At 36.3% G+C, this 72,039-nt stretch overlaps 2 protein-coding genes and 1 long non-coding RNA gene across 3 annotated transcripts in view; 2 read left to right on the top strand and 1 right to left on the bottom strand.

The window, feature by feature from the left end:
- Positions 1–10,431, top strand: part of LOC115729282 (FCS-Like Zinc finger 3-like) — a 10,549-nt gene extending 118 nt beyond the window's left edge. The window contains exons 1-3 of the mRNA XM_048276021.1: positions 1–169; positions 358–650; positions 10,390–10,431. The exon at positions 1–169 is cut by the window's left edge and continues 118 nt beyond it. Of these exons, the coding sequence (XP_048131978.1) occupies positions 36–169; positions 358–544 (321 nt within the window). The 5' untranslated portion in view covers positions 1–35 and the 3' untranslated portion in view covers positions 545–650; positions 10,390–10,431. The remainder of the gene's footprint in view (positions 170–357; positions 651–10,389) is intronic.
- Positions 10,432–38,686: 28,255 nt separating this feature from the next.
- On the bottom strand, positions 38,687–44,428 carry LOC125314317. Its single transcript, XR_007197841.1, has 4 exons — positions 44,417–44,428; positions 39,933–39,939; positions 38,838–38,905; positions 38,687–38,740 (listed from the first exon to the last, which is right to left on the bottom strand). It is a non-coding gene; the product is annotated as an uncharacterized LOC125314317 (long non-coding RNA).
- A 42-nt stretch (positions 44,429–44,470) lies between these two features.
- Positions 44,471–71,792, top strand: LOC125314145 (ATP-dependent RNA helicase DBP3-like). Its single transcript, XM_048275627.1, has 2 exons — positions 44,471–44,925; positions 71,594–71,792. The coding sequence occupies exons 1-2, from the start codon at positions 44,471–44,473 to the stop codon at positions 71,790–71,792; spliced, it is 654 nt and encodes a 217-aa protein (XP_048131584.1).
- Positions 71,793–72,039: the final 247 nt, after the last annotated feature.

The raw sequence follows: 72,039 nt of genomic DNA, 5'->3' as shown, positions 1-72,039 counted from the left end.
TAACCTCCCGCCGCCGCCGCCTCGGATAGCGATCGATGGCCGCTTCGCCGAGGGCAGCGATGCTGTACTACGCCGGGTGCGAGGATCGCCACTGCGAGCCCCACTTCCTCCAGTCCTGCTTCCTCTGCAACAAGCGTCTCGGGTTCAACTCCGATATCTTCATGTACAGGTCAGTAGCCCTAGCCAGTTCCGACGTATTCTTGTTGGGCATGGATCTGATTCCCTTCCAGACATCTTTTCACCATGCAAAAAGGCTCCTTTCCTGCAAAAGACCATTTTTCGCCTTCTTTTGTTAAATGGGTCGGGATCCGGATCGTGATGTGTGTTTTTTTTTTTGGCTCTCTCTCTCTTTTTCAGGGGCGACACGGCGTTCTGTAGCAAAGAGTGCAGGCAAGAACAGATAGAGATGGACGAGGCGAAAGAGAAGAGCTGGAAGAGTTTGCCATCGTCGTCTTCCTCCTCCTCCTCTAGGGCTTCGAGGAAATCAGAGTCGACCAAGAGCAGCAACAAGGCCGTACGGACTGGCACAGTGGCGGTCGCGTGAGATGAGAACCATTCTTGAAAACCCTGTGAAGATCCCCCAGGGAGAATTCCTGGGGATCTGTATCTTAGAGCCCTTCGATGTGTAAAGAGATCGGTGGCAGGGTCAGAAAAAAAAAAAAAAAAAGGGACCAAAAAGACAAAGAAGAAGAAAGAAGAGGCCCCACCAGGGAAATTTTGTTTTTTGGTTTCCTTTTTATGAGAATTGCCAGTATTTTTAATTTTATTTTAATTTTCGTTATTGCGGAGATAAAAGTGGAAATTGGCATGCCCAATTAATTATCGTGTCGCGGAAATAAAAATGGAAATCGGCATGTCGAATTATTGGAGAAGAAAAGAAATAATAGTAATTTCGAAAGATTATTGTTCCTTTGAACTTATCGATTTAGAAATATACAAGTGACAAAAACAGGATAGAAATATATGGATTTTGATTCCATCTTCAGTAAATTTCTTGTGATTTGAGTAAGTTAATCAGAATTAAATCGGTTAATGCACAGTAGACTCCTTTTTATGCCCAATTTTTTTTTGTCCAAAATTAGTTATTGAACTTTTAATTTATTCCATTCATTTTCCTCTTGAAGGTAAAATTTAGTTTTTTCTTCTGGTCAGAAGGTAAAATTAGTTACTTAAGCCTATTTTCCCAAAAATTATTTGTTTTTGTCTTTCGTGTGTGTGATATTAATAAATGAAAATCAGAATGAATTCTTATGTACAAGAACTGCCTATCGGCATCTTCTCTTCTGCTTAGCCCCACTTACAAAGGCTTAGAAACCTCCGTCGGGATGGCTCGCTCTTTGACTACCATATTTAGGGCACCGCATTGATGATGGTTCTATTTCTCTATTTTTTATTTTTTATCTTTTTTCGAAGAACATATTTAGAATAGCAATCCATTTGGTATCGTAATTTTATTTTTCTATTTTCAAGACAAAATTTTGGCATAGACATAGGTTTGGAACAGAAATCGGAAATATAAATAAGAATTTCTCTTATTGCTCACTCGTGCCACCGATTGCTATCGGTCACTGTTCGTTGCTAATCGCCTCTCTCGCATCCTTGTCGCCGTTCGCCATCCGTTGGCTGTCAATATCCAGTCCCCATGTTGTCGGTTTTTAATCCCTGGTTGCCCTTTGCCGGTCCCCACCCTCCGGCCCCCAATCTCCGTCTGCTAACCCTCGATTGCTTGTCTCGGCTCGTTGGCGACCACCGCTGGTCACCTCCACCGATCGTCGATCGCCGACTATTGGTCGTCGGTCTTCGTCCGCCGATTTTCTGACCCCGATCACTTTTTGCCGGTCTTCGATCCTTGATCGCCATTTGCCGGCCGCCGGTCTTCGGTCCTTGGGCGCAGTTCATTCGTCACCGATCACTATCCATTGGTCGCCTAACCGTAAAAATTTTATATTGTTAGCAAACGAATATCCGTTTCGGGAGTAAAAATTTTGTCATTATCAAATGCGTGAGCAATGGTAAAAGGGATCGGGGTCTTTAATGCGGTCTGCAAGTTCGATCTTTGTGTTGGAAATGTCAAAAGACTTTTCGGGTCTCAAGGAGACCCTTCGTAACCCAAGTTCATCTTGATACTTGGAATCTAGGGAGTTATTACCTAGAAATTATGTCTATTTATTGTTTCTAGTTTTTCAATATAGCTTTCAATGTTATGTATCTAGACATGTCCGTTCGTGTGTCTAGAGTAGACGTAGAGTCATATTTTAAGGTTATAAATAGATGTGTTTTATAATCATTTTCAGAATGAGTGAATAAACTTCATTTCCGAATTTCCTTCTTCAAACTTTTGGTATCAGAGTGCTGCGCCTCCGAGATCCAACATTTGGTATCGAGCCGGTTGGCGGTTGCTTGATTTGGCTAAGTTTTGTGAAAGCTACTCTCAAGTGAGATGGCTTCGTGAGTGGTGCTTGGGATGGTCCAACCTCAAATCCCAAGGTTCGATGGGAAGAATTTTGAGCATTGGAAGATCCAGATGGAGGTGCTATTCGGGTTTCGGGAGCTGACCGAGATTATAGAAGAAGGATTCGTGGAGCCAGAAGGGCCGGCAGATTTGACAACGGAGGAGCAGAGGACGCAAAAAGAAAATCGTAAGAAAGATCGTAAGGCTCTCTTTTACATCTTTCAAGCAATAGATTCGTCAATCTTTGAAAAAGTGGCGAATTCCAAGACGGCAAAAGAAGCTTGGGACACTCTCACCAACATATACAAAGGCGTTGAGAAGGTCCGGAAGGTTCGGCTTCAAACTCTTCGTCGACAATTCGAGCTCCTTCGGATGGAAAAGTCGGAGTCCATTTCTGACTATTTCTCACGGACATTGGCTCTTGTCAATCAAATGAAGGCCAATGGTGAGACTATTGTTGATCAACAGATTGTTGAAAAGATTCTTCGAACTCTAACTTTGCAGTTCGAATATATTGTGACTTCCATCGAAGAGTCACGGGATCTCTCCATCTTGTCCGTCGATGAGTTGGTGGGCTCTCTACAAATGCACGAGCAGCGACGCAAGGAGAAATCCAAGACAGTGGAAGAAGCTTTGCAAAGCCGGTTGGTGTTGCCCGGTGAAAAGAAGAATCTTTCTAATCAAAAGAAAGATCCAAAGCGGTACGAGAAGTATGCCGGACAACGAAAAGATAAGTCCCTTATTCGGTGTTTTAATTGTAAAAAATACGGGCACTATAAATCCGAATGTCGAAGCGGGAAGACCGGCGGTCAAAAGTTTCATGCAAACGTAGCAAGATTTGTCATAGACATGTCGATGGTGACGGTGAGCAAGATAATGCTCTTTTATTCACATGTAATTACGCGGTGGAGAACCGGAAGAATGTTTGGTACTTAGACACCGGATGCGGCAATCACATGTGCGGCGAGAAGGAATTGTTCTCGAAATTCGATGACACCTTTTGTTCGGAGGTGAGGTTCGGAAATAATACCAAAGTTCCTATTATGGGAAAGGGGACAATTAAAATCAAGGCAAAAGATGGGTCGGTACAAAGCATTTCCGACGTCCATTATGTTCCCGGTCTTCGAGAAAATCTCCTAAGCATGGGACAGTTGTTTGAGCGAGGCTATCACATGACCATTAAGGATGAACTTTGCACGGTTCATGATGGCAAAGGAGGGCTGATTACAAAGGTAAAAATGGCTCGAAATCGACTTTTTCCTTTGTATATTAATTATGCTACGTCATGCTTTAGTGCCTCAGTGCAAGATTCGACATGGCTTTGGCACAAGCGGTTCGGACATGTGAATTTCGACGGCTTGAAGTTGTTGTCTCAAAAGAAGATGGTACGTGGACTACCCGAAATTTCTTCTCCGAAGGAGATATGTGAACCATGTGTTATTGGGAAGAAATGCAGAGAAAGCTTCCCTTCGGGAAAATCATGGAGAGCTTCAAGGCCGTTGGAGCTAGTACACTCCGACCTCTGTGGACCGCTCGGTGAGTCGTCGAATCGGGGGTACAGGTATTTTGTTACCTTTATCGATGACTTTAGTCGAAAAACATGGGTTTATTTCTTGAAGCAAAAATCGGATACCATCGATGCTTTCAAGGAGTTCAAAGCCTATGTAGAAAAACAAAGTGGGCACAAAATTCGAATTCTTCGAATTGATCGTGGCACATAATACTTGGTTGGAGATGGTTTCTTCAAGCAGTGCGGCATTAAGCATCAATTAACAACACGGTATACTCCTCAATAGAACGGAGTAGCGGAAAGAAAAAACCGCACTATTATCGATATGGTACGTACCATGCTCCATTCCAAAAATTTGCCTAAACATTTACGGGCGAGGCGGTTGCTACGTGCTATTTACTTGTTGAATCGATGTCCTACTAAAGGTCTTGAGTTCAAGACTCCGGCGGAGGTGTGGAGTGGTCGAATCCCTTCGATTCAGCATCTTCGCGTGTTTGGGTGTATTGCTTATGCCCATGTTCCAAATGAGCTTCGCAAGAAACTTGATGAGAAGAGTGAGAAGTGCATCTTTCTCGGTTCTGATAATGACACAAAGGGTTATAGGTTGTATAATCCTGTAACGAAGAAGGTGGTTATCGGTCGAGATGTCACTTTCGATGAGGAAGCTGAATGGACGTGGAACACAGAAGAAAAGAGGTAGTTTCACTTTGTCCTCGATGAGGAGGAGTCGGTTCAACCCAATTCGGATAGTCAATCCGAACCAGCGGTGGGTTTGATGCAGCCTAATTCGACAGCAGAGACTCAATTGAATTCCGTCGACAATCTTGTCGAAAATCCTGTCGACAATCTTGTCGAAAATCTTGTCGAAACATCTTCACGTCCACGGCGAGAACGAGTGTTACCCGCTCGTTTGAGGGATTGTGCTTTGTCGAAAGATGATGACCCCCTCTGATGAAGAAATTATCAATTTTGCTCTCTTTGCGGATTGTGATCCGACACACTTCAAGGAGGTTTCCCAAGATGATTGTTGGGTTACTGCTATGGATGATGAGATACATGCGATCGAGAAGAATGATACGTGGGAACTCACGTCTCTTCCAGAAGGCAAGAAGTCCATCGGCGTGAAATGGGTCTATAAGACCAAGTATAAGCCTAATGGCGATATTGATCGGTTGAAGGCTCGCCTTGTAGTCAAGTGTTACAAACAGAAACCCGGGATTGACTATTTTGAGGTATTTGCTCCGGTTGCAAGAATGGATACTATTCGCATGATTTTTGCCTTGGCTGCTCAAAGGCGTTGGAAAATACACCAAATGGATGTCAAGTCCGCATTTCTCAATGGCGTACTTGAGGAAGAGGTGTATGTGGATCAACCGGAGGGCTATGTCAAGAAAGGACAAGAGGGCTTAGTCTATAAATTGAAGAAAGCTCTCTACGGCCTCAAACAAGCACCACGAGCCCGGTATACGGGAATAGATTCTTATTTCATGCATCATGGCTTTATTCGCTGTCCATATGAGCATACCTTATATGTCAAGGTTGGTTTGAATGGTGAGTTGCTCATTGTTTGCTTATATGTTGATGATCTCATATTTACTGGAGATTTTCAAGAGATGATTTGTAACTTCGGGGAGGCCATGACTCGTGAGTTCTAGATGGCAGACATGGGTCTCATGTATTATTTTATTGGCCTTGAAGTCACACAATCGGAGGATGGTATCTTTGTTTGTCAACAAAAGTATGCCAAGGATATTCTTGAGTGTTTCAAGATGGCTACTTGTAAACCAATTAGCACTCCAATGGAGGAAAGATTGAAGTTGACAAAAGACGGAAGTGGTTCCGAAGTTGATCCCACTTATTTCAAGAGGTTAGTTGGGAGTCGACGATATTTAACTTCTACTCGGCCATATCTTGTTTATAGTGTTGGGATGGTAAGCAGATTTATGGAGACTCCTAGACAATCACACTTGCGGGCGGCAAAAAGGATTCTTCGGTACATTAAAGGTACTATGGATGATGGTATATTCTACAATTCTTCTAATGATTTTCAGCTTGTGGGATATACAGACGGTGATTGGGGAGGCGATATTGGAGAAAGGAAAAGTACTTCCGGTTATGTTTTCTCTTTAGGAAATGGAATTTTTCTTGGTCCTCAAAGAAGCAACAGTGGTTGCTTTGTCCAAGGCGAATGAGAATACATAGCAGCGGGTTATTGTGCTACTCAAGCGGTTTGGCTACGTTCGATGCTCGGCGAGCTACGTCATAAACAGGAGCATTCGACGGTGATTAATTGTGATAATAAGTCAGCTATAGCCCTTGCAAAGAATCCGGTCTTTCATGGAAGAAGCAAGCACATTGATATAAAGTATCATTTCATTCGAGATCTAGTGAAGTCTGAGGAGATTGTGCTACAGCATTGCAAGTCGGAAGACCAAGTGGCTGACATGTTCACGAAGCCGTTGAAGACAGACTCCTTCCTTAAATTCAAGAGGATGATAGGCATGGTCAAGATGAGCTCGGTTTAAGGGAGGCTGTTGGAAACGTCAAAGACTTTTTTGAGTCTCAAGGAGACTCTTCGTAACCCAAGTTCATCTTGATACTTGGAATCTAGGGAGTTATTACCTAGAAATTATGTCTATTTATTGTTTCTAGTCTTTCAATATAGCTTTGAATGTTATGTATCTAGACATGTCCGTTCGTGTGTCTAGAGTAGACGTAGAGTCATATCTTAAGGTTATAAATAGATGTGTTTTATAATCATTTTCAGAATGAGTGAATAAACTTCATTTCCAAATTTCCTTCTTCAAATTTTTGGTATCAGAGTGCTGCGCCTCCGAGATCCAACACTTTGTTGTGGGCAAACCTTTGATCAGCTTGTATCTTGAATTGTCTACCTTATGGGGGAGCGATTTCTCGACATTTTATACGAAACAGGATACACGGACAAGTGGCCCGCTTCACCCAACTTTGGTCCAAATGGGCAAAGTTTGAACAATGGCCTTCCATTAAAAGACTCGATCATCGCATTGTCCGGCCACCCGAAACTCGTCATCATGTGTTAAATTATGTATGGGCCTTGGACAATACATTGGGCTTAACTTCGGGCCCGGATCTATTTGGGCCTGCATAATGACCACCTCTAAATAAAAAGTGTAAGACACAACTAGGTCATGTCGTAATTTTGATCCGATTTTTTTTTTGTCCGAATTAAGAAATAACAGCTCAATTCCTTATGTTTAATTTTATTCAGAATGATGTTTCATATTCCAAATTTATATATGTATTTACCAAAATCTCAGAATACTATTTAGTAGAAAGATCTTTTCTTATTCTATGAAAGAACAGTTTGTTTTGTACAATGAGATGGAATATAAGTGTGCAAGATAGAAATAAAGAGAGTTGCATTCGCTATTTTACTAATACAATAAATATAATTTCAAAATATATAATTGCATTACTAGGTGCTTCAATAATTTGACACTTTGCATGACAAATAAAATGAGTCATAAATATTTCATTATTCTATAATATAAACGGAATTAAAAATGGATCATGCCCGTACAACATAGTTTTCGTGTAGAATCATTCTACCATTATTTTTTGTGTACAACATACAAGCTTAAAATTAAGGTTAGATTTTAAAACAATTAATTAACAACCGATTTAAGTCGTTTCCGATCTTATTTAAAAAGCACCTTTTATCTTTTGTATCGATGTAACAATCATGAGATATAATGTGGAAAGCAATTTATGACTTTTCAGTCTATATATTGGTTTTTTTTAATTACAAACTAATGCATTTCAGTGTTAGTTAATACAAGGGTTAATACCATGAAAAACCCTAAACTTGTATATATGTGATAAATTTACCCAAAATTATTTTTTTGACTACCAAAAACCCTAAATTGGTACTTTTGTGATAAATTTACCCTAAAATAATTTTTTAATCAAGAAAAACCCCAAGTTGGTATACCTGTGACAAATTTATGCTTCACTAAATTGGATTGATACCACGAAAAATTTCAATTTGATAAAACTCTAACAAACAGAGGGTAAGAATCCTAAACTAGTACATCCGTGAATTGTCACATGCCATCAAACTTAGCAATTTGACGGTTGGATTTAACGAAAACTAACGGAGAGTAAATTTGTCACATATGTACCAGTTTGGGATAAATTTGTCACATATGTACCAGTTTAGGATTTTCGGTAGTAAAAAAAAATAATTTGGGATAAATTTATCACGCTTGTACCAATTTGGGGTTTTTCATAGTATTAACCCTTAACATAATTATGTCTTCTTGTTAAGGGTAACATTTTTTAAGTAGAACGGCATATCCATTCATATAAGAGTTGCATATTTTCTTGAAAACACAGTTGTTAAATATGGAGAACATAACTGCCACGTGCAATGCTCGCGGTTACCCAGTAGATAATTATAAAGACAAAATTATTCCTCTGCAGTTGTTTGTTTACTAGCTCAGACAATGTTAATTCTCTCATTCAGAGACATATCAGACCATATGTATGCTAGATGAAGGAGTCTTTCCAATCAACGCTAAGTGCAACTACTTTAATTAAAAATAGAAAAGAGATGTGAGCCTGATTTAGTGAACTATAACTTTCGGTAGTAAATAGTATTTTATCTACACATTTTTAGGCTTTATCAAAAACATGTAATAGGTACTTTCGGTATTATGAAATTACCATCAACGTTTCCATCCATCAAAATCATCGACATTTTAATTAAATAATTACCGAGCGAATGTATATGGTCGCGTTACTAGAGAACATCAATTCTAACAAACCTGCCGTTGATAATATTTCTTAGTATGGGAATGTGATAAATGCAAATTGTTCGAGTCTATCCACACCGATAATGAGCATGACTACGTATTTACCTATTTATAGGGCCCTTCATCTCTTGTTGCACCACGCCTTAGCCGACAAAATTTCTTCTTCTTTCTTGCTTGTCCTTCCGGTGCTTCAAAGCAATACCATTGTGATGCCTCATCTTTGAAAACCCTTTTTGACATGCATCCATCGATAATGTCTCACATACTCCAGCCTTGCATGTACATAAGTATTGGATCGGTGATCTACCAGAAAAAAGGCTTCATCCTTGGTAAGATTGTTAGTAGTTTGTTTGCAAAAAAAAAAAAAAAAAATTCCAAGAGGTGCCTTGTCCCACTTGCTGATTATTTTATTTTTTCAAGGATACGAGTGTGTATCTGTTCAATTGGCGGTTATTTTCTGCCTAACAATTATTAGATGCTTTTACAACTTTTTGAAAGCTGCGTCGGCTCAAACATTTTCTCTATAAATTACTAAACGTTTCTGTTCGATTTGTAACTTCAACTTCCATTTCTGTTTTCTTTCAAGAGAAATACAACAACTATTTTCAGTTGTTTCCCTTTGAGAGTTCTTGGAGAAATATCAGCATTGTTATATGACATTCTCATTTTGAGATTTTATTGTATTGTGGAGGGTTTTTACTGGTAATCATTAGCAACGTTGTGAGATAAATAATTCCTTAAAGAGAGTGTTATCATGCCTTAAAGTCTGGTTTCATTTGTTCCAATTCGATTAACATGCTTTTCCCAACTATTTGAAGGAATCATTTGGTGCGACAATGGAGTGAGAGTCCAAAGTCAAGTTTTTGCCTGCTGATGATGGGCAGAGAAGGCTTGATCTCATAAAGCCCAGATTACCACATGGGGAATGCCTGCCTGGTTTCCTTGGCTTCGCAGTCAACACGGTCAACATGGATGCCACCCATATATTTCGTCCAACAGCCAGTGGTTATGGTCTTCGAGAAACTCCATTGTTCCATCTTTTCTGGCGAACTCAAGTACCTAGCACGAGGATGCATATATTCCCTCAGCAACCAGGAGGATGTGGATGTGAGATTTCCAGTACCGTCCGCGCCGGGTGCATCCAGTCTTCCCGCAAATTACCACGAAATGGAAAGCCAGATGAGGGACTTGGAGATGTTGTTGATTCGGCGTGTGATCTTGTAGTCGTAGTTGAGTATTGATTTTTGCAGGGTTTAATTGATGGAGGCGAGATCGATGGTGGTTCGTTCATTCATTCATTCGTTCGTTCTCGACGAATGCCGATCAATCCTTATATAATAATAAGCTAGAAAATCACAGACGAAGAGAACCTGAAAACAAGTTAGATGGTGGATAGGTTTGACGTTTCATGTATTTGATACGAAATTGTACGAGAGCTAGTCATTTTGAATATTGTGCGAGCAAGAGCTTTCCTCGATAGTAGTAAAAAAGTGAATCTTCAAATATACAAGCAATGGTGGTTTCAGCTACGGTGGCTTCAATGACATGCGACTCTCTTTTCAACTCTAATGAAGTAATTCACAAAAATCTGTAAGATGATGATGCTTGAACCCACCAGGAATCTGTATCATAATCTGGTTGGGAGAAGAAATGGATCGAGAAAAAAAAAAGGGACCAAAAAGGGAAGAAAGAAGAGACCCCACCAGGAATTTTTTTTTCTTTTTTTTTCTTTTCTGTGCCGAATGTCTATTAAAAAAAAAAAAAAAGATGGTGCATCCCTGTGGTCTACAAGTTCGAGCGTTATTGAGGACGAACCTCTGACCAGCTTGTGCCCCGAATGTCATCTATCTTATATGGAGAGATCTCTTGATTTCTGATACGAAGGTGGAGCTCTAGTGGCAGACTCAAACACTTATAGGTGAACTGAGAAGTTATCATTGTTTTTTTTTCGGTCGAAACTGAGTAGTTATAATTTATGTCTAACATTCGTAGGTAAGTAACGCCTAAAAATTTTGATCCTAATTCTTTTGTCCAAATTGAAAATTAACAGCCCAATTTAACATGTTTAATTTTGGGGAAGAATAGCAGAAGTGTCAAAAGTTTCGTACAATGCTCAGTTTTGAGACAATTTCTTTTTTTTTTCATATAACTTAAGTAAAACGACCACTTAAGTGTTAATTCTGATTTGGGTCGCTGAAAATCCGACATAACAAATTTTTTATTAATTTATTCCGACCCATGTGGCTGGCCGGCTTACCCAATCAGCATTAATAGTCCCAAACAATGTAGTTTACATGTTTGCCTCAAATACACCGTCATTCCGCTAGTCCGTTTGCGCTGGAGATGGGAACGATAGCTGCGTCCGTCGTTGACGTGATTTTCCTGGGGGGTAATTGTTGTCGTGTCTCGAGCTGGTTCTGTCCTCGCTGCAGATGCCGTAACCTGAGCCATTGCTCTCGGGGACGGTGGATAGTCACGAAGTTCGGACGAGAAAGAGGTTTGTTTGCCTTCAGATCCTCCATATGGGCGTGGCATGCGGTGGCCAAGGACGGCGGGCCACGTCACTCCCGCAACATCATTTTGGATGTCCACGTGGGCTGATATATATATATATATATATATATTTAAATTCCAACTCATATTAAATGTTTAATTAAAAAAGTTACATTATATTTCGGCCGAAATTTCTCGTCGGAGGCACTTAAGTAATCGTACGAAAAATTTTGAAATTAAAGTAAGCGCCGTACGGATTGACAAAAATATCCGGTATTTTAGTAGAAAGCTCTCTTCTTATCGTGCAAAAAATCAGTTTGTTTTGTACACAAAGATCAAATATATGTTTGTCGCAACCTAAAAATTAAAAAAAAATTCCAGGCTAATGGATTATTAGGTTAATTATCTAACTAACCTAACTCGGACTCTCTCAAGCCCATACCAAATCGCAACTTGAGGTTCAATTGATTAACATGCAATGTATTTTAATTTTGGAGCCACCACTAATCATTTATGGTAGGTCGATTAGAAACCTAAATAAAATAGCGGGAAAACTATTTTATTCCTACGAACCAGAGATTAAGAGTTCGGGGACTTGATTACGCCAGATTACTCTAACGCCCTTGCGGTACCATTTTATTTCATGAAAAATCATTTGAGAAGGCAACATTAATTGATTTTAACCTAAGTCACTAACAAAGGTTATCATGCGGATGCACAATCAATTAATGAACATTCATAAGTCAATATAATCAAGGGAGCATGCGCCACACAAGATTATTATTATTTTGTATTTTCGATTTTTATATGAATGCATGAAAGACTATACTATATGTGATGCAATGTCGTGATGCAAATGCAAGACTAAGCTAAATGACGTGCAAAAGATGACATGCAAATGAAAATTAACTTCATGACATATGAATTAAAATTTTAAATATGCAATTTTAAACTAATGTATAAAGATTTGCTTATAGTTTAATTAAATTGATTACGTGATGTTGGAATCAATTAAATTGACCTAAGCATACAATTCTACATGCAATGCACACTAACATGCAACCTATATGACATGGTATGAGATGACATCGCAAAGATGAATGACGTGGCATGATGTCGTGGCAAAGAAGAATTTTTTATTTTCGGATGAATTAATTTCCTAAAATAGAACTATGCCAAAACAATATTTATCTTGCATATTTTAGAGTTTAAATTGACCTAAACCCTAATATATTAAGACAGATTATCTTAGGCATAAAATTATATTTAAACATGCAATTTCTATCCTAAAATGCAATCTAATCTAATTATTTAAAAAAGTTAGATATGCAATATCTACATGATGTTATTTTTTTAAAGATACAATTTTCAGATATGCAAAGTGAATGAATGCAAATCTTTTAGGATCTTCGAGATTACATCATACGACGGATATATTTTAAAAGATATGATAATCAAACAATTCCAATCAAATGAGGAAAGTGAATATACCAATGAATGTCAATCAAGAAAGTAGATATATCAATCAAGTTTTGAAATATTTTGCAAATATTTGAGTCAATCTTTAATTCGTAATCCTACGATTAACGATTGAACCCAAATCCTTGCCTAATCAAGTATTCCATCAATAATCTTAAAGATGGACGTTCTCGATCGTATGACAAGTTGTGGATTAGGAAAAGAAATTTTCCTAATCAATCTGTTTTTTGAAAAAAAAAAATCCACTTTTATGCAAGATACGCTCAAATATGCAACATACAAAAAATACGCAGGACAATATTCAATTTAGGATAAGAAACTATACCCTCCAAATTTGCCGGATTGCCTTTCCAATTTGAATTCTCGCCAAGCTCGTCGACCAAACTTCGACGCCAAGGGACCGATCGGGTTGGACATCACGGGCAACAAGGACAGCTTGGCGTGGCTGGACTCGTGGCTTGCGAACTGTTGGCGAGACTCAATTCTTGGTGGTGCAACTTCACGATGAAAGCCGCTCGCGACTAAGCTAGCTGATGATGAGGGTAACGGCCAAGGAACTGAGTTACGACAGCTTGACACCAAGTGGACCTGCAGTAAAGAACAAAGGGGAAAAACGAAAAGGGAAAAGCAAATTTTTTCCTTTTCTTTCCACGGATGAATTCATTCTTTAAATCATTCACCAATTTTGTTGTTTGTTTTGTGCGGCCATGCATTGAGCGAAATATTTCCTAACCACGGGCGCGCCTGAAGTTCACCAAGGTACCAGGAGCTCGTCGGAACTATATTGCACCTTGACCAAGGAAAACCTGCAACAAGGAAAGAATTCAGGTGTTATTGGTTAACCTGTCATCGGGAATCACTTGGTTGATGGTGGCGTCTACTTGATGGCTGGCTGCGAGCTCGTGGGTAATTTCACCAAATCTGGTAGTCTGCTTAATAAAAATTCAGTGCAAGTCGAGAGCAAGGACACCTCGCAAACAAAACAAAAAGACTACAATACGAAGATATGAGTAGAGATAAAATTTGGATGAACACACGGAACCAAGATATGACATCAATAACTGGTGTCATATAGAAGATCATCATGGAGGGGAAATCAGCTTCTCCCTTCACATTCGCTCTCTGGACATGTGTCACATTCTGCTCTCAATGTGCCGTCCATCTTGAAGTCCTTTGGACAATGGATGAAGACCATAGACAGAAAACGCCCCCAAGAAGGACGAGAATTCAATCCCCACTTTTGTCGTTTATCAAGAAGTGGTATAGCCCCCAACGTCTTGCAATGAGTGGACCTTACTGGGCTTGCTCCTCCGTGAATCTTCCACCAAGCAGAAAAGAAAAAGAATGATTCTCTCTCCTCTTCAGTCGTCTTTTTTTTTTTTTTGAGAATGAATGCCGTATAAGAATTTTGGTGGCCTCCCCCCCCCCCAATCGTGTTGTGAACAAGCTCCTTATTTATAGAACAAACTAGGGTTTCGCGACTTTCGTTTAATTACGAAGTAGTCCCTTAACTTTAGGTAATCGCAATTTGATCTAGAGACAAAATATTCCATTTCATAAAGTCTTTTTCTCAATTGATGAGCATCCTTAATTAAAAGGCTTTTTCCCAAATAAAACATTAAATGGGCTGGTTTAAACTCAAATTAGACCTCAAGACCTTAATGGATTTTTCGGAGTTGCCCCCTAGCTAGCCGAATTCTGCTCTTTGAGCTTTGGTCCGCCGCTCTTCGATTGGAATCCATTTTCCACCGCCCATCCGATTAAATGTAAATGCAATGTAATGCAATATGATGCTAAAAATAAATATGAAAAATTATTTGATTATTTTTGGTAGGAATTAAAATTAATTTCTAATTTTTATGCAAAATAAATGACTAAAAAGATAGTCAAAATTTAGGTGTCAACAATGTTTAAGAAAGAAATAAAGAGAGTTGCATTCGATATTTTACTAATACGAAAATCAAATTTTGTGATACATATTTACAGCACAGGGTACTTCAATAATATAATATTCTGCATGACAAATAAAACGAGTCATAAATATTTCATTCGTAGATAGAATAATTGATTAAAACTTCGACATTGCTCAAATAAAGAAAATCAAAACAAGCTTATAATTACGATTATATTTTAAAACATCGAATTAAGAAGTGTTTCCAATCTTCTTTAAAGTGTACCTTTATCTTTTGTATAGATGCAATAACCATGAGATAAAATGTTTGAAATAAATTTATAAGTTTTTGGTTTTCTTTTTGTAATTGTAGACTAGTACGTTTCATAGTTAATTAATATCTTGTTGTTAATGATAATATTTTCATAGTAAAACAAAATATCTATTCATATAGTAGTTTCATATTTTCTTGAAAGAAAAAGTCGTTAAATATGGAGAACATAATCTCCACGTGCAACACTGATATTTACCTAGTAGTTAATTATATAGACAACTTATTTGTGTGCATTTGTATGTTTGCTTGCTCAAACAATGTCAATTCTCTCATTCAGAGACATATTAGACACCATGTAAGCTAGATGGATGAGGTTAACCGTTGTTGGAGATCTTTCCAAATAGTTGCAACAACTTTTATTTATAATAGGAAAAAAGTGGGAGTCCAATTTAATCAACTATAACTTTTAGTGTAAATAGCAGTTTATTTATTTACTTTAAAGTTTTATCAGAAATATGTAATAGGTACTTTTGATACTGTGACTGTTTCATTGACGTTCTCAGCCATCAAAATCACGGACAATCTATCGGATAGATGTTAAAATTTTCAAATAGTTAAGTAATCACCGAGAGGGTGTATATGGTTGTATTCTTAGAGAAAATTAATTCTAACAAACCTTGATGTTGATAATATTTCTTAGGATGGGAACATGTTAAATGCAAATTGTCAATGTTTATCCATAACAATAATAAGCATGACTAAGTATTTACCTATTTATAGAGCCTTTCATCTATTACTGCATCACGTTTTAGACGATTGAATTTAGTCTTTCTTACTAATCCTTCAAGTGCTTCAAAGCAAGACCTTTGTGATGCCTCATCTTTGACATGCATCTTTGACATGCATTCAAAGATGATATCTCACATACTCCAGCCTTACATATACATAAATATCAGATCAGTGATCCACCAGAAAAATGATTCATCCTTGGTAAGATATCTCTCACACACACACACACACACACACACACACACACACACACACACACACACAAAATGATGTTTATAACATCGTGGATATCTATTTTTGAATAACAGGACCTGGCACAGAGATGGTGATGGGATTCTAGATAACTCTCGTAGTAGTGAAGCCTCTGTCGAGGCGCTACTCTGTTGCTGCATGATGCCCTAGAGCCCTATCTAGTCTAATGTACTCGCAATACCTGCCATACTCCGCAACCAAAGCGACATGAAGTCTCTTATCGGGAAGATATCCCGAGCCATATCTCTAGCAAATGGCTCTCGGTGTGAGGTCTGCCTAGGTTTCCATGTTGTTGTCTATGGAATTCCTTGTCTAATACAAGCGAGCTGCTGATCTTTCTCCTCAAAAAATCATAGAGGAAGGGAAGATGGGAACAAGTTAGATGGTCGATAGGTTTGACGTTTCATGTATTCGATATAAAATTATACGGGAGCTGATCACTTTGGATGGTGAGTGAATGAGAGCATTCCTCGATATTATGCAAAAAGTTAATCTTCAAATAAATAAGCAATGATGGTTCAAGCTACCGTGCCTTCAATGAGATGCAACTCTATTTTCAACTCTAATGAAGTAATATACACAATTTGTAAAATGATAATACTTTTGTGCAGCTTATTTTAATTGAAGAATATCTAAGTTCAGATGATGGAAAATTTGTTTTTAATTCGACGACCAACAAAAATTTTGCAATTTCAACCAAAAGAAAAACATATTTTGCAATCCTGTGGTCATAATATACAATATATTTCAAATGCTTAAACATGAACTTTTAAATGTTCGGTATCACATTTCAAGATTGGATGAACATTAGGGGTTATTCGTGTAGTTTTCATTTTGATTTCAAACCTTTGTCTCTAGGATAGTTATTTTGGTCCTTCAAATTCATCCTCATATAAGAAAATAGCAATATGTGCACTGAAAATTCTCAAACTTGTCAGAAAAGTGCAATAGAATCCTTAAACAAACAAAAAGTGCAGTTAAGTCCTAAACCGCTTAAATTAGTACAATCGAGTCATTATGCTAACTTCATCCAATCGGACTAATGGAAAATGATGAGATGATTTTTTTCATATTATCTTCTCTCTCATTGTTGACCTTACTAAACATGAAATATAAGACTTAAATGACATCATTTTGGCCTAAATCCTGAATTTTTATGATAATTAAATGAAAAAAGAGGGCAAGGGCGACTAGCGCTAGCCACTGTCGCCACCCTACCATCATCGAACATGGTCAGATGGGGCTTGGCAATGGGCAACAAGTGGCTTTTTGCTCGTGGCGTTTTTTTCATGTTTATTTTAAGTTACCTTTTCGTTTTTTAGTCTAACTTAATTAATATTTTTGTCAAAAGAATAAAGATTTAGGGTATAACAACTTCAATTTAGTCTTATATTTCACGTTTTAGTAAAATTGAATGTCATGTTGGAGAGGAAAAAATATTAAAAACACCACATTAATATTTTCTGTTTGTCCAATTGTACGGACCTCGGCCGAGCCGCCACCAACCCTTTCAAGTGATGTTGGGGCAGCGGTGGCCAGTGCCTACCTCCATTGTCCCCCTTTTCATGTTTTTGAAATTTACATTTTTTATTCTTTAGTCTAATTTAATTAAGATTTAGGTTTAAAATTAGGATTTAGGCCAAATCGAAGTAGTTTTAGTTTTATATTTCATATTTTAGTAAAGGATAATTCCACGTAGAAGAGAGAAAATATTGAAAAAAAGCCTTGTTAACATTTTTCATTGGCATAATTGATGGAGTTAATGGAAGAATTCGATTGAACCAATTTGACAAGTTTTAAGAATTAATTGCTTTTTTTGTAAGCCGCCAAAAACCTCATTATGCTTACAATGGCAAATTTACCCCAATTTTTTTTCCTTACACCTAAAACCTTAAACTTATATTCGTATTTCATTTTTACCTCAATCTTGTAATCATGTGATACAGTTATCCTAAACTTTTTTTTTATGACACTAAAAATCCAAACTTAGACCCTTGCTACACATTTACCCTCAGCTAAGATTTTTTCTTTCCTTTTACATTTTTTTTCTTCCTCCTTCGTCTTTGCTACCACCGCTACCTTTCTCGACAATACAGCCACTGTCCTCACCGTTACCAAACCAAGGAAAAAAAAATGAAGGGGGAAATTGTGATGACCTGAAAGCCCTCACCTACTTAAGTGGTGAATTAGTATTTAATGAGTTCGGATTGTTGGATAAGCTATAAAAGATTTTTATCTAGACTCAAGGATATTTTTGAGGATTTATTATGGGCCCAGTATTATTATTAGGGACATTGTGTGTTGGATTTAGGTCCCATTGAGTCAAGTATGTATGAAATTGGGACAACCGGAGGCAGAAATTGGGACAAGGCCACACGTGGACACATGGGGGGCCGCGTATCATGCGTGCAGCTGATTGGTAGACACGTGGTATGTGCACGTGCCACGTGTCACAAAAAGGTGCCATACGTCGCTCTCTGGTCCGATCGCAAGCTGCCGACTCGTCAAAAGCTGCTTTTCGCCTAAGCTGAATGGCTTTCAGTTGCTTCCACTATAAACACCTTTAAGTCGGTTTATTCGTTAGAACATAGTTTATTCGTTAGAACGTCGTCACTCTACTTGTTTTTCGACCGCCCTAGGCCGATTGCTGTCCGTCGAGCCGTCACTGTTCATTCGTGCTGTTCGTACACCGCCATAACCGTCGACGTTCGCGAGTGCCTTTGGCCGTTTGTGCCCTGGCTTGGCTGTTCATCGTCCACTCATCTGATCGTTGTTCGTTCGTTTGTTGAATTCTTGATTTATTGAGGCAAGTTGATTTCTAATCCTTATCACTAGTTTGTCTATGTTTCATTATTGTGAGCGATAAGCACCAATTGATCTTGATTTCGATGATATTTGTTGTGATGATTGTGGTTATGATGATTTGGCCTTGTTGAATTCCCATGGGTGATGACTGCTAGGTCATACGCGGTGTGTTTGAATCTGATGTTGGTGATATTTTCCTGCAATTTTACGATCCTATGGATAGATTAGTTGTCCGGCTTAGGGATCTTCTTGTTGGGTGTAATACACTCACTCTAATAGTTGAAACTCTCTTACTAATTAAAAGTATGTCAGATAATCCGATTCCAATGCAACAACATTTCTATGGTTAGCCTCCGTAGATAGGCGGATCTATATGAGAGCATGTTCATGTGAGACCCAACGGGCCTATGAGAACTTGTTACAAGATCTGCTCTAGGGTTTATGTTGAGGAAGGACTACCAGTTAGATTAGTCGCCTTCGAGTTCAAGGCTGTTTATCGTCGTGGTATATCAGGATGTTTAGGTCCTATTCTGGCTCATCGGTTCGATGCGCTTGGAATAGCCAACGACGAAGATGATAGTGAGGAATTCATCCCTCATACTAGTTTGATCTTCAGGTTTGAAGAATAGTGAAGGAAGAAGTAGACGTGATTGGAGTTGTAGTAGTGTTCTGAAGTAGATTTTCCCTCAATCGTACTCATCCCATGCAAATATTATAAATAAAGTGAGTTGCTATATAAATATACATGATGGAGTGGATGATGATGTTGAATAATGATGTAAATAGATCGAACGAGATGTGCATACGAAGTTTGTGTGAGTTGTTTTGTATTGAATGAAATGCGTGTGAATCAGGTTAGTGAAATCATGAAAGGCCATATCCCTTTGTATAGCCGTGCTTGCCAATTGAATGTTTCGTATTTCATACACTTGTGCCTGTATGACCATCTTGACTTCTTAGTCTTCCGCATGCGCCAAATACTCTGAATAATGAAAAAGATCAAAGAAGACAACGGGTTTTGGAAAGCCTTCCCATCGAGTGTCTCGATTTGGGATGTCACAAAAGTTGAGAAAGGAAAAAGAAAGAAAGAAAGAAAATAGAATAAGTTGATATGTTTTGCCACGTCAGCGCCATTTGCTATCATCCATGTAGGCAACCACATAAGAATTTTAGCGGCTTGACGAAGTATGTTTCCCAGGTACACATTTGGAGTAAATATATTATAGGGATACAAGTTTAAGATTTTTGATGTTACTTAAAAAATTTTAGAGTAAATGTGTCGTACAATTACAATTTTGAGGTTTATTTCAACATAAATATGTCATAATTGGTATAGTATGGAGTTTGTTGCGTGTTTTTCCCTTTGTAACATTTAAAAACTAATTGTACTTTCGTGATAAGTTTCATGACTTTTAGCGCACGTAATCCTAGAAAATATAAGCAATTTTTTTTTCATCCTTTTAGTTTACAACGGCCATGGTTAGATGCTCAAGCCAAAAATGCACCTTAATGTCTATAGTAGCCTAAAATGAGTTTAGGAAACAAATGCAGTAGGAAAAATGTTAACTTAATGTGCTTAAATATACATTAAACACACTAGTATCAAATTAAGGAAAAGGTGGATTAGTTTTGAGGGGCCGTTTCTGTTTGTTATCCCCTTTTAAATTCATCTTTCTATGGGATTGACATATCAAAGATTCCCTTGTAGGATCATTGCGAAAGGGGTAAAAATCCATGCAATAATTAGAGTTACACATAGTATTGTTGAGATACAAGTGTGAGTTGTGTTAGAGAAGTCCCATGTCAAAGAAATGGTGTGAACTAGAGTAGTTAATATATCACGATTGACACATAACATATTGGCTTAAGCCTTTGATTGAAGGTTGGTCCAACTGGATATGGCGACATGCTCGAATTTAGGCTTCTTCTTGGTGATCTCTTAGGATGAAAGCATCGGGCTTCATCCGCACTCTCCTAACAAATTATATCAAAGCCGATGGTAGATTGATCTGTTTCGGTGTTTGCTGAATATCTAAAAAAAAGAAAAAGAAAAATGGTGACTAAGGCGGTTTTCAAGTGGTACATGTTATGGTGTTGCAACGTAAGTTCGAAAAACATACTTCATAGTTTTGTTTGGAGAAAAAGACCACGGATGAAATTGTGCGTTGATGGAGATTCAAGTTGAGATATCTTGATATAGAATGATACTTGTATTAAGAGGAACAGACTTAACACTGTGTTCACACGTGAGGGGGAGATTATTGAAATGCACGTCCGAGTTGTGTTAGATACAGCCCACAACAAAGTATTGTTATGGAGTGGAGCAGTTAATGTATCGTAGTTGGCCCGTAACTAATTGAATTAAGTTTTTGAGTAAAGATGAGTCCAACTGGATATGTTAACGAATTCAGATTTGGGCTATCTCTTGGCGATCTCCCCAGATGAAGGGGGCTTTTCCCGCACCCTCATAACGGAGAGTTACTCCACATAATATTGGGGGCATGGTTCATACTTTCTATCTATAGAAATGCATGAGAGTTTCGCTTCGGGGTGAGCGGGAGAAGGCCCGGGGGGCTGCTTGGAGGGTGTTGCGGGGGCGGTGCTCCCGAGCTGCCGGATGAATTTTATAATTTAAACTAGCATTTTATTTGTAGTTTGAGCTTGAGCCTATGAATAGCTACTGCTACATATAATCTCTTTCTCTTGTAATTAAAAGTTGTATGAGAGCGGTGCGATGTGTTAATTACAGTGGAATCCTCTGCTAGATATAACCTTAGTTTAATGTAAATTAGGATAAATTTTGTATCTCGATTTCTCTATCTTAGTTTTACTTTTTACTTCGTTTTAATTTGTGCACCAAATTCTAACAAGTACATGCAATCTTGATAGAGAGAATAAATTATATATAAAGTAGAGTGGAGTCGATATGAACCATTTTTCTCATGCGAAGTTAGTGCAATTCATCAATCGTCTTAGAATTAGGATGTGTTTATTTGATTTAGTATGAATTTCTACATGGTTAGACTATTATAAATAAAAGAAATGCTATTTCTTGAATGATTAGAGAAGTATCATCTCAAAGAATAATGCTTGGAGGGGGAGAGATGTACATATGCAATCATACTTGGATCTTTATGGCATTGGTGGACAAAATTTTGGTGAGATCAGATTTAGGTACCGACTAAGAATTGATACTTTTTATTATGAAAGGGAAAACACCATAAAAAATCCTAAACTATGCCCACCGTGACACATTTACCCTAAACTTTTTCTTATGACACCAAAAATCTTAATTTGTACCCATGCGACACATTTACCTCAAACAATTTTTTATGACACAAAAAGTCCCAAACTTATACTAATGTGACATATTTACCCAAAATTATCTTTTTATGACACAAAAAATTCCAAACTTATAGGCATGTGACACATTTACTCTAAATGTTGAGGTAAATGTGTCATACGGATACACGTTTAGGGCTTTTAGTGTCATAAAAAAGTTTGGGATAAATATATCACATTGGTATAAGTTTTGGGTAAATGTGTCAAATGGATAAAAGTTTGGGATTTTTTGTATCACAAAAAAAAAGTTTAGGGTAAATGTGTCACAATATGCATAATTTAGGGTTTTGGTGGGTTTTTCCCTTTATGAAATAACCGGAACTTTGGACCCGATCCATACAATTGGTGCTTTTTAAGGAAATTGGACCCATAAAAATAGAAATCTCTCATCCATTTTATAGAAGTGAATCGTTGTTTATAATTAGATTCAGCTTATATTTGAAAGATGGAAAAACAATTGTTGTATTCAAATTTTTTTAATTATTGTGATATTATTGGAATATTAAATATAGTTTTATATTGTTACTCCAGTGAACTACATGTTACATGCAATGAACATTGGGGGCAAGGAAGTACAACTCATCAATCATTTCGATCACTCTTAACATGAAAATGAAATTTAAAATTTAGTTGGAAAATTCTATATAATTTATGAAGCAAGAAAAGTAGAAGCTGCTTTGCCAGAGCAAGCACAATATGCTCTACAAACAAATTATTTTCTAGGAATGAATATAAGCATAGGTATATAACAAAAATAAAATATTGAAAGATGACATAAATTACAATCTTGACAATATTAAGATAAAAGTTCTCGTCATAAGGGACAAATAATGCATGTTTTTCCACTATTTATCACTTAAAAGGGTTCTAATGCACTCATTTCATATATAATTAAGTAAGTTTCTTGACAAGTTTTAGGACTTAATTGGACTTTTTGAAAGCTTTACGACTTAATTATATATATTTTCATGATAAGTTTTTTAGAACTTCCAATGCACTTATTCCATATGTAATTAAGTAAGTTTTAATTCTATTTAGAAGGAAGTTTAGTTTTGCCCATTTATATGTATTGACAAACGTTTCAAAGGAAATATCTTAATCAGAAGCTCTCCTCTTGTTGTCCAAAAGATTAACTCACTTTTCACAATAGACTGAAGTTTTGTCTGCAAGATAGAAAAAAAAAAAAGTGTTGCATTTATCAATCTAAACTTTGCTCCTCATATCAAACGCCCCATCCTCACATTTGTTTTTTGGTTGGAAAACCCCACTCTCACATTTCAAAACCTACAATTATCAATCTCGGAGTTATTTTGTATCATATTTCCCGAATTACCTCATCCTCAATGTCGGGCTTCCACTTTCAGGGTGTAGATCCCAAGTGTGCATAGGGGCAAATAGGTCAATTTGGGTTGGGAGATGCCCGATGTAGAATTTGAAATGTTAGGAGAGTACTTGAAATGAAAAACAAAACCGAAGAGGGCTTTTGCAATTACTATTATATGGTATTAATATGCCCACTTCATGACCGCATTATCATATCAAGGATTAGGTTTCTAGAGTTAATTGATCCTAAGCATAATGCTAGAGCAGTTATTGCCGGGGACCCAAGGATTTTGGGCCTGCATAATGACCACCTCTAAATGAAAACTGTAAGATATCCCCAACTCATAAGATATTAAGGTATGGTTGGAAGCCGAATTCCCTAAAATATCGTCAACTTAAAGGCCATGTTTTAATTTTGATCTGAATTGTTTTTGTCCGAATTAAAAAAATAACAGCCCAATTCCATATGTTTAAATTTATTTAGAAAGTTGTTTCATATTTCGTATTTATGTATGGATTGACCAAAATTTCAGAGTATTATTTTGTAGAAAGCTATTTTCTTATTGTCCAAAAGGCTAGTTTGTTTTCTACAGCGAGATCGAATATAAGTGTGTAAGATAGAAAAAAGAGAGTTGCATTCACTATCTTACTAATACAATTAATCTAATTCCAAAATATATAATTGCATTACAAGGTGCTTCAATAATTCGACACTCTGCATGATAAATAAAATGAGTCATAAATATTTCATTACTCTATAATATAACCGGAATTAAAAATGTATCATGCAGGTACAACATAGTTTTTGTGTAGAATCATTCTACCATTAGTTTTTGTGTACAACATACAAGCTTAAATTACGATAAGATTTTAAAACATTGAATTAACAATCAATTTAAGTCGTTTCCAATCTTATTTAAAAAGCACCTTTTATCTTTTGTATCGATGTAACAATCATGAGCTACAATGTCGAAAGCAATTTATGACTTTTCGGTCTATATATTGTTCTTTTTTAATTACAAACTAATGCCTTTCAATGTTAGTTAATATAATTATGACGTCTTGTTAGGGGTAACATTTTTTAAGTAGAACGGCATATCCATTCATATAAGAGTTGCATATTTTCTTGAAAACACAGTTGTTAAATACGGAAAACATAATTGCCACGTGCAATGCTCGTGGTTACCTAGTAGGTAATTATAAAGACAAAATTATTTCTCTGCGTTTGTTTGTTTACTAGCTCAGACAATGTTAATTATCTCATTCAGAGGCAATATCAGACCATATGTATGCTAGATGAAGGGGTCTTTCCAATCAACGCTAAGTGCAACTACTTTAATTGATAATAGAAAAGAGATGTGAGCCTGATATAGCGAACTATAACTTTTGTTAGGATTTAGCGTACAATCAAGGCGATTGAAAACGTAAAGTGAGAAACAGAAATCGAGACATGGGATTTTTTTCTAGTTCACCCTTAAACTAGGGCTACGCCCAACAAATGATTCCACTATAATTAGCACCTCGTACCGCTCATTTCATCACTCAATTACAAGCGAAAAAGGGTGTATATATATATGAGAGCCCAAGCCCAAAACACTAATGAAAAATTATGAGCTTAAATCGTAAAAGCCCTCCGAGCGAAACCCACACACTTTTCTATTGATGGGGAGTATGAACCACACTCCAATAATTTCAACAGTAAATAGTAGTTTATCTACATATTTTAAGGCTTTATAAAAAACATGCAATATGTACTTTTGATATTATGAAACTACGATCGACGTTTCCATCCGTCAAAATCATTGACATTTTAATTAACATTCAGGGAATGTATATGGCCGTGTTCCTATTGAAAATCAATTCTAACAAACCTTCCGTTAATAATATTTCTTGGTATGGGAACGTGTTAAATGCAAATTGTTCGAGTCTATCCACACCAATAATGAGCATGACTAAGTATTTACCTATTTATAGAGCCCTTCATCTCTTGTTGCACCACGCCTTAGCCGACAAAATTTCTTCTTCTTTCTTGCTTGTCCTTCCGGTGCTTCAAAGCAAGACCATTGTGATGCCTCGTATTTGAAATCCTTTTTCAACATGCATCCACCGATCATGTCTCACATACTCCAGCCTTGCATGCACATAAGTATTGGATCGGTGATCTACCAGAAAGGCTTCATCCCTGGTAAGATTGTCGGTAGGTTTTTTGTAGAACAAACGAAGAGATGCCTTGTCCTACTTGATGGTTATTTTATTTTGTCCAATTGATGAAAGGATATGAGTGTGTATTTGTTCAATTGGTTATTTTTTTTTTGCCTAATGGCTACTAAGCGCTCTTAAAATCCTTGAAAGGTTGTATTTGTTCAAACAATTTTTCTATAAATTTCTAAACGTTTTTGTTCAATTGATAACTTCAACTTCCATTTTCATTTTCTTTTAAGAGAAATATAGCCACTATTTCAATTGTTTCCCTTTGAGAGTTCATGTAGAAATATCAAAATTGCAATATGATATTCAATTTGAGACTTTGATGTGTCTTGGAGGATTTTTGCTGGTAACCGTTAGCAACATTGTGGGGCAAATAATTACTCAAAGAGAATGTTGTCGCGCTTCAAAGTCTGATTTCATTTCTTCCAATTCGATCATAATATTTTTTTTAAAACAATTTGCAGGGATTCTTTGGTGCGACAATGGAGTCAGGGTCCAAAGTCAAGTTTTTGCTTGCTGATGATCGACAAAGAAGGCTTGATCTCGTAAAGCCCAGATTACCATATGGCCCATATGGGGAATGCCTGCCCGGTTTCCTTGGCTTCACGATCAACATAGATGCCACCCACGACAGCCAGTGGTTATGGTCTCAGGGAAACCTCATTTTTCCATCTTTTCTCTCGGACTCAAGTTTATAGCACGAGGATGGATATTGTATGTGCTCCTTCTTGTAGTAGCGGCAGAGCCTCTCTTTGGATGGCATAATGATTAGAGAGGTCTCGCATATATTCCCTCGGCAACCAAGAGGACGTGGATGTGAGATTTCCGATACCGTCGGCGTCGGGTGCATCCAGTCTTCCACTCAAATTACCACGAAAGGGAAAACCAGATGAAGGACTTGGAGATGTTGTTGACTCGACTGATCTCGCCGTTGTGTTTGAAAATCGGTTTCTCGCAAGGTTTAAGTGGAGGAGGCGAGATCGACGTTGGTTGGTTCGTTCTCGACGAATCCTAGTGAATCCTTATACCTGCTCTCCCTCGTCGAAGAGTAGGCTGCTGCAAAGGAGAAGCAAGAGCTTCTCGCATATGTGAATAGGTCGTAAGCACAACTCCAAAGGTTTACTAGCTGACAACTTTCAATAGGGGAAGCCATTTCTTTTTTTGTTCCAATTTTGCAAGCTATTTTAAGGGAGAACTATAAAAAAAAGTCATAAACCTATTGTAATTGTATCAATCCATCTGTGTATATCCGACGTTGATTTTGTAAGCCTATGATGAAAATGCTGATATGTTAGAAGGTTCAAATGGAGATGTGATCTTAGTCAAGCATTGATTAGGATAAACTTTTAAATGGCACAAAGAGGAGATGATATAACGTGCTTATCATGGAAAGGTGAAATTCCAGTTTTGATTGAACTTCAATGAAATAAGCTGTTGGTTTATAGGGGATTCTGTGAATAGCAGGGTTTTCGACCACGTACGTCAATAAGACGCTCCAAAGAGCTCTATTTCAGTATACTCGGTCCATACTTTGTTATGTTATATGGAAAACAACCCAAATATTTATAGTAATGACGTGAGTTCAATGAGTTCGATCGGCATTGCAAATGCGTCTAATTCAATAAGTTGGTACTTATGTATATAGTCGAAGCGTGTAGGTTAAGCATGCACTTTTAAATACGGTTTCAGTGCATCCGATAAACCATATCGAATATCGTTAAATTGCCATATCTAATGATTTCTCGAAATTGGAGGGTGGTAGCAGAATTTCCCCAGATTTTGAATATTCATCAATGAATTAATGAGCAACCCCCTTTTTGGATTGAGCAATTCTGACTAGATTTACCATTTATGGTATTTGCTACAATGGAAATGCGCATAGATGCAAATATGCAAGTGTGTCCACAGCAATAAATGTATCGCTTGCCTCAGAGGAAAGAACACGGTGCATAGCAAGATGACCACCTCGCCAGCCGGCCATCGCCGGAGGTAGACTTAGAATTTTCTATGGTCGCATAGTTCTCAAAGTACTAATTACCCAAATCCTCCATACTATACGCTTATTGACCTCTCGTAACACACCGATCAAAAAAACTTTACATTAATGAAATTCACAAAGCTTTCGTAGCCCACTTTGATCCTAAAAAGCTTAGTCTCTCTTGCTTTCTTCAATTCAATCAATATGTAAAGACCCTCCCTCTCCCCACGTAGGCTAGATCTTTCAAGGGCTAGCTTGCAAAAACGATTTTGCTTTTTATGCATTCAATTCACTTTGGGATTGCATTAGCATCCGCTTTTGGGACTGCATTAGCTTTGTGTAGGATTAATTACACTTCCTTTGCTCCTAAATACAAGATTAATTTATTTAACAAAATGCTTAATTGATGGGATAAATAAATTTTCTTGACACGAGTGCTTAGTCAAAGTGTTATTACGAGCTTGCGAGTCATCTAAAAACTTCACGAGCTTGCTCGTGATTTGCACGTGAGAGGGATATTGAAGTATTATCCCACATCGCCTTACTAGATTCTGTTCGACATTATTGATGTCGAGATACAATTCGATTTTACCCATCCGCATCGTAATTAACTAGGGATTAACTAATTAATCTCAAATGATACTAACCCCAACTTGCAAAATCCTCAAACTGTGGGCTAGTTCACGCGAAGGCAAAGAGAAAGGAAAGCACGGTGCAGTTTGAGAATTTTAGCGCGACTTCCGGCAGCCTCGATAAAGACTGCTCGGATAATATGTACAAGCAAAAGAAAGTCCGTGAAATCTTGATTAAGACATGGGAAGAGGCTGTTGAGGTGCATCAAGCAAAAAGGAGAAAAGATCGTAGGAGCATCCGCGGTTATGAAATACGCTGGGAGAGATCCGGTAGTCCGAAAGAACTTTTAAGTATTTCAAATGTCTTGCTCAGAAGTTCAGGGATAACAAAGAGGATGCCGCTCGGAAGGAAGTTGTATGGGAAATGGGAAGCGGGACAGAGCCGCGGGCGGAAGTGCCTCCACTTCCTTCCCGTGAAGTTCTTTTTGGGGAGACGTGGAACCTGAATCGGCACCAAAATCTGAAGCAGAGAAGGAGATGGACAGGATGTGACGCGACATGGAATATTGTGTCGGGATGAGTTTGTTTCACGAAAAACTTTGAAAATACTTTTTGAGAAATAATTTTTCAGGAAAATGATTAGTTTTTTTTTGTTTGATGATATGTGACCGAAAGTATTTTCTGTTATTTGGATCTTCTTTGTAAAACTATTTCAATCTCATCACTTTATCCCACGCAAAGAAAAAAAAATCGAATTGTCAAATTATTTTTTCAATTTTTTTATAATCATATTTTTTATTTTCTAATTTTCTTTATTTTTTCCTTCTTTATCCATCGCAACCGGCCACCGAGATTGGTCGGCGGCAGCCACTGGTGAGCCTCTAGCTCGCCGGCCATCGCCGAAGCCTAGTGTCTTGTGGAGAGAGAATAAAAACTAAAAAATCAAAAAATTAAATATAAATTATAATATATAAAAAAATTAAAAAATTCAAGAGGAGCAATTTCAGAAAGTGTTTTTACCTCTCTAGATTTAGAAATTTACTCTCCTAATTTTATGCATGAATTTTTCATTGACTTGAAAGTGTTTTTTCTTGATTAAGTCATTTTTATCGAACCAAATGAGTGAAAATTCTAAAAGCTAGTTTTGAGAATGCACTTTCACTCAAACGAATGACCGAGAAGTTTCTCTTGGACCCACTTTTTAGATTCTTTTCTCCCCTTAGTTGCCTCTCTCTCTCTCTCTCTCTCCTCCCCGTTACCACTCTCCCCTCACGTAGACTAGATCCTTCAAAGGGCTAGATTGCAAAAATGATTTTACTTTTATGCATCCATATTCATTTTGGGATTGCATTGGCATTCGTTTTAATTGTATCAACAATTTTCTTTCAGAAGCTGTTTTATGGAGGATTTATTGTCCTTTCATTGTTTCTAAACGAAATATTAATTTATTCACCCAAATGCTTAATTGATGTGATAAACAAATTTTCTCGAGGCTAGTGTTTAGTCAATAACATTACAAGCTTGTGAGTCACCTAAAACCTAATAAGCTTACAAGTAACTTGCATGTAACTATTTTTTTTTTTTCGGTGGGAAACTTGCACGTAACTTGCACGTAACTTACACCTCATGGGTTTTCTAAAACCTCAAAGATGAATAGGTTGTTTGAAAACTCACTTAATATAGATTTTATCAGTGCTCCTCTGCCCTGAATTTTCTGTGTATTGCCAAATACTTTGCTTACGGCACCAATGCAAATCAAATCATCATAGTAGTGAAGTGGTTGTTTAAGAGCATGCACAAACCATTGTTTAAAGGGGAAGATGGTCTTCACGTTAATGATTGAGTGACAAGTATTACAGCTGAGCTCACCTCAGGATGAACAAAAAAGTCAATTTACCAAAAATCTGTATAAGACCATTGACAATTTTTTTTTTTTCCGAATTTGCTTGCGCTGTAATCAGCTCATCATGAGTTCCATACCCGATTCATCACTAGTGAAGTGATTGATCCTTTTGTTTGCTGTTTTTTCATCCATCTTATGACGAAAAAGGCGTAGCATAAAGCTTAGATAACAGCTCTGTATTTAGGAATTTTCTTGCTGTGTTTGCAGATGTCAAAGTCTATTTGTGTGGCTTGATTGAATTAATTCTCTTTAGACTAAAGGGAGTTTTGTAGATTAGAGATCATGGATTTACCTCTTTAAAATTAGAAAATAACAACCCATCAATGCCTTGTAAAACACAAGAAAAGGATTGAGAACACATAGAGGAGAAACAGAAGAAGCCATGAGAAAGATGAAAACTAAGGGTCCGTTTGGCAGTGATTCCGTTCCCAAAAAATGATTCCGATCAAAATCATTTTTTTTGATTCTGTTCCTTGGATGATTTTTTGAGAATCAAAACGCGTTTGGTAACTGTTTAAAATTTTTGTTCCCGGAACAGAAACGCGTTTGGTAGCTGCACAAAATTTCCGTTCCCAATTTGTCATTTAAATCAAATAATTATATAATCACATTTGATGGCAAAGAGGGAAAATAATCAAATAGTGATTATGGAGTAAAAAAAAAAAAGTAACAAAATTTCCGTTCCCAATTCGTTTGTCGATTTTTCATGAGTATGCAATCGTTTATATTGTTTGAAAAGTAATTCGTATTACATTTACAGAATTTGTCTAAATCATTTGTTTGTTATTATTTCTCATGACTTTTAGATTGATTACCCAAAAAAAATGAAAGAAAAGCTCCTCATTGTGCAATCGCCTATAGTTTTGCACTCTTGTAATTACATATCGTACAAGCTTATAAGACCCGCAACTCAACTACATTGATTTTTTCTCCACTCGAGTCGATAAAATTTTTGTGCGGCTCGAAAAATGGAGAAAAAATGGAGATTTAGTTCGCAACACGGAGGGTTGGGTCTAGTCTTATAAAAAAGATAAAAGTTGAAAAAACATAATAGGAAATAAAAAATACAAACTTAATTAGAATAAAAAATAAAACAGCTAAAAATTTGAAAAAAAAATGCGTATTAGAGGTCCCTTAATATAAAAAATAAATTAGATTTAAAATTTTTCTAAAAACTAATTTTTTAAATATAAATATAAATTTAAATTGAATTTAAAAATAGGCTTAAAATTTTACAAAAAAAATAATTTTTAAAAAAAAAAGGGGGGGGGGGGAGGGGAAGAATCTGGCGACGAGATTTTTTTTTCAAATTTTAAGCTATTTTCAATCTTAATTTTTTTAATTATTTTTAAATTATTAAATTAAAAATCTAAATATTTTTTATTTCCCCATTTCTTAAATTTTTAAATTTTTTTATTAAATTTTCCTTAAATAAAATTTTTAATTTAATAAAATTAGTTTTTAGCAATTTTTAAAATTGAATTTTAATTTATTTTAATTTATGTAAAGTTGAAAATCCACGTGGACTTTTTTTTTTAAATAATACCATTTTATATTAAAAATTTAATTATTAGTATGAGGGATAAGTCATAAGTATATTGTGCAAAAAAGTGATTCTCAAAAGTGTTCCAAAACATCCGAATCATCTTTTTTTTTGCTTCTGAAAAGTGGTCCAAAAGTGTTCCCGGGACCAGAATCAAAATCATTTTTTTTTCCATTACCAAACATGTTTCTGATCCTTTTTTGTTTCTGGGAACAGTAAAAGAGAATCAGAATCACCGCCAAACAGATCCTAAGTTTCTTGTATACTTGATAATTGATCCTCACTGATCAATACAAACATGGTTTGAACATCTGAGACTACCAAACTCAGTAGCTAAGAAAGTTGGACAGTTCTCCGACCAATTTGAACTAAATGATCAATCTGATGCGGTCCTTACCCTCGCATAGTTTGTTCCCGGCTATCTTAGCTTGATCCCATCTACTTTTCTATGCCTCATGGGAGTTGGAGTAATCATGACACAATCATCTCCTATTACTGTCACTTTTATTGCTGTTGCATTGCTGTTATGCATTGACATTTGCCGCTTTCTTGCATTAGAAATCATTTCCAGTGACCATGCTAGAGCATTAAACAAATATATGATTTTCTTGCAATTGCAACTGGCCCTTATTCTAGTACAAATAGCTATAGGAAACTAGCAAATAAGTGCTGACATCATAATTTCATTAGACATTTCTTGCATATTTAGTTTTCCTAAGAGCGTCATTGTGATGCTCTTCAGGAGGAAACTGAAACAAGTTGAGCCACCCTTTGCCAGGAGGAAAGCATGAGCTCATTTCAACGTGGAAATTGGCTTGATTTGCTTCTGCTGTAATCAGATATAGCTCGAGATAAAATAGATCTTGCCATCTTTTCTAAATTCTGTTGGTTTACCAAGTTTTATTGCTGTTACTGCTTTACAACATTTCGAAAATACTAAGATGATATTGACTGTCACTTCCCTAAATTAACTGTGTCACTCATTGCCGTTCTCCTCATTGTCGGGGTAAGGATGGTTTCCTAGTGGTTAATCCAGCTCATTGAAGCATTCTCTGAGAACGTTCTTGTTTTCTGCCAATACAAGGAGCCATTATCCTGGATCAGTGACCAGCTGAGATTGACTTTCCGGTGGTCCTACAAAGGAAAAGAGTTTCTACGCATGCATGGGAGCCTCGGTATGAAGGAAAATCAGCGTTTGATTCAACAACAGCAGAGCCAAGCGACAGTAATGATAGCTTCAACAGAGGCTTGCTCGTAGGGCATAAGTCTAGTTGGAGCATCGAGAGTTGTCTTGCTCGACATGGTTTGGAATCCTTCGGTTGAGAGGCAAGCCGTCGGCCACTTGTTCAGAATTGTCCAGGAGAAGGTTGTAAACATTTACCATCGGATCAAAAAGGGAGTGGAATGCGACGAGTACTGCAAACGGATCGAGAAAAGTAGATTTTCTTCCCCAGACAAGGAAAATGGCGAGAGAAGAAAATCCAGTGTGGTTGCCGAAGACAGGATATAGGACGAGATGACTTCCAGCAAAAAATACAAGGTTTTTTTTTATCAGATACTTTACCAGCCAAGGGACTCTGATGCAGTCGAGAACTGTGACTCTCAGGCCATCCCATGACTGGTTGTATAAGTGTGACTGGCAGCTTGATCTGAAGTTGAGACCTGGTACCTTATGGCCGTTAATAGTTAGTGCAAAAGAAGTTGCAGTGTCAGTTTTTTTAGGTCTTGTGCTTACTGTTGTAACCAATGAGCTGAATCTGTAATCAATCATCTGTAAAATGTTCTAGTTTACAGAAATGGAATCCATACTCTAGGTCAGTTTCTGGGTGATTCTCGTTCAGAGTGTAAATTTTGATTTGCTTTTCTGGTTTTTTGCCAGCGGAATCAAGGTCCTTGGACTCGGAAGAGGGTTCACACTTCTCCACATTGCCGTACGATTCAGAGTCGAACCGTTCAGGGCAAGTCCCTCCTATCGACCTTCGGCATCTTCAATACAATCAAGGCTCCTATCAGTGCTAAGATGACTCTCGCACGAATCTTCTCCTTCGTTTGCGCTCTTGCAATTTCCATTTCCATCCGCAAGCTTTAGTTCAAGTTGTTAATCTCTGCCAATTTGAGCTCATCTTTCTCGTCCAGTATTTGCCATTGCAGAATGGCCTTTCTTTCCTCATCTCTCTCCAGATTCTCTCCACAAATTTCAGCTTCTCCTTCAACAATAATTCATCGTAGTTTGGGCAATTGGAGGTCGACCCAATCAATGAAGCCCCCCATCCATCAAATTGCAAAATGAGCTTGAACCTAGCAATCCAAGTCGATAACGAACATTGATCTTCCGACACTGGTCAATCCAAATTGATACTCTCAGTGCAACTACTGAACATTGATCTTTCCAGTTTAAAAAAACCGAAATCGAAGCGAATCCAATCAACTCAGTTGCTTCCAACAATTCAATAGGGCATTACCCTGGACAACGAACAACGTAAAACCTCCTCGTGGGATTCTTTGGTGTTCGTCAAGTGTACAGCACAGCACGCTTCTGATGCTTGAAGGATACGTTTTCTCCTCTCAAGGTGAAACTTTTCAAAGCCCTGTCACCTTTTAAAAAAAAAAAATTTAATTTCTGCTTCCCATCGACGACATTGCTGTTGATTTGCTCAAGAACCCTAATTTTTTCTTGCCCCCAAATCAAGAACTCTCAAGAGCCCTAATTTTTTTCCCCAAATTCTAATGACCGCATCTCTCTCCTTTGTCCCTATATCGTTGCTCGATGAAACGACGTTGTCTCCAAGACACAAACAGTGCCTTCTTTTAGAGAATTTGACCTTCACTGTACTGCAAGTAATTGACTGGGCTAGAATATAAGATTATCATGGTGGTCTATTCACCGATACGCATCACATACTTTTCCAAGAAAAAATTTTGTTCCGTTTTCTCGATTTCCCTTTCTCATTTGTCATGCATGATGCTTGTTTACTCTTGTTAATTAGCCTCACTATCAATCCCCACATAGCAAGATATTATGCTTAAAAACAACTAGGAGATCATCAAAAAAGTCATAAGTCTATAGTGGTTGTGCCAATTCAATCCTTTTTTTTTTTTACCCAATTGAGCACTAAGCCTTTTGTATTTATAACAATTCAGTCCATCCGACCAGCCACGGCTGGAAATCACCGACATGGAACCTTGCAAGCGCATTATGCCCAAAAGCCTTTATAAAAGACAGGGATGGGCGCTAGATTTATATGGTGCTTGCCCCGGTGGGGCCAACTTGTGGAAGGAAAACAAAGAGCGAGACGGAGGAGAGGAAAATTTCACGAGGAGAGGCTACTGTTAACCTCTCCCCTCCTCACCCATCCGCCTTGCCAAGGATATCAAGGAAAGAAAATATGTGTTATGTAAAACATCCGGAGCGTTCAGCTGACCTAAGCCCAACCTTTCCTGCTTTTCCCATGTGGTGTTTATTCAATCTTTATTTACAAATCTACCAAAAAAAAAAAAAATTACACCCAATAAAATATCATTCTATAATGCATCATGTTATCACTTTTCCTAGAGAAGTTCGTTATTCTTAATTATGATCTCACGCTTTTAATTAGAAAAGCTATATAACATGTTAGAAATTTCTAGTTATAACAGCTTATGAACACACAACTAACTATCTATTTTTTATGAAACAGTTTGAGGGAAACTTTATTACAAAGTTGAAATTTAAAATCCAATATAATTATTGCTTATTTGTCTTTTTTTTTTCACATTTTAATATGAATTGCAAGATAGAGTTGAAAATTTGTTTATACATTTTGCACTGTCAAACTCGTGTAAGTTGATCCACTTGCTATGAAATTGAATTTATAATCAATATTAATTCCTTTCTTTATATCAAGAGTTGAACATCACGAAATTTTGTGTTTTTTCCTTTAAGTGTTTATCCTTTGTTAATACATATCTAAATACAAATATGTTCGACATTTATTATGCTTTTAACAAATTAATCTTTTCCATTATGTGATCAATTTTACTTTTCCCTTTTTATCAAGATCTACTAAAAATAAAGATGGATTTGTGAATTAATGAGCAAAAAGGAGTGTCTTAGCCAAAATGAGAGTAGAAATAGCGCCGCTTAAATAAGCAAATTGAAAAGGATAATCCAAATCCAACCTTTCCCAATTTGCCCCTTTTTTCGTTCTGTAATTGTTATTATCTTCCTGGAACATTATGCAAAAGAGGTGAGAAAATGAATTGAGACCAAAGCACAAAATAATATATATATATATATATATATATATATATATATCTCCGGGAGCAACAGATGGTTGTCGATGTTAGTGGTAGAGATTCCGATCAAACCGTTAAGGCCAATGGTACAGAAACATATAAATGCATTATATGATGTATGCAAGATGAATGAGTTTAAGCGCGTTGGAGATCCTTGAAATCAATGGTAAGTGCAACTATTTTAATTGTAATAGCAAAGAGATGTGAGCCCAATGTATCTAACTATGACTTTCAGCTACTGATAGTAGTTTATTTATGTACTATAAGATTTTATTAGACACGTAATAGGGATTTTTGATATCGTGAAATTGCCTTCAGTATTTGCATCCATTACGACCATCGACAATCTAAAGGTCTAGATTTTAATTTTCTCAAATAGTTATGTAATCATGAGGGGATGTACATGATTGATCTTCTAGAGAAAATCAATTCTAGCAAAATCTGCCATTTTAATATTTCTTACTATGAGAACGTGTTGCAAATTGTGCAACTCAACAATAATGAGCATAACTAGATATTTACCTATTTATTTCTGCAAGTCTATCCACAAACAATAATGAGCATGATCAATTATTACCTATTTATAGAGCCTTTATCTTTTGGTGCTCCATGCCTTAGCCAACTAAATTTCTTCTTCTTTCTAACTAGTCCTTCAAGCGCTACAAAACACGACCAATGGTAACAGCAACTACTTGAAGATAAAAAAAATCCAGCATCTTTGCACTACAAAAAAACAAGGATTTAGCCACAGATTTTGCCACGAAAAATTGACAAAAATTCGTCACTAAACTGATTTGCGACGAAAATTAGCGACGGAAAAATATTAGCCACCAATTCGGTGTCGCAAAATTAAGCGACGAAAAACTAAAATTCGTCACTAATTAGCGACGAATTTTGCGACAAATATTTATCCGTGGCAAATTAGCAATGAAACTTATTCGTTGCTAATTAGCCACGAATTTGGTCACGAAAATAAATTTTGTCGCTAAATTTAGCAACGAATTTAGTGACAAATTTTGTATTCGTCGCGAAATTTAGCGACGAAACATTGTGTTTCGTCGCTAAATTTTGCGACACCGGATTAGCCACGAATTTTGATTTGTGGCAAAATTCGTTGCAAAACCCAATTAGCGACAAATTTTGCCGAATTTTTCGTGGCAAAATTAGCGACAAAATTTTGATTTCGTCACTAAATTTGATTTACTTTTGGACGAACTTCCAACGAATTTTTTCTGTCGCTAATTAATGACGAATCAAATTTAGCCACGAAAATATTATTCATCGATAATTTGCCACGAACATATTTGTGGCAAAATTCATCGCTAATTTGCCTAAATTCGTGGTAAAAGTCTCGGCGATTACAAATTTGAAAGTTTAGCATTGATATATGCAATGAAAATAGCCACGAAAAGTATTTAGTGATGAAATTTAAAATAATTTAGTGATAAAATTAGTGACGAATTTTTTATTAATTCTTTAGCGACGAACTCTTCGATCAATATTGTTTAGGGACGAATTTAGCGATGAATTTTTTTTTTCATTTGATAAAATCATTTCTTTTACTTTTCGATCTTAAATTTAATTAAAAGCAAAATTAATTTCTACAATTTATATTTAACATTGATTAAGCACTTAATAATATCAGAGTTTTATAATAATATGAAAATGCGATACATTTTTTTTTTTGGTAAATGAAAATGTGATACATTCATCTACATTTTTTTACAAGAATGACATAAATATTTTTCTTTAGGGAATCTACACATAATTAGTTCCTCGTATTACAGTAGCTCCTCCATTGAGGTGGCATTCACTTGTTGACATACAATGCCATACTGAATCATATCATCCTTGGCAAATCTTCCCCTCCGCATATCAACACATAGCTCAATGTACTTAAACATAATCCTCTCAATGGTATTTTGCCATGCTCGCGATCTCTTCGAGGTAATAAGATCGTGTAGTTCTTGCAGAGCACCTTGTTTCTGCCCAACATTTATCAGCTCTGCATCCACACATGAACATTGTCAGCAAAACTCCATGTTGCATAAAAGGACTTGCAGCGAAAATGATAACTATTCTCTTATTGTAACTATACTGAATATGAGCACAATGTGGGTCAGCTCAAGAAATAGACTAAAACCGATCTCACAACTGACTTTCGCAATTTCTATGCCAATCGCACGTAATTTTTTTTTAACATACCAATATGGCAGTCAAATTGAATGCATCATGAATTAGTGCATGGAATCATATCAACATTTTGAACATGGAGTAACAATCAAGAAGAAGAGGATCTAAGTTTTTACCTCCCCTTGTAAACAGTTGATCGACTTAGATTCTCATCAGTAAGATTAAGGAGAAAAACAAATTCCACCATTGTAAGAATTTCATACCTCGAAGCATCTTCTCAACTGATCAAGCTTCCCTCTAACTATACGCTGAAAAGACAAATAACAAATATAAGCACATTCATTGTGCCTCAATTGTTCATTATGCAGCAAGAAGTTCACAACTTTTGTAATATTTTCACTTCTCTTCTACCCAAAGAAAAGATAGTTGCCATACAGAACGTAGATGCTCAATTGAACATGAGGATTTGCAGATTTGTATTATTTTTACTTTTTTAGCAAGAGAAATATCTCAATCACAAGGAAAGCCAAAGTTCAAACGGCAAGATCTAAATCATGGTGATGTAAGGATATATTTGATGAAGTCGACAGAGAACTTACCGCATACATGCACTCATTGATAAGAAAATCTTCAAGTTCTTGCACATTTACAACATACCTTCGCCCAGGCTAGTTTTCTCCATTGAAGTATGTCAAAACATGTTCAAAGTACTTGACATATCTCTGGAAAAAAAATCCAATGATGTTATCAAACAAAATTAAAAAGGTTGAGGACATTGACCAAAGTGTATCACTAATTGTTATTCAGAAAGCAACTCACTATCTGACTTGGCAAGACAAGCCTTTTCCATCCACACATCTTTTCTGGTTGTAGTAGTCAATAGAATCCTTAGCAATCTGGAAGAATTGTAGAGAATGTCCAACAAATGAACAATGAAAAATATGAACCAGTGTATTCTTGAATCTTAATAAGAAGTCTATGGAATTGACAACATGTCAATCCTTAATCATGAATGAGTAAAGGAACGATGAAATCAAGCCTAAAGGACCTAGAATCACATTAAATTAACACCATTAGGCAGCCTCCAGAATTGAAACGGAGTATATAAGACCCCAAAAATCACAAGCATTTGGCAAGAAACCAACCCGGGATTGATGCAATATTTTCTCACATGTGTATGTAAGCTCTTATGATCAGTACAGTTACAAATTAGAATCAAATGGGAGTTAAGTTGAAGCTCTAAAGTCACGGCCAGCAAATTCCAATGTTGTTCCAGCAAATTCCAGTCAAGGAAAACATTTACAATTGTGACATAAATCTTGACCACGTATGGTGCTTATAACTATGAAACAAGAGAATTTTGGACATATGCAACTCCAACAAGCATGCCAACAAATTCCTAACAAGTAAAGCATTATTAGTATGAATTTCCTCTTTCGACTCAATATACAAAAGTATATGCTAACGAAAGAGAGAACGAGAGCGAACTGAGGGACTGACATCGATCCATCGTTGGTGGCGACGAGATCTAGAGATGGAGGTCTGCGTTGCACGTTTGCTAGGGCTTCTTCTTCTGAAGTGCAACACCTTTTTTCTCTCTACCCTAAAAGATGAGTGACGCCTTTTTTCTCTCTGCACCTGCGTGGACCCATCATCCCTGTTGGTCGGACCCTGCAATACAGATTCAAGTCTCACTTGTTGGCCTCCGCCGAATTGAAGAATGGCTACCAAGCCTCAGTCACACCTCAACGAGCTTCGATCTCCTAGCTACTGTACTTTGGCGAATCTGGAAAGGAAGGAACAACGCGAAGCAAAACCCAAAGAATCTTATTAGTTTAGTCGTGGCTGACAATCTTCTCTTTGTGAACCAGGACAAATCGAAAAAGAAGGAGCAAGCTGATAAGGGTTCCTCACCTCAGATCTGGAAGGGCTCAACCAGTTATGCTCTTAAAATCAACATCGATAGATCATTCTTTGCAGTCATGGTTCCGAAGAGGGAAAGGGAGCAACGTTCTGAAGAGGCGAGACTCGTGGTTCTTTTTTTTGGGTTTTGCCTGCATAGACAATTGTGACGAACCGAAGGTTTCGAGTCTCCGACGTTGGAGAAGAAATATAAGAAGGAAAAGGAGCAGCAAAAGCTCCGAACCCAAGCAATCAAAGCCCTTGGAGCATCAGGACGTTGCGAAGAAGGAGAAGAAGAGGAAGGCGTTGGAGATGGGCGAGAACGACGATGAAGGTAACAGCAAGACGAGCTCCGAGTTGGTTGACCCTGAGAATTTGAAAGCGAAGAAAGATGGGGAGAAGAAGAAGAAGGCAAGGTTGAGTGACGGCGATGATCAGATGGTTCAGGAGGGAACCCTAATTTAGGAGAAAAATTTAGCGACGAAAAATAATTCGTGCCTAAATTAGCGACGAAAAACGTCTTCGTCGCTAAATTAGCGACGAAACACTCATTCGTTGCTAATTTAGAGAAGTAAATTTAGCGACGAAATTCATTTTCGTGGCTAAATTAGCGACGAAACACTCATTCATCGCTAATTTAGAGAAGCAAATTTAGCGACGACATTCATTTTCGTAGCTAAATTAGCAATGAAAAAAGAATTTGTGGCTAAATTAGCGATGAAAAAGTAATTCGTGGCTAAATTAGCGATGAAAAACGCCTTCGTCGCTAAATTAGCGATGAAACACTCATTCATCGCTAATTTAGAGAAGCAAATTTAGCGATGAAAAAAGAATTTGTGGCTAAATTAGCGACGAAAAACGCCTTCGTCGCTAAATTAGTGACAAAACACTCATTCATTGCTAATTTAGAGAAGCAAATTTAGTGACGAAATTAATTTTCGTGGCTAAATTAGATACGAAAAAAGAATTCGTGGCTAAATTAGTGACCAAAAACGCCTTCGTCGCTAATTTAGCGACGAAACGCTCATTCATCGCTAATTTAGAGAAGAAAATTTAGCAATGAAAAAAGAATTCGTGGCTAAATTAGCAACGAAAAAATAATTTCGTCGCTAAATTAGTGACGACAAAGTTAATTCGTCACTAAATAGAATATTTTCTTTTTTATTTATATTTCTATAAAATTAGCGACAAACAATGTGATTCGTCGCTAATTTTAATATTTTATTTCTTATTTTTATTCATAGTGCTAATTTTGCAACGAAATCAACAATCGTCGCTAATTAGCGATGAACGGCAATTTTTGTCGCTAAATGATAGCAACAAATTTGTGACGAAAAACATTGCTCATCACTAATTTTTTTTTTATATATCTTATTAGCGGCGAAGAAAGAATTCATCACTACCGTAGCGACGAAAAAGATAATTTGTCGCTAAATTGAACATTTTCTTTTTTATTTTTATTTCTATCATATTAGTGATGAATAATACATTTCGTTGCTAAATTAGCAATGAAAATAATAATTCGTCGCTAATTTTAATTTTTTCTTTTTTATTTTTATTCATAGTGCTAATTAGCGACGAATGTTGATTTTCATCGCTAACTTTTAAGAAAAGAATTTGTGACGAAAAAGACGTTCAGTCGCTAATTAGCGACGAAATGTGGCCTTTTCGTCGCTAATTGGCGACGAAGCCTATTTTCGTCGCAAAGGAGATAGCGACGAATAATCTTTTCATGGCCGGTTTCGTCACTAATTTGCGATGAATTGTTTTTGTGGCCATTTTTGTGGCAAATTAGCGACAAAATATATTTCGTGGCTATATTAATCGCAAATTAGAGACGAAATGTTTTTCATGGGAATTTTCGTTGCAAATTAGCGACGAATTTTTTTTCGTCGCTAATTAGCGACGAATTTTTTTTCGTAGCTATATGGGTCGTTAATTAGCGACGAATCTTCAATTTGTAGCTATTTTTGTTAGAAATTAGTGACGAATTTTTTCCGTCGCAAATTTTTCATGGCTAAATCCGTGTTTTTTTGTAGTGTTGGAGATCTTTCCGACCAATGGTAACAGCAACTACTTGAATTTATAATAGGAAAGAGATGTGAGTTCGTCAAAGCCTTTTTCAATTCCAATATACCAAACATTTTTGTATTTCTCCAAAGCCCTTTAAGCTAAAGACGTTTGCATTTGGCCAAAGACTTTCCACAGATGCTGAACCAAATGCACCCTTAATCTAAGGGAAAGTTCGAAAGACAATCAAAATCTGACTGAGCCCACAATATGAATTATGAATGAAGAATTTTCCTTCCAACAAAGTTTTTAAAAGTAATTAGAAAGAGAAGGTGTGGATTAGATAGATAACGAGAGCTCAATTCCAACACAGCCAGAAGCAAACATTTCAATCTTAGAACTCTTATCCATGATTTCACTGATCTTATCAATTCTAGAATCTAATGATGGTATTCTCTTGTCGATAGAATTACAGAAAAAAAAAATCAGCAATAAGGCACGAAGGGGCTGCGAACCCATGTGCAAAAAGAGCCCAAAAAGTTAAAGCCATATATGCAAGTCTCCACCACACCAACCGCGGATAATTTCAAGGCAATTTCCAATAAAAATAGAAAGGAAACATTGCTCTCCATCAGAATCTATCATGTTCCGCTCCACTAAAACCGACCAAAATATTATTATGTACAACAATCAAAGAATTCTCAACAATACATGTGTTTTTAGTCACTCAAGTACTTAAGGTAACCAAAACTGTCTTAGCATACCCAGCTTCTCTGCTTTACGAATTCTATACATAAAGCTCAAATGGAAATGAAGCTAAGCAACATTGTTCAATATAACAACACATTTTGTGTGCGCATCGTGTGAAAATCTAGGATTATCCTGCCAAAAAAAATATCTTCAATAATTCAAGACAAAGAATAGAGTTCATGGCTGCTTGTGCTTTGCTGAGTGGTGGCGACAATGGCATCAACACTGGCGACAACAACGGCCATCGCGAGAGCTCGAACTTCCTGACCTCCTCCAATATTGTCGGCAGTGGGGCGACGACGACGTCGATCGGTGAGGACAAAGAGGAGGGAGAGTGCTCACAAATGATGGAGATTGTCTGGAGCGGTGGAATTGAAGAGAGAGAAGAGAAGAGAAGAGGAGCAAACTATGAAACTTGTTTTATGTAACTCTAGAATTTTGGTTGAACGTATAGTTTCGAATATGAATAGATATGTTTGAACTATCAGTTATTAGACGCAAAGAGTTGTAATTTAAAAAAAAAAAAACTATTTTCGAACAATGAAAAGGTATGTGAGAATTAACACCTTTTTGGACGCGAAAATGTGTGTTCTTTTCTCTTTATATACTCAACTATTCTGCTCATTGTTCATAACTTCTAATTTCAATTTTCGTCCTTATAAACAGGAGAAATACAGCCTTCATTTCCAATTGTTTCCTAGAGAGTTCTCGAAGAAATATTAGAATTGCTATCTAATATTCTCGCTTGAGACTCAGTTATATCCTGGAGGATTTTTACCGGAAACCATTAGCAACGTTGTGGGGCAAATAATTCCTTAAAGAAAGTGTTATCACGCCTCAGAGTTTGATTCCTTTGTTCATCTCATTTGACCATTATTTTACCAACAATTTTAAGGAATTATTCATTCAACAATGGAGTCAGAATCAATCAAGGTTATGAACTAGGATATGGTGACACTGGATCGGTTCGAAGGCAACAATTTCGCTCATTGGAGAGATAAGACGATGTTTCTCCTCACCGCCCTGAAGATTTCCTATATCCTTGACCCCAATTTAATGCCTATAGAGGATCCGGTGCCTACCACCGAAGGAGGAGAACCTAGTACAGAAGATGTTGAGAGGGTCAACAAGGAGAGGAAGAAACGTGAAGAAGACGAATTGCTTTGTCGAGGCCATCTACCGAACATGTTATCCGATCGTCTCTATGACTTGTTCACCGAGATGAAGTCTGCTAGAGAAATATGGAATGCGCTTGACTTCAAGTATAAAGCAAAGGAGCAAGGTACGAACAAATATCTGGTCGCTAAGTATTTTGACTTCAAGTTCGTTGATACTAAACCCTTGTTGGAATAAGTCCACGAATTGCAGAAGTCTTGGTCAATAAAATTCATGCTCTCAAGATAGATATTCCAAAATCTTTTCAAGTTGGAGCAATTATTCCAAAATTGCCTCCTAGTTGGAAAGATTATGGAAAAAGGATGCTGCATAAATCTGAGGACCTCACCTTGGATCAAATTCAAAAACATCTCCGCATTGAGGAAGAGTCACGTTTACATGATAAATTTGTTTTGTATGATACCAAAGTGAATTTTGTGGAGGGAAATTGATTTCAGTCCAAAACCTACCAAAACTTGAAATGCAAGAGAGGGCAGAATTTTAAGAAGCCACAGAAGAAGAAAAAAGGTTGTTGCTTTGTTTTTGGCAAGGAGGGTCACTGTGCAAAGGAGTGCAGACACCGCAAGAGCACATTCAAGGACAAGAATACTTCAACAGTTAAGGCATATGCAAATATGGTTAAAGAGAACTATGTGGCCATGGTTTTAACCAAGTTTTCGAACTTGAATATTTTTGAAAAGGTTAAGGATTCTGTAGCCATGATTTTTGAAGTCAATTTTGCCACTATCGAATCTACTTGGTGGGTCGATTCTGGTGCAACCGTGCACATATGCAAGGATCAATCAATGTTCAAGCACTTTGAAGAAATTGTTGAAGTGCATCTTCAAGAGGTTGAGATGGCAAATAAAACTCTTGCAAAAGTTGTTGGAAAAGACACAGTCATTTTAGATTTTACTTCTGAAAAGAAGGTTTTTCTTCTTAATGTACTATTTGTACCCAAAATCAAGAGAAATCTGGTTTACGTTGATCCGCTTTGTAAAAGGGGATTTCGGGTTTTGTTTGAGTCCGACAAGGTTATCCTGTTGAAGAATAGGCTGTTTGTGGGAAAGGGCTATGCCAATGATGGCATGTATCAATTGAGTATCAATAATAATATTGTGTCTTCCGCTTACGTTGTTGATTCTCCTCATTTATGACATAGTCGATTAGCACATTTAAATTTTCGCTATTTATGTAATTTGAAAAAGTTAGGCTTGATAAATTTTAATGGAGAATTTGATAAATGTGAAATCTGTGCTAAGTCTAAGTTAACAAAGAAATCATTTCCTAGTGTCAAAACAAATTCAAATTTATTAAATTTGGTGCATAGTGACATATGTGAATTCAATGGCATGATAACACGTGGTGGTAAAAGGTATTTCATTACCTTTGTGGATGACTGCAGTAGATACTTATATGTCTATCTCCTAAGATCAAAGGATGAGGTGTTTACTATGTTTAAAAAATATAAGGCTGAAGTGGAGAATCAATTAGAAATGAAAATTAAAGTTCTATGTTCAAATAGAGGCGAAGAATATTTCCTAAACGATTTTTCAGCATTTTGTGTAGAACATGGTATTATTCATCAAGTTTCGGTACCGTACACTCCACAACAAAACGGTTGGGCTGAAAGAAAAAATAAGTCTTTAGGAGAAATGGTTAATTGTATACTTTCGAATTCAAAGCTACCAATTAATCTTTGGAGAGAGGCATTGCTTACTGCATGTTACATTCATAATAGGATACCATCCAAGAAAAATAACATCAGTCCATATGAAGTTTGGAAAGGTAGAAAACTGAACTTGTCACATCTTAAAGTGTGGGGGTGTTTGGCATATTATTGAATACTGGATCCTAAGAGAACAAAACTTGGCTCTAGAGCTATGAAAAATGTATTTCTTGGATATGCTGAGAATAGTAAAGCTTATAGGCTTCTTGATTTAGATTCAAATGTCATTGTAGAATCAAGAGATGTTGAATTCTTCGAGAATAAGTACTCTACGGATTCTGAAGTTATTGAGAATAATGCTCAAATACAAGATACAAATAATTCGGAACCCATAGAAACACACGTAGATTATCGTGAGAAAATAACAAATGATTCTGAAATCATGATTGAACCTAGGAAAAGCACTAGAGCAAGAAAATCAAAGGATTTTAGTCCATATTTTATCACTCATGTTTTCCTCGTAGAAGGAGACATAGATAATAATGTGGTAAATAAATACGTACTAGTATTAAATTTAGAAGAAGATCCTAAAAGTTTTAGTGATGCTATGTCTTTTAGAGATGCTTCTTTTTGGAAAGAAGCTATAGATGATGAAATGGACTCGATCATGTCCAATAATACTTGGGTATTGGCAGATTTACCAAAATGATCTAAACCTATTTGGTGCAAATGGGTTTTCGGAAGAAAATATAATTCTGATGGTACTATCCAAGCTTTTAAGGCTAGGTTAGTAGCTAAAGGGTATAGACAAAAAGAAGGAAGAGATTATTTTGATACTTATGCTCCCGTAGCACATATAACGTCTATTCGAATTCTTTTTGCTCTAGCATCCGTTTATGATCTATGTGTTCATCAAATGGATGTTAAAAGTGCTTTCTTAAATGGAGATTTAAATGAGAAAATTTACATGGAATAATTAGAGAGTTTTGTTCTTCTTGGAAATGAGAGGAAAGTATGTAAATTGGTCAAATCTCTTTATGGGTTTAAGCAAGCACCAAAGCAAAGGCATGAGAAATTTGATTCAGTCATATTATCTAATGGTTTTAACCATAATAGTGCTGATAAGTGTATTTATTCTAAATTCACTAAAGACTATGGTGTTCTAGTTTGCTTATATGTTGATGATATGCTTATCTTTGGAACTAATATAGCTGGAGTCATTGAGACTAAGAAGTATCTAACTTCAAATTTCAAAATGAAAGACTTGGGCGAAGTAGATACTATCTTAGGTATTAAAGTTAAAAAACATAGTGGGGGTTATTCCTTGAGCCAATGTGATTATGTTGAGAAAATGTTAAATAAATTTAAACATCTTGGTTTCAAAGAAACAAGCACTTCGTATGATACTAGTGTCAAATTAAATTATAATACTGGTAGAGCAGTAGCACAACTTGAATATGCGAGTGCTATAGGGTCTTTAATGTATGCGATGCATTGTACTAGACTTGATACTGCTTTTTCCATGTGTAAGTTGAGTAGATACACTAGTAATCCAAATATAGAACATTGGAATTCGATTATTAGAGTTTTTGGTTATCTTAAGAGAACTAAAAATTTGGGATTGTTCTATAATAATTATCCGGCAGTATTAGAAGGATACACCGATGTTAGTTGGATTTCTAGCGTGGGAAATAAACATTCTACTTCTGGATGGATCTTCACGTTAGGTGGATGTGCTGTTTCTTGGGCGAGCAAGAAACAAACATGAATAGCTCACTCAACTATGGAATCGGAATTTATTGCTTTAGCAGCAAGTGGGAAAGAGGCTGAATAGATAAGAAATTTGTTGATGGACATCAAATTATGGCCTAGTCCTATGCCTCCTATTTCTATTCACCGTGACAGTCAAGCTACTTTAGCAAAGGCTTATAATAGCATTTATAATGGTAAGTCTAGACATATCAGTCTAAGACATGAATACATGAAACAATTGACTCATGATGGTACCATAACAATTGTTTACGTGAGGTCAAGTTAAAAAGTGCGGATCCCTTTACAAAGGCTCTTCCAAGAGATGTGGTAAAGGTGACCTAAAAAAAAAATTAAAACCACCAGTAATAGTAACCCGACCTAATACTAGCACATTACTAGTTATAAGGTTTAATGGGTAAAAACAAGTTACTGAAAGTGATTATTTGATACTGACATTAGCTCGGATATGAGCAGTAAGTATCGTCTGTCACGTTTTAGAGGTTGAGTTACACTCTTAATGAACTATAATACGATTTAGTAACGTGTTTATTAGTAACAGAAACATGTAGTAATACTTCACATATATGGGTTTAGAAGTGGTGCCGCTTCTTACGAAAGTTGGGGTTACTTTCTAGAGAGCTTATGAAACAGGAACAAGCACAATGCCATAATAGTGCTAAGTAATTATGAACTTCTCGTTGAAACAAGAGGTCAGTATATGTGAGGTATGTCCGATTCTATTATTTAGAGTAACAAGTTTAAAGCCAAGCTACTTGTAATTTTGATAGAGTTTTGAGATACTTGCACTAAATAAAGGTTTAACTCGAAAAAGACCTTTATGTAGGTATATTAATCTCATGGAAATGTTGGCTGTATTTTAAAAAAAAATTATTATTTTTAAATTTTGTTTTACAAACAAAGTGGGGAATTGTTGGTGGTTTGTTTGTATCACAAACGAAGAGGTGTCTTGTCTCACTTGACAGTTATTTTATTTGTTCAATTGATGAAATGATACAAATGTCGTATCTATTCAATTGACGGTTATTTTCTAAAACACTTATATAACCTTTGAAAGGTCGTGTCTATTCAATTAATGGTTATTTTCTAAAACACTCTTACAACCTTTGGAGTATTTGTGTCTGTTCGAAAATAACTACCGATTCAAACATGAAAAGGTGTGATTGAACGTATAGTTTCGAATATGAAGAGATATGTTTGACCTATCGCTTATTAGACACAAATAGTTGCAATTTAAAAAAAAAAAAAACTGTTTTTGAACAATGAAAAGGTATGTGAGAATTAACACATTTTCGGACACGAAAAGATGTGTTCTTTTCTCTTTATATATTCAACTATTTTGCTCATTGTTCACAACTTCTAATTTCAATTTTCGTCCTTTCAAACAAGAGAAATTAAGCCTTCGTTTCCAATTGTTTCCTAGAGAGTTCTCGGAGAAATATTAGAATTGCTATCTAATATTCTCGCTTGAGACTCTGTTGTATCCTAGTGGATTTTTACCGGAAACCATTAGCAACGTTGTGGGACAAATAATTCCTTAAAGAAAGTGCTATCATACCTCAAAGTTTGAATCCTTTGTTCATCCCATTTGACCATTATTTTACCAACAGTTGATTGCACGGAGTGTCGGTGGTGGGTGGTAATGGTGGTTATCTGATGCAGTCTAGCTAATCCAGTACCAATGGGCAAACATGTATCTTCTTCACATTTTCACAGATTCGAACTAGAAGAAATGCAAGTTCTTGTTACTGTACGGTTAAACTAATTCATCTAGCATACATATTTTGACTCACCTTACCAAGAACAAAGCAATTTTTTTTTTTGGTTAATCATTGATCTGATACTTATTTGCATACATGTCCGACTACTGGAGACATGATGATTGGATGCATACAAAAGAGGTTTTGCAAAGATGCGAGGGAGATATGATGCTGGATTCTTTATTTTGTAGGCTTGACAAGTGCTTGAAGGACTAGTAAGAAAGAAGAAGAAATTCAATTGGCTATGGCATGGAGCATTGAAAAATGAAAGGCTCTATAAATAGGTAAATACTTGGTCATGCTCATCATTATTGTGGATAGATTTGTACAAATATATAGCTAAATATCTAGTCATGCTCATTATTGCTGAGGATTTAGTTGCACAATTTGCATTTAACATGTTCTCATTGTAAGAAACATTATCAATGGCAGATTTCACTAGATATGGTTTCTCTAGAAGCACGATCATGTAAACCCCCTCATGATTACATAACTATTTGAGATAATTAAAATTTAAACCTTTAGATTGTCAATGGTTGCGATGGATGGAAACACTGATGGCAATTTCACGATATTCAAAATCTCCATTACATGTGTCTGATAAAATCTTATAGCACATAAATAAGCCTCTGTTAACAGCTAAAAGTCATAGTGAGATATATCAGGCTCACGTCTCTTTCCTATTATGATTGAAGTTGTTGCACTTATCGTGAATTCCTTGTCGCACCTCTTTCGCATAATGTTCGTGGAAGATAATAACAACTACAGAACCGAAAAAAAGGGGCAAAACGGGAAAGGTTGGATTTTGGGTCAAAGATTTTCCTTTTTAGTTTGCTTGCTTTCTTTTCTTTTCATAGGTTTGTAGATTGAATAAACAGCATGGGGGCAAAGCGGGAAAGGTTGGGCTTGGGTCGGCATATTGCATACAAATCCGGTGCCCATCCCTATCTTTTACAAAGGCTTCCGGGCATAACGTGCGTCCTTGTGGGGTGAGCACTATAAGTGTAAATAAACATCATATAATTGAAAAAATACAAATCGAAGAAAATATACGTTGTATATCGGTGATAATTTTGATGGCAAATTCTAGAAAATATATGATACATATGGGTGGTTATTTTGGTCATGAATCTTTCTATTCTTTGTCTTAAATTGTTGAAGACTTTTTGTTTGGCACGATAATCCTACATTTTCACACGATGTGCGCACCAAATGTGTTGTTAAATTGAACAATGTTGCTTAGCTTCATTTCCCTTTGAGCTTTATGTATAGTATTCGTAAAGCAGAGAAGCTAGGCATGCAAAGATAGTTTTGGTTATCTTAAGTACTTGAGTGACTAAAAACACATGTATTGGTGAGAATTCTTTGATTGTTATACATAATAATATTTTTGATTTAATTCATGATATTCAAAAGAAGAAGAAGAAGAAGCAAGGCCATAAAAAGTTGTATCTCTTGGACGGGTCAAAAGCCTGGTTCATTACGAAAAGATCAATACTATTGCAATATCGGCCTCTTTCAAAGTTGTCAAAGTAAGAATCTCTTTCTAGTTGCTCTTGAAAAATTACTTATTGCTAGGCTGATAGTTGTGCTTCTTGGATTTTTTTTTTCGTCATAGGTTGCGAAAGCCTACTCTCTCTCTCTCTCTCTCTCTCTCCCTTTCTCTCTCTCTCTCTCTTGTGTCTCCACCCCGCTCTCCCAAAACGTGAGAATTCGAATCCCCCACCTTCCTCTTCCCAAATGGGAAGAGTGGCTACTGGAGCAATCCCCCCAGTGATTAACCAATGAGAATTTGACAGTACAATATCCGATGTGGTTATTAGAGCTCCATCTGTTTTACGGAAAATGAATAATCTAAAAAATATTTTCCTAAAAATGGTCATTCATACGACTTGAAATAATTAGCTAATAAAAAAAAAGTCATTGGCAATAACATTGCATGTCTAAATATTTTCGTGAACCATGAAAAGGTTTTTCATTCATTCATTTTTCTAAGCAATCATTTTTTAGAATTTTTATTAAATTATTCATTTTTACAAACAGGTCCTGGGTGTATCTGGCAAATTCATTTACAAATAAATTCTGGCATTTTGAATTCTCCAGTTTCTCCCCCTCATTTTGCCTTCATCTTCGTTTCTCTTCTTGCTACGAAGAATCATTGTTCATGGCTGCTTGCGCTTTGCTGAGTGTTGACGACAATAGCATCAGCACTGGCGACAGCAATGGCCATCGCGAGAGCTCGAACTTCCTGACCTCGTCCAACGTTGTCGGCAGTTGGGGGCGGCGACAAAGTCGATCAGTGAGGACAAAGAGGAGGAAGAATTGCTCGCCAACGATGGGGATTGTCTGGAGTGGTCAAACTGAAGAGAGAGAAGAAAAGACGAGCAAATTATGAGACTTGTTTTATGTAACTCTAGCATTTTGGTTGAAAGTGGGTCTACAATAAACCCGTTTTTTTTCTAGATTTTTATCTTTGGACCCCGTATATTATTCACATTTCATTTTTGACGTGATCGATATCTAATCCATTTGAACAACCTTGAGTCAAAATATGAGTTTGTAACCCACTTTGACCGCCCTAGTTATACACTCTTCATTTGAGCAATGCCAAAATTAGGAAAAAAAAAAATCAAATCAAATTATGTTGTACGTGCATAGTACATTTTTATTCTATTTCTATTATAGAGTAATAAAATATTTATGAGTTGTTTTTGTTTTGTAGCAGAATATTGTATTATTGAAGCACGTGATGATATAATCGGATTTCTCAAACTAGATTTACCTTGTTAGTGAAATGTTGAATTCAACGCTCGTTTTTTATATCCTACGTACACAACTTCAATGTAATTGTGAAAGACAAACTAATCTTGTGTACATTAAGAACAGTGCTTCCCACTGGGATATTTATGCGAGATTTTTTTCAATACATAATCTACACAAAAATTAAACTTCTTTTTGAATAACATTAAAGGAGACTAATAACTCAACAATATCTTTCATAGTACACTCTCTTGTTTATACCATAGAAGTGTTTACAGATTCATAAGTGAAGGGAAAACCACAAAATCCCTATTCTAGATCTAACACGCAACGAAAACCATAGATTGACATGCCCATGAATGTAACTTGAATCACTGGTTGGAGACGTAGAACGGACATATTTCGATAGCCACAGATTAAAAGACCCAAAAGTAGATGAATCCGGATCCAACGATCGCTTGTTCTTCGAGAGAATTCCTTAGAGAGTCGGGAGAGTATGAGGGCTTGTCTAAAAATGTCATACGTTCTGACAAAGGGAATGTATGGTCTTCACCTTTTTTGGAATGTGAATCAAATCGCTCATTATTGCGATCAATAAGACCTACCTTTTTGGTCTCTCTCTATATGGTAACTGGTACCATATAATAAAAGCAATTTCGATTCTTGCACTACATGTGTGCAATTAATTCCAACAATAAGAATATATTAATTTTGGAAAATAATCTTCTAATATGAAATGCAAGTACATTTACATTACCTTAATAATTATTATGGATAATGTTTGACATGTCCAACAGAACTTCTTTTCTGATTAAAAAAAAAAGAACAGTACTTCTTTAACACCCTATACGTTATATAGTTGAAAATCATAAAAAAAATTTTGTTTGCTTATGACGATAACCACTTATGTTCACCCAATCTTCAAACTGCATAATGAACATTTAAAAGTCCATATTTAAGCAACTGAAGTAAATTCTACATTTATAACAACATACTTTTTGGGTCAAAATTTTGATTAGTGGTCGAATTAAGAGAAAATATTCCATCGTCTGAACTTAGATCGTGTTTGGTTGATATAAGTTATGAAAAAGCATCATCATGTTACAAATTTTTGTGAATTATTTCATTACAATTCAAATTGAATTGCTTATCATTGAAGGCACTGTAGCTACAACTACCATTGCTTATATACTCAAAGATTAAATTCTTGCCTAATATCGAGGAAAGCTCTCACTCACACACAATTCAAAATGACCGGCTCTCATACAATTAAATATCGAATACATGAAACATTATATCTATCGACCATTTAACTTGTTCCCATGTTCTCTTCCTCCATAATTTTCCAAGGAGGGAGAACAGCAAATCACTTTTATAGGACGAGGAATTCCATACAAACACCAGCATGGAAACCTAGGCAAACCTCCAAACAAGAAAGCTCCTGAGGGTATGGCTCGAGACATCTTCCCGATTAGAGGCTTCATCTGCATTTGGTTACAGAGTATGGCGGGTATAGCAACTACTTCAGACTGGATTGGACTCCAGGGAATCGTCTGCCAATAGAGTAGCGCTTCCATAGAGACTTCACTGCTATAAGAGTTCTCTTCCGTCCATTAGCCATCTCATTGCCTTCTCCTGTTATTCAGAAAATGATATCCAAGATGTTGCTATCATCAACACAGAGAGAGAGAGAGAGAGAGAGAGAGAGAGAGAGAGAGAGAGAGAGATTACCAAGGATGCAATATTCTTCTGGTAGATCATTGATCCGATACTTATGTACATGCAAGGTTGGAGAATGTGAGACATGATCATTGGATGCATTTCAAAAGAGGTATTCCAAGATGAGGGATCACATTGGTCTTGCTTTGAATCAGTTGAAGGACTAACAAGAAAGAAGAAATTCAACTGGCTAAGGCGTGGTGCAGCAAGAGATGAAAGGTTGCATAAATAGGTAAATACTTAGTCATGCTCATTATTGGTGTGGATAGACTTGCACAATTTACATTTAATATGTTCCCATACTGAGGAATACTATTAACGGCAGGGTTCATTAGGAGTGATTTTCTCAAGGAGCACGACCATATACGCTCCCTCGGTGATTACTTACCTATTTGAGTAATTTAAAATCTAGACCCTTAGATTGTCAATGATTTTGATGGATGGGAATCTCGATGGCAAATTTGCAATATTGAAAGCACCTATCACATGTTTCTAATAAAACCTTAAAGTACGTAAATAAATTGCTATTTACTGCTGAAAGTTATGGTTGGTTATATTGGACTCACATCATTTTCCTATTATAAATTCAAGTAATTGCACTTAAAATTGATTGGAAAGATCTGCACCAATGGTTAAACTCATTCATCTAGCATACATATTGTCTAATAAGTCTCTGAATGAGAGAATTAATATTGTCTTAGCAAGTAAACAAAGAAAGCGGAGATACAAATTTGTCTATATAATTAACTACTAGATAACCACGAGCAAGAGATTATGTTTTCCATTATACTGAAAAGTATTATTCTTACCAAGAAGATGCAATTATATTAATTAACTTGAAACACATTAGTTTACAGCTATACACAAGGGCGATCGTGCGCGCGCACATATATTGAAAAGTCATAAATTGATTTCAAACATTGTATCTCATGGTTATTGCATCTATACAAATGATAAAGGTAATTATAAAAAGAATGGAAACAACTTAAACGCTTTATATTCAATGTTTCAAAAACTAATCTTAATTTTAAGCTTGTATTGATAATTTTTTTTCATTTGAGCAATGTCAAAGTTTTAATCCAGACATTTTTCCACAGAAAATATGTATTCTTTTGACGTACTCCTAATATATGCCTAGCTCACTATTCACTAATGAACAAAAAAAATCTACACAAAAACTATGTAGTACGTGCATGACACATATTTACTTCTATTTATAATATAGAGATATAAAATATTTATGACTTATTTTTACTTGTCATGTAGAATGCTTTGTTATTGAAGCACCTAGCAATGTAATTACATATTTTAACCGGGGTTTATCGTATTAGTGAAATATCAAGTGCAACTCTCTCTTTTTCTTTGTTACACACATATAATCGATCTCCCTTTTTTAGAATCGGGCATGACCCTAAAGTTCATGCTTTTTGAGGGAATTCAGTCATTATTTTCCAACCATACCTTCTATAGCTTACCTTTTGCCAATATCTAGCACTTGGCGTTTATAGGTGATCACTTTTAGGCCCAAATCAATTTGGACCCGAAAGTTAAGTCTAATATGTCATTCAAGGCCCATCAATCATTTTAATATATAAGATGAAAAGTTTGGTGAATCAGGCCTTTTAGCAAGGCCATTACTCAAATCTGCCCATTTTGACCAAAGTTGGGTGAAGCAGGCTACTTGCTCAATAATCTTGTCTATTGTCTTCTACACTAAGTAAAATCATACATACATACATATATATATATATATATATATATCCATTGCGAGCCTCTAAAGTTCAAGGCACAAGCTGGCCAGAGGTTGGCTCACAATAGGATTCTTTATAACCTCATTAAATACTGTTCTCTCTGTACTATTCAACAATATTGTCAGTATTCTCGTTATTGTAAGTATGCATGTGTAAAGCTTCAAATGGTTAAGGAGAGACGCAACACAACACGGTGAAGCATAAAAACAATGTCACTACAACATTAACAAGAAAATGAATGGGAGAAAATTAACAAAATTAAAACTCCATTCCTTTTGCAGAAAACAATTTCCAGGAAAATGATTTCAGGACTTTCTAACGTTCGGTTCACGGAAAACAACGAGTCAAGTGAAACGCCTTCTTTTCATAGAAAAGAACACTTTCAAAAGTAGGGAAAATAATTTCCTCTTTTTCATAAAAGGAAATATTTTCCCCCATCTTTCCTTCCTCCACTCTTTCACCATTCTATTTTTTTTAAATTTAAATTTAAATTTTTTCTCTTTGCTTTTTCTTTTCTTTTTTTTATAGAAAAATGTCTTTTTTTTTTCTTTTCCCTTCTTCTTAGGCCGGTCGGCGGCAAGCTTGAGCCTCACCAAAGGCCGACAAGGCCAAGCGTTGCCGTATCCGGCGAGGCTTGCCTTGCTCGACCTTGCCGGTCATAACAAAATAGAAAAAGAGAAAATAAAAATAATAAAAAAGAAAAAAATAAAATTAGAATTAAAAAATAAAAAATAAAGATAAAAATAAAATTTATTAAATAAAATTCAAATTTCGATAACAAACGGTATAAAATATTTTTCAGGTTATTTTTAAATTTCAGCCAAACATCGAAAAATATCATTTTCTTAGAAAATGGCTTTTTGGAAATATTTTCTAGAAACACTTTATTTTTTGCGAAATGAACTGAGCCTAAATAACTAAGTTTGGGCATAAAAAGGTGTTATCCGCATATTACCACATGGCTCAAGATATGCCCCATCTTAGGAACACCATGGTGTCTGCTTCCTTTTCTAAGAAACTCTATAACATTAACTGATTTAACTTTTTATTAATTGATTCGATCACAAAAAATTGCTGAATATGGAATCAATCGATTGAGGACATCCATATATTTATTCAATAAGATCAAGTTTTTACCTCTTTAAATTACTATTTTTTTTCTTCTCCAATAATTCGGAAAAAGTAATTAGATTAAACTATAGGAAAATCAGATTGGTATGTATGGTCAAAACCCTCATCCTATGTACTACGAGAGATCATGGGAGACAAACCCATGCATGGGCGATGTCAGTTGGACTCCCTCTGTCCTCTCCCATATCCGGGTCAAAATCGCATATTGAGGTAATATTATGGTGGAATTTGTGATGGTGGTGTTGTCGTCGACTTGTGGTTAATCGAAGTGTTTGTTGTTATTTCAATGTGTAATCATGCTATAAAAAATGGGCACAAAAAAGATGAACGACAAAGTACAAGAAAATTATTCTGTGTTGTAGCGATAATCTGGTTTTTTAGTTAAAAATCACATCTTAGGAATATTTAAGGTCAATAAATTAATTTAAATTATGATGCATTTAGTATATTTTTAGGGTTAATATAGATGCTGGCATATTAATCTTGGACAGCACGTTTTACTTGGCCTCTAACCTCTCTTCAATAATCGACCAAAAAAAAATTGGGAAAAATCTCGAATAAAGGCTCGAAGTGTTTTGATTTTTTAAAGAAGGGCTTGAAGTGGACATTATTTCAAAGAAGAGTCTGAAGTGCCCTATATGTTTTAAAAAAGGGCCTCACCAGAGGGCGTTTTCGTCTTTTTTCCTTTTCTTTTTTCTTTTTGTTTTTATTTCTTTCCTTTTTTCTTTTTCCTTTTTCTCTTTGTCTTTTTCCTTTTTCTTTTCCCATCCCCAACTAACGCCGGCCTCGTATGAGGGACGCCCACGCCATTGTAGGGCGGGGGTCATCCTCACTTGGGCCCACGTCAGGTGTCCCCTTGCTTGGGCCGGCGTCGGGCCAGAGTTGCCTTGCTGGATTACCTGTCTTCCAGACCAAATCCACCACCAAACACCCAAGTTCCAGATTCTTCAAACCTTTTCCTTTCTCTCCCCCTCACGTGATTCCAACTCTCGCTCACTATTTTCCGAGAAAGTGAGAGCCAAGAAACAAGCAGAGGGCAACTACAGGAGGAAACCCCCTCCCCTGTTTTCCCACTCAAGAAAAGATCGATGGAATTTCAACTTCTCCACCGAAACCCACCAAGATCAAAGACCATAATTGAATCGAGCACCCACTTGGATCGACAGAGAAGTTCATGCAAGCTATTGGGTTCGATTTAGATCTTGAATAGAAGATAAATATCTCGATCAGATGGGCAATCCGGCAAGGCAACCCTCGCTCGACGCCGGCCTAGGCTAGGGTCGCTTGATGGCGGCGTCGGTGGCCCTCGCCCGAGGTCAGCAATGGCCAGGGGAGGTGAAAGAAAAAAGAGAAAAGAAAAAAAAAGAAAAAAAAAGGGAAAATTAAAATGGTAAAAGATAAAAATATCCTTCGTCCAAGCCCTTATTTGAAACAGAGAGGGTATTTCAAACCCTTTTTTGAAACAAAGTCTACTTTAAGCTCTTATTTGAAAAAGCACTTTTAGCATTTTTTTGAAAGTTTCCCAAAAAAGGGGCCTTCAATAGGTTATTAGTGGCTCCATAAGTAATTTTTTTTTAATAATTAATCGAGAAACCAAGTTGAGATAAGGTAAGATTTGAGAGAAATCGGGCCAAGTGTGAGCTCTCCTCGCAAGGGGAATCGTACACACTTACCTGGTAATCTGTTAACAACCTCGGGTACTAACGCAACATATGCCGTCAAAAGTCAAGAAGCGACTTTTGGAATTATACGAGCTTCTCGCAGGAACGATTGTTCATATTAGCTCTAACCATGTGATATGTTGTCTTCAATTGATGGCAGAGAAATTCCAAGAGTTTGTTGGTCTTACCCATTAAACCTTGAAATAGGGGTGGCGGTGATCCTTCCAAACAAATCTTCAGGAACTTCGAAGGACAGATCATCAAGATTCAAGCCCTCTCTCCCATTCCAAAAATCCTCAATCAACACTTGATCTTCTTCTCTGTTAAGAGGGCTCGAACGCATCTTCTAAGTGGTCCAAGACCAGACCAGTTAACATCCCAAAACGGGTTACCTCCGATGCCCTTCTTCGATACGACACACACCTGTGTCTAAAGCTTCATCTGTATCTGAGAGTCCGCACCGTTTATTGAAAGCTTCCTCTCCATCCCTAGTCTTAATGTGCTTCGGCTTTATAAGCATTGCTCACTGAGCTCTTCTGTTCTTGTCTACACGCCATCTGAGTTTGGAAGGAGAGCTACGTTTCTTCCGTCTGGCTTTACAAAGACCAAGCCCTCCATCCTCTTATCTTTAAAGCACGAGATCATCTCACCTTAAATGAAAACTATTGTGCTGATGCGAATGAACGTTGATGGTGGTTGAGCTGCTTGACTGTGTGGTTAATGATCAGTGAAGAGTTTGACGATGATTGTAGATACGACCGTCTGCCGTGTGGTTAAACGGCTTAACTATGTGTGACATGAGCAGATTGATTGTCATCCAATGATGAATTTGCAGCATCCTTTGACCTATTAGTATAACAAACTCCCCATATTAGCAAAATACTGCAGAAGAAACCAGGTAACCATGAATGTCTCTCAATCAAGAATGAGAAAATTAAGGATAAATAACACGCAAAAATTGCATTATGCTCTCATATCCTTTCTTCCATGCCTTGGAAGAGTTTGCTTTTATGATGGTGTTCCGCACGAAACTATTGTGGCCTAGATGTATCTCCGTCTATCTGAACCGTTCAAATCAATGGTCTCCATATATAATTATGGATGCATACCTCAAGAACATCTTCTCATTATTGGTGTGGATACACTCGCCTATTTTGTTTATAACACATTTTCAATACACAAGACAGTATAATTGGTAGGTTTTGTAATAATTGATTTACTCCACAAACATGGCAATGTACATGCCAGATAATTACTTAACTATATGAGAAAATTAAAATTCAGCCGCGAGATTGTTGATAATTACTATTCATGGGATAACCAACCAAAATTTGACAATATAATATCAGACGTGGTTATTAGGTGCTCCAGTAAATACCCAAAGCACAAAAAGTTAAGGAGAAATATTTCTAGCTTAAAAATTATAAATTGTAATGTATGACTTGCATGTTTTTGTTATTACATATCAACGTACCAATATGTTTTTTTATTGGTCAAAAGGATTTCCAGAAATGATGGAATCCATTAATATATCATAATCACGGAAAATCAAATAAAGATCATCGAAGTCCTACAGGGTCTCTATCATTCTCGTCATTTTCTATTCCACAATAACTTAAATAAATTAGGAATTTCTAATATTCTAAAAAAAAAGTCCAATTCAAAATTTAGCGTTTCCAAGAATATTTTCAGATCGCAATGCAAAATACCCTCAAATTTGGTAGCTTTATTAATGGTAGATGAGGCCGGTTTTAAAAAATTTATATTACCGCTTGTGTACCCTTAATGCTAATCCTATTTGAAATAGAGAAACTAATACTACCAAATACAAAAGCTATATGAATCTAACCATGTAGAGATCCATGTTAAATCATAAAAACCCAACCTAATTCCAAGACTATTAGGGAATCGCACAAACTTCTCGTAAGGAAAAAAAAAAAAAAGATTATACTGTCTCTGTTCATATATATTTTTTTCTATCCACCAATATTGTATGTACTAGGAGGAACTCCGCATCAGTGTTTGGATTGTATTTACCCTTTCGAATGATTTCCCAATTGAGTGTTTGATACGTTAGTCACATAAAATTTCGAGATTAAAAAATAAGGATCCATAGAAAATTTATTGTCTTCAAAGAAAATAGACGAACAAGTTTGAAATCAAAATGGAAAAAATACAAGTGTGGCTATAATTAGTCATCAAATTAATAGAAAATATAACCTCTCTTAAATGATGCAATTTTTTGTGAATTACTTCATTAGAGTTGAAAACAGACTAAGGCATGTAACTGAATTAGCATTAATTAAATATTTTAAAATTAAATTAGTAAATAGGGGAAGTCATTACTAAAATTTTCTCATGTTTTGACCACTATTTGGGGCGAATGATAACTTTTTGTTTGTCATAAGTGATGAGGGACCAGCCCTATGTAGAATCACTCTGGTTATTCGAGGCCTCACCACATGTTATAAATGATTCGCAAGTATATAATTATCATTTGAGAGAGAGAGAGAGAGAGAGAGAGAGAGAGAGAGAGAGAGAGAGAGAGAGAGAGAGAGAGAGAGAGAGAGAGAGAGAGAGAGAGAGAGAGAGAGAGAGAGAGAGAGAGAGAGAGAGAGAGAGAGAGAGAGAGAGAGAGAGAGAGAGATAGAGAGAGAGAGAGAGAGAGAGAGAGAGAGAGAGAGAGAGAGAGAGAGAGAGAGAGAGAGAGAGAGAGAGAGAGAGAGAGAGAGATAGAGAGAGAGAGAGAGAGAGAGAGAGAGAGAGAGAGAGAGAGAGAGAGAGAGAGAGAGATCTCTTGCCAAGGAAGAATTTTTCTGGTAGATCACTGATTCGACACTAATGTATATGCAAGGTTGGAGTACATGAGAGATGATCTTTGGATGCATGTCAAAAAAGGTTTTCAAAGAGAAGGCATCACAAATCTTGCTTTGAAGCACTAGAAAGAAAGAAAAAGAAATTCAGCTGGCCAAGGCGTGGAGTACCAAAAATTGAAGGGCCATATAAATAGGTAAATACTTAGTCATGCTAATTATTACTATGGATAGATTCGCACAATTTGCATTTAACACGTTTCCATATTTAATAATATTATCATTGGCAGGTTTTGTTAGAATTGATTTTCTGCATAAACGTGACCCCGTGTGCCGCCTCGTGGTTACTTATCCATTTAAGAAAATTATAATCTATTGTTGAAAAAACATCTCATAAAAATATTTTGATGATTTCCAAACTATTATTGGTATTTATTTTATCTTATTGTGTGCAGATGTTTATTTATATGACCAAAAGAATCACGTGATATCCATCGGGTGAAGATCGTGTGACATCCGAATTGTTTTTATGAAAACATCACCTGACCAAAAAAATCTGGTAACTGATAATGTTTATTATCAGGTACTGAAAGATCAAGTTTTCGACATCGTTTGACCTTCAAACATTGACGATGTTTATTGAAAAAAGAAGAATATAGCCGTTGCTTGATGAGAATGCACAATGGGAAGATCTTGTAGCTTCTCAGAAACAGTTCTCTAGCTTTGTCAGACAGTGTCAAAAGTAGTCAGTATGGGACAACAGTTATGCACCTACTTTTGAAAATACTGTGCTGATTCACAAAAAGGAGTTATATGGCATGTGAAGTCACTCTCCAACGGCTCATTGTTTCTCCTGGACATCTTCTAATGGTAATATTGCCAATGTCTATATAAGAGATGATCAAGAAGACCAGAAGAGAGAGACGAGCATATAAAACTCCAAACCTTCGGTCAAGCTGTTTTTCTTGTTGAAAGCTTATGTTACTCAAAAGATCTTGAGATTATTTTTTGCTTTGTAATCTTGCGAAAGTCAAGTATACATATTTAGCATTGTTGCTAAATCCAGATAGTGTGAACTGTCATTTGAAAGATTAGAACATACTGTTTGTAACTTGTGAGGTAGTTTAATGGTGGACGTAAACTTTGCATATAAGCTGAACCACTATATATTTAATGTGCTTGCATTTTACTTGATCTTTATGCAGTACTGTACACATTCAAATAGTATTTAGTGAAGCATCTGCTTCAACCTGATTTTCACATATCACCTACTACTCTTTGCATAAACTGAAAAATTTTTTAAATAACCTATTCACCCCCTCTGGGTTATATTTTTGGCCCCAACATCTAGCCTGTTAGATGATTGATGATTTTGATGGATGGAAATGATTATGCGGCATGGATTTTTCTTGTACCTAATAAAATCCTAAAGTGCATAGATAAACATATATTTTTTTACGAAAGTCATAGTTCACTATATTGGGGGCACATCTCTTTCCTATTTTAAATTAAAGTAGTCGCCACAACCATTGATCAGAAATATCTCTGACAAAGTTAAACTTGTTCATCTAGAAAACCTATTGTCTATTATGTATTGCTATGTAAAGAAAACGTTAATTAAGTAGGCGAAGAAAAAGAGGCGGCAAAATAAATTTGTTTGTATAATTAACTACTTGTTAACCACAAGCGTTGCACGTGAAAATTATGTTTTTTCATATTTAATGACTATTTATTCAAAGTGAATAGTAATATGTAAAGATGCAACTCTTATTGAATGGATATACTACTCACCAATAAATATTACAACTTAACAATAATACATATCCATATTGATTAGCTTGGAACACGTTAGTTTATAGAAACAAAAGAACATTACATAGACCGATAAGTCATAAATTGATTTCTAACATTGTAACTCATGGTTATTGCATCTATACAAAGATAAAGGTAATTTCAAAGAAGATTGGAAACACCTGAACTTTCTTTTTTTAACTTTTATGTTCCGAAATAACTACCGTTAATTCTATACTTGAATTGATATTTTTATATGGGCAAAGTCAAAATTTAATCTAAATAGAAAATATGTATTCTCTTGACGTGTTCTTATCATATGCCTATGTCACTCTTCAATAATGTAAGAAAATTATCTATACAAAATTTACAGTGTAGGTGCACACTACATTTCTAATTCTATATGCGTTACAATGTAACAAAATATTTATGAGTGATTTTTATTTTTCACACGAAATATTATATTAATGAAGTGTCGATGATGCGACTATACGTTTTAAATTAAATTAATCAAATTAATAAATCATAATGCAATCATGTTTTCAAACAATCAATGTACTTAGACAGTCCGATCAGAGTCCCCATTGGCATCATCGACAGCTATTCACTCCCGCTGTCTCACCTCTTCCGCATCATTTTCTTCCCCTACCACTTCCGCTGGATTTTCCCAGAAGAGAATAACAATTACAGAATAAATAGCAAAGGGGCAAAATGGGAAAAGGATGGATTTTGGGTTTTAGATTTTCCTTTTCAATTCTTCTATTTGTTCGATTTGGTAGGGTTATATGGTATATGTTGGTAAACTGTGGAGATAATTTTATCTTACAGCCCCGCCCAAAAAAATTTGGCTGTAATAAAACGAAGGTCGGATTTTCCAACAGAAGTACTAATTTGTTGCAAGAAAATTTTGGATAGGCCCGACTTGTCATGCAGCCCATGTGCCTATCCCTTAAGTGATTGACACGTGTCGAAAAGGGCCCCACTTGTTACCCTACCGTACGTCACTCACTCTCTCTTCTCCCTCTTGCTTTTCTCCTTTCTCGAGCTTCTGCTCCTGTGTGCACTTTTCACCGTGTGCATCTCAGGAGAAACAAAAGCAACAACTCGAAAGTGACGGTATTGTAGAAGTTGGCACTGGCAGTTAAAAATGGCAAATGGATATTTTTTATGCTAAAAGTTGTATACGGAGATCACTTTGACGTCAAAGTTTCATTTGGATCACTTAAGTATCAAGTTTTTGAACAAACGATTATTTTGATGCCAAGTCCAATTTCCTTCGTCGGAAATTTGATATGACATTATTTTACTAATATTTGACGTTGACGTGGCTCCAATGAGGTCCGGTCAATAATTAAAAAAAGGTAAAAATTCATTATAAAAAAATATTACAATAAAAATACAAACTTAATTAGTTTAAAAAATAAATAAAATCTAAAATTTGGAAAAAAAAATCAAATAATAAAAATTTCCATTTAAAACCAATTGAAAATTTGGTTTAAAAATTAACAAAATAAAGTAAAAGCTAAAAAAAAAATGTTACGGTAGGTGGCGAGAGTGGGGCATGGCCGCCGAGGGTCGCTAGGCCCCCGCCAGGGGCCGGCAACCCCCGCCCGCTGCAAGCGAGGGCCTGGTCGCCGGCCCCTACCCAAGGCTCGGTGACCCCCATTGGTCATACCCCACCACCGTCGGCCATTGTCGGCATTGGTGGGGGCGGCGGTAGCAACGAGGGCTTGTGAAAGCCCTCGCCACTTGGTAACCAGATTTTTTTTGTTAAATTTGAAGCTTATTTTTAATTTTATTTTAAATAAAATTTGTATTTTAAAAGAATTAATTTTTAGCTAATTTTTAAATTTGAATTTGATTTATTTTAATTTATTTTAAAGTTTAGAAGTCCATGTGGCAGCCCACGTTGACTCATTATTATTCTTAAATGTCATTTTAAATTAAAAAAATAATTATCAATCACACGTGGTAGTTTTGGTTGGAAATTTTCACTGGAGGCACAAAGTGATCATTTTGTCTTTGATTTGGCACTTAAGTGATCCAATGAAAACTTTTGGCATCAAAATAATATCCATACATAATTTTTGGTACCAAAAGTGTTCATTTTCTCGTTAAAAAAGCACTAACTCGTGGCTTTGACCCAATTCCGACACGACTTTCGGGTGAGGCTCGATTCCGGCAGCCATCACGCTGCCATTCGTATTGGCCGTTAAAAAGATGACATGGGATCGTGCATGCATAGGGGCCCATGGTAAACAAGTTTTGGGCGGTCGCACGTTTTGTTCCACTGTATAGAGGTAATGGCTCAACTCATGGGCTGGTCATCACGTTGCTCCTCCACCCGGTAATGCATTAGTTTAAACAGACAACATTAGAAGTACACACCCAACACTTGAGACCAAGTTGCCGTAGTGGCGGTGACACGTGGTGTAACAAGCTAACAGAAGTGAGAGCACGACATACATGGCACCGAGCAACACGAGATCCGTAGTACTTGGGCCAAGAATGGTACATCTATGATATAAGATGCTTTCTTCAATGCTTAAGGATATAAAGTCATTGTCCGTAGATGTTCCACTTAGATAATTTGCATCGATAGAAATTTCTTTGTGAATGAGCTACAATCGGTAGTTAAAACGGAACATAGGCTCCGTTCGTTTACTGAAAAAATAAATCATTTGAAAATATTTTCATAAAAATGGCCGTCTACTAAAATGCACATTGGCCCTCGATACGATGTTGTTCAATGTTTACTAGTGTAGGAAGTTGTTTGAAGCTTTTTGTGCGAAAGTGACCAATGAATTGGGGAAGGGGATGAATGTAAGCTTGGTTTTGAAGCCAATGAAGGTTGCGTTGGTTTTGGATTTGCTAGTACCATGAATGTCTTGGCGTATTTGATTTGCTTGTGTTTGAGTTGTATAGGGCTAAAATCATAACCTAATCAAGAGAAATGCACCAATTGCAATCTTGCAGGATTTCATGTCTGCGATTTCCGGCTATAAGTGGTCGGATGGATTTAATTGACATAAATACAAAAGGTTTAGGACTCTATTGGCAAAAAAAAAAAAAAAAAAGAAAACAAAGAATGCAAAGTTTAAAACTAAATTGGCATAATTGCAATAAATTTAGAATTTTTTTAATTCTCTAGGTCGCATTTTATGCATAATAATTTGTAATGTGGGGACCGATAGTGAGGCTAATTAACAAGAGTAAAGAAGCATCGTGATAAAAAGATGGAGGATTGTACAAATAAGGCAAATGTATTGGCCATACTTACTATTTCTATGGATTGACTTGTATATTTTCATTTAATACACATTTCCATAGTAGCAATTGTCATAAATGGTAGGTCTATTAGAATGGTTCAATTCAAAAACGGAGTTGCATATTTATCGATTGATGGATATTCATATTTTATGGAAATTCCACTACCAACCTTAAGATCTCGAGAACTCACTATAAACATGGCAATTCAATTACTAGATGCAACGATTCATGCTTAAAAGCGCATGCTTACCTTAGTGGCCGATGAGGATTGCTACTCTCGCATAGTGGCCAGAGATGCCTCGGCCACCCTTGCCAGCCCTTTTAAGGGGAAAAAAAACAAAGGAAAGAAAAATAAAAATTTAAAAAAATATTAAAATACTATTAGAAATTGTCCCCGTCCGCACCCGTCATGCCACGTAGGACGGCAGATGTCTATGTCAGTGATTTTCAGGTAAAATTGGCCGGACGAACCATTGGCAAAGCGTGAAAAAGTTTAGGACTCAGTCGGTAAAATTAAAAAGTTTAGCATTAAATTGGCATAAATGTAATAGGTTTAGGACTTTTTAGCAATTTTCCTAATGTCTAATAGGTGGTTTCGTATATTGTAAGCCAAACATTTAGTGAAACCAGAAAAATCAAGTCATGTATCAATTTAAATTTCTTTTAGTTTATATTAATCAGAAGCATGTGGGAATTCTAAGCGACAAGATTAGGAGAGGATCCACATCGGATTTTGTTGATTAGAGAAAATTATGACAGAAAAGATATGCTAGGCTTGCCATTACTTCGATGTCTATTGTCGCAGGATTGACATGAGAATGGCTCGAGATTCATGTCCCATGTTTCATTAACAACATACAAAACATTAAAATTAATTTTGTCGGAGATCTGCACATAATATGACAAGGTCGAGAGATGTTCCGTGTAATAAAAATTCGTTTCAGAATGCGGAAAAATCAAGGGAAGCTCACTCCCGACACCGAGCTCTCAGACAACTTCACACGTAATAATTGCAAGTGAACCTATTAACCCTCAAGAAGACCCTATGTTCTCTTCCTCTGTCTATCCATTAAAGATGGAATTTGCTTTGCAAATTGAGTTCCGTTGGACAAAACAGAACCTTGTGCAAAATTTTCGTTTTTCATAGTAACATTTCATTCATTTCCGCAAAAAAAGAGTAAAACGTTGCAGTCCAATTGTTACAACTTCAAAATAAACAAAATCCACATAATGAGATGAATCATCAAAGATATGGGTGACACACTCAAAAAGAAAATTCATGACTTCTTCAAATCAAAATCGGCGGCTAATCACAAGACCTGTCTTTAATAAGGAGCACACACTGAGATCTTCATCTGTTACTATGACTTTGCCTTTTGGTGATGTGCGCCTAGGTTCGGCGTCCCCAACACCATTAACATGTAGAATAGAAAGGTTGAACGAGCGCAGATCTGATAATGAGAGTGAAGCCTTCACGAAATTCTTTCGATCTCCTTTGAAACTAGACTTGTACGCTAATACAATCCGAGGGAAGCGAAACCCTAAAAACAATACACTAAAAACCCAAATGGGAGAGAGAAGCTTTCAAATCTAGACTACATCGAAAGAAAAACGGCTCCATAAATGGGAGGAAAGCAAAAAAAAGAAACAGAGAACTAAATCAATTAATGGAGAGCGAGCCTCCTCCTCCCCTCCCCCCAACAAAAACCCCCAAAAATTAAAAAAAAAAAAAACTAAGCGTAAGCATTTACCTGCTGGCAACCTGTGCAAACTTCACTTGTCTTCAATGAATGGTGATTCGGAAGGAGAACTGGCCCCGGTCATGGTAAGGAGAATTGGCCGTTGATTAGACTCGCAAACTTTTTTCCCTCTTGATGGTGTCTTCAGTCCATCTCTTAATACTAAATCCGCCCAGGGTGAGACACCACAATCTGCAATTAGTGAGTGATGGAAAGTTAGACCCATCGTCCAAATCGCACGTTTGAACGATTTTTGGTCAGATTAAGACAAACATAGTTAAGCTGAAAAAATGGTTACTTTTGGAAGTTCATACCCTTCACCAAGACAAAATTGCAAGTAAATTATTTTGGTAAATCATTGATCCAACTTTTCAGGGTTAAAGGGTATTATGATGCATCTCCTACTGAAATCACGAGTGTTCTTCACATGTAGACCTTGATCTTTGATTAAAAAAAAAAAAAAAGGCTAGCAATTTGGATGGAACAATAGGTTTCTTGAGGATAAGACTAGAGAGGTAGACATAAAGACTTCATCATTTGTTGACAGAGATAATTGTATATGAGGAGAGTGGTAAGATTGTGGATCAAGAGGAATTATATATTAAAGCATGGAGCGTCACAAGATGAGAGCTGTATAAATAGGAAAAGAATTGGCAATATCATAATTGGTGGATTCACTTGCATATTTTGCATTCAATATATTTTCATATCAAGAAATATGATAAATGGCAGATTAGGTAGCATTTGTTTAATCTAGTAATGTGTCAATGCACATCCTTTGATCTTGACGTGGCTTTTATAAACAACCAATGTATCAAACCACATATTATTGATAATTTTACTTTATTGAAATTGCGGATGAGGCAACCCGATGGTCTATATTCAATATCGTTATTGGACACACAAATAAAATGCTGAAAGCCACATACTTAACCTCAGGTTTATTATATGCAACTACAAGCCATAAATTCTTCATTTGTTTTCTACTATATAAGTACCATCTTTGTCAATTTGAAATAATTGATCCGAGATAGGATAGACTTAGCGACAAATTATGTGAGAACATGAAGTGCTAATATCACTTATTGTCAAAAGAAAACTATATAATTTTTTTAGCAAACGCAAGGTGAGAATATCGTCATGATCTTATTACATAAACAAATATGGTTATCTCCAATTTGGGATTTAATTATTCTATGATCATAATATTCTTCTAAAAGTTGTAAAACGTGTCTGTTACTTTGTGTTTGCATATTGCTTGAATTGGGAGAGTAGGAGAGATTGTGCTTTTTGGATCACAGTGTGCAACGAAAGCTATGTGAATTCCACTTATGTTGAGATTAATATGGGACTAGTGGTGCTGAGTTATATCTCTTCATGGTATACTTGATAGTTCATGTGGGTAAATCAGTCCCTGACCCAGATAAGCGAGTCGAGATAAAATGTAAATTTACCGATTCAATTATAGCAAAACTTTTTCTGTCGTTTGAACTCAAATGGTTATCAACGGATTCAAATTCGTTTAAAAGACATCAATGTAGAAATTTTTGTGATCGCGGGTCGTCCTAGGAGAGCCAACACCCTGCCACAAGCCCAAAACAAGAACCAACGATCACAAACTCAATCAGCAAAAAAAAAACAAACTACAAGCCTAATAGCTGTGGCAGCAATCAAGAAACCCATTCAAAGAGTCCCCATTAACGACGCAAATCCCTGTTCTTACCCAAAGAAACATTCAAACAGTTAGCAACCACTTCATTTGAGAGAGAGAGAGAGAGAGAGAGAGAGAGAGAGAGAGAGAGTAAAATAAAAGATCAATTTTTTTTGTTGAAAAAATTAGAAAATTAAAAGAATTTGTTTACTTTAGAGCCAGCCTCATCACATAGGATGGCCGATATCCACGTTAACGATTTATGACAAAAATTAGTCGGATGAATTGAATTTAAACAAATGCAAATAGTTTAGGACTCAATTGACAAAAAAAGTTTATGACTAAATTGGTATAATTGAGATAAATTTAGGACTTTGTTGATAATTAGCCCTACATTAGATAATTGAAAGTGTGCTCATTGGCTATTAACTCATCCCTTTTTCCTCTTCCTCTATGATTCTCCCTTGCAATAAGAACACAAGTGAGAATCGGGAACCTAGAACCAATGAACCGGATACGAGTTAACCCTATCTTCTCTTTTTACTCTTACTAATACTAACAAATGTTGCCTCTCTTTATAGATATGGATTGGCTTAATGAGGAGATTATCATCAGTAAATAGAGTTTACAAATTGAAGTGGATTGAATATATGTGGTCAGGTTTTCCAATAACTTTTTTGATTTAATTATTATTTTTTTCATTTGAAACTATTAACAAGTGATTAACGATGGTTGTTGTTTCTTTTTATTCAGGTTATCAGAATTTGTAGTAATTTTTCATGAATGATTGAGGACTGAAGTTTTTGTAATTTAGTTATATCTTACGTAATTTTGTTATTTATTTATTTTTACATGATCATCTTTTGTAAATTGTTGCTATTGACAAATAGGGGCTTTTGTTGACGCGTTCAATTTCATTTTGCTTGACTAAAAATAAAAGAGAAGAAAAGGAAAAAAAATGAAACCAGCAATAAAAAAAAAAAAAGCCGGCTCCCAAGTAGGCCCTCGAGCCAATTAACATGGTAGGTTCCAAATTCTATGGTTTGTAGAGTAGGTTTCAGGTTAAGAAAAATAGGGAACTTGGACCGACCTTAGAGCTGCTCACTCATGCATCCCATATTATTGGGGATCAAATTTACCAATGACGGTCCAATTCGACCCCCAATCGATAATCTCATCGTTTCATCATCGTGCGTTCATTTTCTCCATTGGACCTCTTCTGCTATTTTGAACTAGAGACTTCATAGCTTCGATACCTCGGGCGTTGGAACTGGAATTTCGGCCGACGGAGGCCCGGAAGCCAATCAATGCCACCGACCCGAGTTGACTTGTAGTGACAAAGCCCGGTCGAACTTTTGGCCCAATACACGCCCTTCAAGCCTAAATACGACAAAAAGGACGTCCTTCCGCTTGAACATTCCCCATAAGCAGTCCTCTATTTATCTATTTTTTACAATGGATTTCCATATGCATGTGAAAATAGTCCTTGTATCATTATGCGATATAAGAGAGCAAATCCAAAGACTATTCGGTAATTGGAGTATTATAGAATTAGATCTGAACCTTCCCAAGAAGTTATTCCTTTTTGTTGGCCTAACACTGCCTAATGATTTTTGGATTTCGTTTGAATTCTTGTGGCACCATTCGATTTAATCCGACCAACTTTTTGCATGTCCTGTGCTTTTCTTCCGACTCTATGTTCACGGCTTGTCTCGTATCCATCCCAGTTAGTTTAGCGATTTTAACATTAATTCTTCCACGTGCTCTCACAGACAAATTCCCAACCTCACAAAGATGTTCTCTTGATGGCCAATTCATCTGAAGAAGCAAAGACCAAATGAGTACTAAGAAGAAAACTTGATGGGGAGATCTCTGGTGAGGCAAATGATCATCTAGACTGACACCGAAAACTCTGGCACTATATTAATAGAATAATTTGAAGGTGGAAATCCTAACAATACACTCAACTCGACTCTAATCAAGAAAGAAATTGAGACAAATAGGAGAAACTCTGACCTTGAACTTCTATTTCCAATCACTTTTTTTCTCTGTCTTTTTTCCTTCCTCATACAATGATCACTAGACTTGCTTTTATATAAACTTGTTAGACGGCCCTTACTCTTTAATAACTCGTAAATGTGCATAGTGTGAATCAGATTTAATTACAAAACATTGAACTAGACATAGAAATATGGACATTCTGAATGCATGAATGAAGGACATTTATGAATTTGATTTAATTACTAAAACAAAATAACCCGTATCTTTTGCAGGATGGTTATCAGATATGACTTCCCTACTGGTGTGGAGGACCATATTCATCGAATTGGAAGAACTGGAAGGGCAGGAGCAAGTGGATTAGCAGAACTCATCAGAGTTCTTGAGGGGGCAAACCGGCGAGTCCCACCAGAAATTCGTAATATGGCTTTTTGTGGTGGTGGAATGGGAAGGCTCCAGAGGCTGGAGCTCTGATTCTAGTGGTAGAGATGGAGGCCGAGGTGGAAGGGGAGGTTGGTCATTTTCTGTTTCTGCTCCCAGCATGCCAGACGGGGGCGGTGGTCGTGGCTACCTTTCTGAGTCACGCGATAAGAATTTTCGAGAATGCTGCATTGAATTACCTGCAAGTGGGCCGATTCAAATGCAAAATGCACGACTCGATTATGGTAAATGAAGTACTTCTCTTGAAATTTTACTAGTTGCGATTATCTCCTTAAGCGGT

This window comes from Rhodamnia argentea, chromosome 3, assembly GCF_020921035.1.
Source record: "Rhodamnia argentea isolate NSW1041297 chromosome 3, ASM2092103v1, whole genome shotgun sequence".
NCBI classification, from domain to species: Eukaryota; Viridiplantae; Streptophyta; class Magnoliopsida; order Myrtales; family Myrtaceae; genus Rhodamnia; species Rhodamnia argentea.
The sequence above is the reverse complement of the archived record's forward strand: the minus strand, read 5'-3'. Positions and strand labels throughout refer to the sequence as shown.

Excerpts from the sequence above, each read along its gene's own strand:
- LOC125314145 (XM_048275627.1), top strand. The coding sequence starts at position 44,471 with ATGGTTAAAGAGAACTATGTGGCCATGGTTTTAACCAAGTTTTCGAAC. Across the intron at positions 44,926-71,593 it reads GGCTATGCCAATGATGGCAT|GATGGTTATCAGATATGACT; the intron begins GTATCAATTGAG and ends TATCTTTTGCAG.